Source organism: Coffea eugenioides, chromosome 6, assembly GCF_003713205.1.
Source record: "Coffea eugenioides isolate CCC68of chromosome 6, Ceug_1.0, whole genome shotgun sequence".
Taxonomy (NCBI): Eukaryota; Viridiplantae; Streptophyta; class Magnoliopsida; order Gentianales; family Rubiaceae; genus Coffea; species Coffea eugenioides.
In genome coordinates this window covers 1,430,810-1,501,600 of record NC_040040.1, presented here as the reverse complement: position 1 = coordinate 1,501,600, position 70,791 = coordinate 1,430,810, and the positions used below count along the sequence as shown (strand labels likewise).

The 70,791-nt window shown below is 36.8% G+C and overlaps 7 protein-coding genes and 1 long non-coding RNA gene across 12 annotated transcripts; 5 read left to right on the top strand and 3 right to left on the bottom strand.

Annotated features, from left to right (window-relative positions):
* Positions 1–7,337: 7,337 nt before the first annotated feature.
* On the top strand, positions 7,338–10,122 carry LOC113775173 (cationic peroxidase 1-like). Its single transcript, XM_027319935.1, has 4 exons — positions 7,338–7,710; positions 8,828–9,019; positions 9,303–9,468; positions 9,575–10,122. The coding sequence occupies exons 1-4, from the start codon at positions 7,465–7,467 to the stop codon at positions 9,958–9,960; spliced, it is 990 nt and encodes a 329-aa protein (XP_027175736.1). The 5' UTR covers positions 7,338–7,464; the 3' UTR covers positions 9,961–10,122.
* An 11,027-nt stretch (positions 10,123–21,149) lies between these two features.
* LOC113776232 (peroxidase 2-like) lies at positions 21,150–22,609 on the top strand. Its single transcript, XM_027321346.1, has 3 exons — positions 21,150–21,377; positions 21,660–21,854; positions 22,055–22,609. The coding sequence occupies exons 1-3, from the start codon at positions 21,150–21,152 to the stop codon at positions 22,607–22,609; spliced, it is 978 nt and encodes a 325-aa protein (XP_027177147.1).
* Positions 22,610–31,405: 8,796 nt separating this feature from the next.
* LOC113774678 lies at positions 31,406–32,427 on the bottom strand. Its single transcript, XM_027319277.1, has one exon. It carries the CDS (start codon positions 32,311–32,313, stop codon positions 31,627–31,629), a length of 687 nt encoding a protein of 228 aa, XP_027175078.1. The 5' UTR covers positions 32,314–32,427; the 3' UTR covers positions 31,406–31,626.
* An 8,506-nt stretch (positions 32,428–40,933) lies between these two features.
* LOC113775548 (WEB family protein At2g38370-like) lies at positions 40,934–44,429 on the top strand. Its single transcript, XM_027320478.1, has 2 exons — positions 40,934–41,543; positions 42,463–44,429. The coding sequence occupies exons 1-2, from the start codon at positions 41,277–41,279 to the stop codon at positions 43,954–43,956; spliced, it is 1,761 nt and encodes a 586-aa protein (XP_027176279.1). The 5' UTR covers positions 40,934–41,276; the 3' UTR covers positions 43,957–44,429.
* A 1,233-nt stretch (positions 44,430–45,662) lies between these two features.
* Positions 45,663–48,922, top strand: LOC113774622 (prosaposin-like). Of its 2 annotated transcripts, none has more exons than XM_027319193.1 (6): positions 45,663–45,826; positions 46,622–46,735; positions 47,033–47,229; positions 47,619–47,816; positions 47,976–48,035; positions 48,544–48,922. In XM_027319193.1, exons 2-6 carry the CDS (start codon positions 46,624–46,626, stop codon positions 48,706–48,708), a joined length of 732 nt encoding a protein of 243 aa, XP_027174994.1. In that variant the 5' UTR covers positions 45,663–45,826; positions 46,622–46,623; the 3' UTR covers positions 48,709–48,922. The 2 variants fall into 2 exon arrangements, with proteins under 2 accessions (XP_027174994.1, XP_027174995.1); XM_027319194.1 differs by having other exon boundaries at positions 46,613–46,735.
* A 1,074-nt stretch (positions 48,923–49,996) lies between these two features.
* Positions 49,997–52,676, top strand: LOC113775363. Of its 3 annotated transcripts, none has more exons than XR_003468867.1 (5): positions 49,997–50,244; positions 50,548–50,574; positions 50,766–50,802; positions 51,710–51,821; positions 52,015–52,096. It is a non-coding gene; the product is annotated as an uncharacterized LOC113775363 (long non-coding RNA). The 3 variants fall into 3 exon arrangements; XR_003468866.1 differs by lacking the exon at positions 52,015–52,096 and adding an exon at positions 52,398–52,676 and having other exon boundaries at positions 49,998–50,244; XR_003468865.1 differs by lacking the exon at positions 52,015–52,096 and adding an exon at positions 52,474–52,676 and having other exon boundaries at positions 50,006–50,244.
* Positions 52,677–53,518: 842 nt separating this feature from the next.
* On the bottom strand, positions 53,519–60,262 carry LOC113774845. Of its 2 annotated transcripts, none has more exons than XM_027319481.1 (4): positions 60,145–60,262; positions 58,182–59,957; positions 56,780–57,849; positions 53,519–54,254 (listed from the first exon to the last, which is right to left on the bottom strand). In XM_027319481.1, the coding sequence occupies exons 2-4, from the start codon at positions 59,661–59,663 to the stop codon at positions 54,125–54,127; spliced, it is 2,682 nt and encodes an 893-aa protein (XP_027175282.1). In that variant the 5' UTR covers positions 59,664–59,957; positions 60,145–60,262; the 3' UTR covers positions 53,519–54,124. The 2 variants fall into 2 exon arrangements, with proteins under 2 accessions (XP_027175282.1, XP_027175283.1); XM_027319482.1 differs by having other exon boundaries at positions 58,182–59,947.
* Positions 60,263–65,801: 5,539 nt separating this feature from the next.
* LOC113775150 (CBL-interacting serine/threonine-protein kinase 14) lies at positions 65,802–68,036 on the bottom strand. Its single transcript, XM_027319909.1, has one exon. It carries the CDS (start codon positions 67,610–67,612, stop codon positions 66,206–66,208), a length of 1,407 nt encoding a protein of 468 aa, XP_027175710.1. The 5' UTR covers positions 67,613–68,036; the 3' UTR covers positions 65,802–66,205.
* Between the last annotated feature and the right edge of the window lie 2,755 nt (positions 68,037–70,791).

The following is a 70,791-nucleotide window of genomic DNA, read 5'->3' as shown; positions in this document are numbered from 1 at the left end:
GATAAATTTTAAAAATTATAAATAGATCTAAAAAATTTTAAAATTGTCTTCTAATAAGATAAATTGATGTAGTTCTCTAGCGTGCATGTTGCAATAGTCAAATCTACTTATAAACAACTTTAAACTCTAATGATGATGATGAGATCTATCAAAATAGATCAGAGATCTAAAAAGAATTCAAATATGATTTGAAATAAAATAGGTCCTAGCAACAAAATAAGAAAGTAAAATACAAAAATCTCCATAGCAACCCTTAGGAGAACAAATAATTATCACTAAAAATCTCTAGGAGAAATATAGAACTCTCACTAAGAAAACTTATGAGAGATTTTATTAAAATAATAAAATAAACAAAATTCACCCAAGAAATTTCATAGTACGGTCTCCCTTCTTAAGAGGGAGGCCTTGAAAAATGAGAAGTTGTAGACAAAAGTTAGAAGGAGGAGAGATAGAAAGGCGATATCCTAGATGGTATTTGGATTGCAATTTTTTATCAAAAAATTTTTACATTTTTTCTGTGGATATAAATTTTAATTATTTTTTAATTTTTTATATATTAAATTGTTACAGGACATCTTTCTTTTAAAAAAAAACTCGGAAAGATAGAAATCGAGGTGGGACATAAAATTAGTGGAGTAGGAATCCACGATGACATAAAAGCGAGTGTAGGTTTGATTCATTTGTTTTAAACTAGAGTTGAGATTAAACATGGAAATAGGGATGGCAATGGGGGCGGGTGCCCGCGGGGGACTCTCGGGGGCGGGGTTGGGGCGGGGGGGAAATTATTTCCCCCCGCTTAGAAACGGGACGGGGGCGGGGAGTATACCCCCGCCCCATCCCCCGCCCCGCCACCCGCAAAACAAAAAAAATATATAATATAAATATATATAATATGTAAGTTAATTAGTTATAAACTTATGATAATGATATTATTAGTTAGATGTATTATATAATGTATATTAGTTTATGTAATATAATTGATATTATCAATTATATGAATAATTATGCATGTCTACTAATAGAATTTATTAATTAGTTATATTAAATTTACTAATACATTTATACTAAATTTCTAATTACACTTAATAGAATAACACTTTTTTCTCAAAAAAAAGCACAAACACAATAAAGAATTAGTGATTGCATTTGTACTAAAAGTGAAAACTTGACTATTTTAGTTATATTTATTTCATCATATTGGATTGTATTCAAATAACTTCTGTTTGATTGTTTTTATGAGTTTCAATTGTAAAATTACAATGAATAATAATTTGGTAATTTGGTGATGTGTTGATATTTTAGTACTTGATTATTTATTAAAATTTAATTATAATAAAATTATATGATAAAATTTTATTAACCCCGCGGGGGACGCGGGGCAAGGCGGGGCAGAGCGGGGGGAGCAGGAAACGGGGGACGGGGGGAACTAATAGGCAACGGGGCGGGCCCCAACGCCCCGTTGCCATCCCTACATGGAAACATGCATGGATGTTGCGTTATCTCCATAAACACATCGCAGTTACAAAAAGGGCCGCAGCCCAAACGGTGGCCACTGGTAATGCGACGACTTGTTACAACACATTTTAATTGATAATACTAGGTCTGATTTCACTTTCAAACTTTTTTTTTTCCTTCTTGTCGTCTTCTCTTTGAGAAAAAGAAAGAATGCAAACAAAAAAAAAAAAATCTACCAAGTATGTATTATTATTATTATTTTTTTTATGGTGGTCCGCGACATTGTGTCAATTCTAAATTCCCAAATGCTTAAACATTGGATAACAATTCATTTTAGGTGGAAAGGGAAATGACCATCTAGAACCAACAAAAAAAGAAAGCCAAGGAATGAAGACTAAAGACTAATTTAGAAAACGTGTGGGGTCGTAAATGAGTTTTTTTCCTGCCGGCAAAGTGTAAAACCGTGTTCTGTCGCATTTTTCCTTTGTTAAACCCATTTTTTTTGTTTTGTCGTCCTCCAAACCGCCCTTCAAAATTGTCAAACAAAGTAAAAAAGTGGGCAGTGCTGAGGATACAATCATATCATACCAAATGCGAGAACGACATCAATTTTGTCCTCCCTTTCTGAGCTGCTATTCCTTCATCCTTAATGCTTTGAAGCATGAAATCCCCATCTCCACTTCGTTATTTGACTTTGACTTTTCAACTCCATCGTTTTCCCCCTTCTTTTTCTGGACTAACATATAATCTTCTGTACTCCAGGCATCAAGTTGGAAGGTCCCAAAGTTATTAGTACATTATAGTACTCCTATCAAATAGTTTAAACCTCAATCAAAATTTTAACGGTTTCTATTACCGGTGGTGCATCCATGAAATATCGCTTTCGATTTGTTGAGATCAATCCCAGCGTCTCAAGCCTCTGCTTGACGCCTTTAATGCTAAAGTCACGCGCATTAATGCTTGAACCCCGAATCCCCGATCCAAAAGAAAAATAGATAAATTTAAAAACGGACTCATATGATTCGAGACTTGTGTCCTCTAAATCACATTTAGGCCTAATTTGGGAGTGTTGAAGGGGAAAGAAGGGAAGAGAAGAGAATGGGAGGGTAGGGATGTTTAAGTTGTTTGAAAGTTTAAAAAGGAAATGGAGTGATTGTGGACATATTAGGTATTAAAAATTTGTTCAGTGATATACTATGGACAATTTTGGCATGTAGAAAAGATTTGGAATCTTTAGGGTGCATTTGATAAAAGAAATTTGAATCTGTTAAGTTGCTGAATTATTAATTATTATATCTAACATATTTTAGTATATATCATATTATTTAATAAGTGAATATTTTATCACTTTTTTTTTGGAACAAGTTTTGTCTAAAAAATTCAGTGTCACTTAATTAATTTATTCAGGTATCTATTTTTTGTTATCAAACATATTGTTAAGATCCAAATCCATTAAATTTAATTGCTAAATTAGATTATCAAATAGAGCCTTAGCTTCCACTCTCCTTCCATTTGCCTCCAAATATATGGAGAATTTTTTTTTTAAAAAAAAAACTATTTATCCCTTCATTTCGTTCATTTTCCTTCTTCTTAAAACTCGCAAACAAAGGAAATGTGGATATTTCCCTCCCCGTCTCTTCATTCCTCTCCAAATCCTTCCATCCAAACTAGGCTTGAGTTTGTCTTCAGCGCACATAGGCTATGTGAACCATGAAAGGATTGTTTACATAGAACTACAATGCAATGGATCAGATGTGCTCTTTTTTACTTTCTTCATTTGTTCAAGTAAAGAAGAAGAAAAATATGGTTATCGTCAACTGGTCCGACAAATATAAAAAATCCCACATCGAATATCATTTTCATCTTATGTTAAACAAACACATTTTGCATTGTACAAATCTGAAAATATTTGCATGCTCACGACTATCCCATGTACTAGTTAAATCCACCTTCTTTTGCTAGGGAAAGTTCAATTTTGCATTGTAAAGATTCTAACATTGCGTCCTAAAATTGGTCATTTATTTAAAAACATCGAAATTTCATTTAAGCCTGTACTAATAGCGAAAATTATACTAGACATACACAACCACAACAGATAACTCTTAGTACTAAACTCGGCACTGTTACACTACTATCAGTAGCCTTTATTTGGTAGTAATATAATAGTAGTTATAGATGTACGTATCAGCTAAGAATAATGGACACAATTTGATTATTATGCCCAGAGCTAGCTAGCTGATGGGATTAAAGTCGCAACAGGTCCCACGCGCCTACGGTTTTGGATTGCGCTTCAACAGGTCCCACGCCTCTATTCCCGGCCAAACTTTAATTTAAATATATGTGTGCTTTTCAAGCAGCGGGCAAGCTAAAACAATGGTCTGCAGCAATATTCTATGTTAATTATGTTGTGGTGTGAATAATTATACGATTTGTCTAATGGGTGTCTTATTCGTTAAAATATATTTCAGATATTATATTTTTTGGAATATAAGATTAATTAGGAAAAAAATAAATATAAGGAAGAATAGATAAAATTGGATAAGGAAAGTATGTAAATGCAATAGAGTATATGCAAATGCAATAGAGTATAATAATTATTAGTACATGTATATATATGATAGGTTAGGTGAATACTAGATGTATTAATGAGTGCTCTAAGAGCATCCTTTAGAAAAACTCATAATTATATTATAAACGGGGTAACAAAAAAGCATATCTTAATTGTTGTTGGGGCTAGTTGATAATTCTCGAGTGCGTGGATGTGTCTGTTAATTATCACCGTTTTTGTGTACATATATTCAAGCAAATCATGAAAAAAAGCCGTTAGTGTTTGAATAGCAAAATTATTCAAAATATTATTTTACTTATATAATTTTCAATCAACTTTTTATCTTTCGAAACACGTCACAAAAAAATCTATAGTGATTATTCTAAATAATCTCTTATTCGAACACACTTAGTGTAAAGATTGTGAAAATAAATATTAGAATGACGAAGGGCATTTTTTTTTTTCCTGAATGCACCTCATAGGCTCATTTTTCTTATCCGAATACACTTAGTGTAAAAAATGTGAACTCAAGCTTCTTTTTTTTTTTTCCTGAATGCACCTCATAGGCTCATTTTGTACTTTTAATGAGATCGAGATAAGAAAAGGAACAAGAGCTGGGTTGAAATTGAGAATAAAAATTTGAGATTTGTTTTGAATTGAAATTACTCAGCTCAATCTTCAATTCTTAAGGCAATGGACGTACTTTGTTATGAGCCCAAATATCAGGGAGGGGATGATGGATTGAGTAGTACATAGGGAAGGAGTGCAAGTTAGAGATTCTATACTCGATATCTAACACTTACACGTGAAAAAAAAAGTGCAAATGTAAGCATCTGAAACTTAATCAGCTTGGCTAACTTCTATTTTTCAATCAATTTATAAGGTTTGATTAACTAAAAAAAGTTATGCGGATGGATTAACCCTTCTGACTCAATTTCTCCAAACAAAAAAAAAAAAGGGTATGAAAGGGGTTTAGGGCGCCCAAAAAAAAGGCTTCCAAAACCCCTGTCACAACCACTAGCTGGCGGTCTATCGCATGGCGATGATTGGAACGGAATCTTCTGAAGACAGCTTGTAGTAGGTGAGATGAGATCTTGCCAAAGCGACGAACGACATGCGAAAGATCTTTTGGATCTTTTGCTTTGGGCGATCGGGCAAACGGGTTGGCGCCGGATGGCACCACAAGGTTTAGGTTCGTACAGTGAAGATTCTCCAAGTATGCTCGCTCCGTTCACACAAGACGAGATCCAACCACAATATGAAGATCGGATCGAGCTAACAAAAATGTCAAATATAAAATCAAAAGAGAAAATTAAAAATATCTTTCTCAATGAAGTCTTGATCTAATGATTACGATTAGATTTAAAATTTTCAAAATTCTAAATCCATTTATCCCTTCCTTTTTTGCTTTTTGAATCCTACTCATCATGGTAGCATTCGGCACTGAAAGCGGAATTTTCGAATTACATTTACACACTTTCTGAATAGCATCTTTGTCCGGTTTCCTCGTTGCTGTGCTTAGGGTCGCTGTATTTTTGGTGTGTACTTTACAGCCAAAAACATCTTGCGGAACTTTCAACACGGCAAAGTAGAATACTAGCCTAAAGAAGGAGAAGAAGAATCTGTCCGTCACATTCACTCCCATCGGTGGAGAATCTTGAGATCAGCAAGGCTTTTCTGCGATTCCGCGTTGTAGAAAATTAGCTAAGAACTTTATGCTAATAATTCAACGAGTCCCATTTGTGTTGATTGAAGTTCAAAACCGAACACAAAAATCTTCGGGTACAAGAAAACACTGCCACACTACATGATTTCTGTTTACAAAAATCTGTGTCACTTTTATTTATGACTTCTTATCAGTCACCAATCATCTTCTCGTGCAATTATCCATTTCACTAACAGAAATTACTTAACTCGGAAGTGTTTGGACAAGCTTTTTCCTAATCTTTTTGGATTGTGTTTTATTTGGAATATTTTTACTGTAGCACTTTTTGTGATGTGATGTGTGTGAGATAAAAAGGTAATTAGGAAGATAAAAAGGTGTATTGGAAATTGTAATGATGATGTAAGCAGATAAAATTGAAAAAATAAAACACAATCCAAACAAACCCTTTGTCGCGCTGAAATTGAAAATGCTTTTTATGGCTGTCTATCTAGAATGGTTGGTTTGGCATGCGAATATGACTCGGATGCTTTTACGTAAAATTCGGCGATTGATATTTGTCCAAATGTGTGTTAGTCAACGATGGCCGAGAAAAAGGATAACAACGTGGAGAGAAATCGCCTCTGGTGATTGTCTTTTTTATTCCTTTGATGACAGGCTGAATTAGTAGGGATCTAAACCTGTAGAAATTCGCCAGGAGCCAAAAGGAAAAAAAAAAAGAAGGTGGATTTTCACATAAATTTCTGGCGTTGCATGATTAATTGATTGACCGTTCACAGACAGTGAGCTTCTCGCATGCAGATAAACATCCAATTAGGAGCGTGCAAAATCGAAAAATTTCGATTTATCGACCGAATTCAGCATTGAAATCGAAATTTTCGATTTCGAAATCGGAAATAGAAATAGAAATTTCTAATTTCAATTTCTTTTTATAATATATATAATAATATTTTTTATAATATATGTAATATAAAATTTATATTATATAATAATACATCTAACAAAAAAGGAAAAAAAAAAGGGAAAAATGTTTATGAATTCGGTACTGATAAATTCGAAATCGAATTCGATCGGTAAATCTGCTGCCAAATTGTCGAAAAATTCCGAATTCAAATTCGTTGCACACCCCTACATCCAGATGCTAAAGCTATGGCAGTTACTATGGTGTTTAGCGACTAAAAGGCTAATATATTGATCAGTGAACACCCCAAAAGGCTTCTGACACATATTTCCTGACGCTGAACTTGCACAAGTGCTCCCAAATCTTGTTTAATACCGATGAAAATTGTCATGACTACATGTTATAGTCTTTCGTTACTTAGCAAGTACATTTTTGGCCTATACAGTGACAAAGCAGGTAATTTTATTTCAATTCCTGCTGGAGGCCATGTCAGTTCGATCGTGTTTATCCCTGAAATCAGTACCGTTGATTAAATGTCACAGGTTATCTTTTATTTCCTTTATGGTTTTTAACCCTCTCAGAGAGAGAAGGCACCATGAAATGGCACTACGTACTAATATTGTTGTTCAATCTTCAGTCCCCATCTATTTTTGGGATATGGTTGACCAAGTCCAGGCGGTAAAGGGTGACACGGAAGGGTAGCTAGCTGTATTTCATGAGCCAGAGCAACTATAAAATCGGCAACGAGATAATACTCGAAGCACGAAGTAACATATACACCATTTCCTCAAGAAGCAGCAGCACTATTATAGTGCATATTATCCTCTGTTACACCTTTTCCTTCCCAAGTTCACTCTACAACTCTGTTAAAATTTGACCACATTGTAGTATATAGTCATGGCTGCCTCTCACGCTTTACTATGGATATCAAAACCTAGCGGCATTAGTAGTCTTGCAATCAGCTTCGTAACATTCATTCTTCTTGTTGGAATGACTTCTGCTCAATTATCTGCGAACTTCTATGCAAGCTCTTGCCCAAACGTGCTCACCACCATCAGAACAGCAGTGAACTCTGCTGTATCAAAAGAGGCTCGGATGGGGGCATCCTTACTCCGTCTTCATTTCCATGATTGTTTCGTAAATGCAAGTGAACTTCACCTTGCTCGCTTTTCTTTTCTAAATTTTTCTGATGTCGATTTGTTTTCAAGTCTGTTGCCTAGGCATACATGATATATGTGACCCCACGACACCATGCACGTACGAGTCCAACTCCCACACATCACGGACAATAATCATTAGACAGGATGCATGGTACTCCATTAGGGCTTTTGATTATCACTACTACACTTTTGGTGTCGCATAGATCAACTGATTTATAAAGGGTGAGTCTCATCTGGTTTAACACCAAAAAGTGTAACAAACACCAGTAGGCACAAGGTGTTTTTTTTTTTTTTGGGGGTGCAAACAAGGTGATATATTTTTTGCCAAATGCGTATTAAACTGCCTACATATACTCCCAATCTTTTTAAAACTGGCCTTGGGGGACTTCTTTTATAAGCTTCTTGTGAAATGGAGTTGCTCCTTAGAGCCAAAAATAGACACCCCACCCCCCCCCCCCCCAACAACAAAAAAAAAAGATGTAGGAAGAGCAGCAGGGATTGATGCGCTCGGCTAGCTTTGGAGGTTTTTAAACGCAAAATCGACCTTTGTCGCTTCTTTTTGGTTGTGGACAAATTAGTACACACTGTCGTTCATCCATGCAGATGATAAATTATTGTGCATTTTCTTGTCATCATGCAATGCATGCAGGCAGACGAACCTTCCGTTATTCTTGAACATTTAGAACTTCCAGATCTCATACAAAAATATAGTATTAGTGTGTCTGCGTGTGTGTATACACACACACACATACACACGCACACACACGTACCACCAAGTGCTTAAAACATTATTCCTACTAGAAGTTAAAGGGTCTAAAGATGACGTTGCTCAACTTCAATTATGGCTGGTCAAAGTAATCGAACTTTTTTATTTTTATTTGGGCTTTGACTCCAAGAACAAAGCAAAAAAACAAGAAATATCACAGAAAGTGATCCTTAGTTCATAACTTAGGGAGGTTGGCTTGATATTTAATTAGTTGCAGAATGAGACTCCAGTTTTAATTAAAAAGGGGAAGAAAAAAGAAAAACACTCCCATTTAATTACTTCAATTTTCTTATGCTTTGTTGAGCAAATAATTAAGCGCGTACAACTGAAACAGGGATGTGATGCATCGGTGCTGCTGGACGATACAGCAAACTTCACAGGAGAAAAGACGGCTGGCCCCAATAACAACTCTCTACGAGGATTTGAGGTGATAGACAGCATCAAATCCCAACTTGAGACCTCGTGCCCCGGTGTTGTTTCTTGCGCCGATATTTTGACCGTCGCAGCTCGCGACGGTGTTGCTGCGGTAAGCATCGAGGAAATATTTTATTATAACGTAGGCGCACGCACGTTGAATTGAAATTTAACTAGCCAGACCTGATCCAATCATCCACCTACTCGGAACAATTTTTTTCGGGGGTTTTGGCGTGGGGGAAGAAGTTAGAAGTGTCAAAGTCTTTTTGACTCACTTAGAATCACGGGGCGATGTTTACTGCAATTGCCAATTGGGTTTGGAACAAAGTGAACCATGACGCGAATATGCAACATGCATGTGCATGGGGACATAACCTTTAATTTGTGTTTGGCAGCTGGGCGGCCCAAGTTGGAACATACTACTCGGCAGAAGGGACTCGACCACAGCAAGTTTAAGTGCGGCCAATAGCAATATCCCTGGGCCAGGATTGAACCTTAATGCTCTGATTTCGGCCTTCGCAAACAAAGGGTTCACAGCCACAGAAATGGTGGCTCTATCAGGTTTTGTTCATTTAATAATTAAAAGTATATATTAGTATTAGTTAGGGACTCTCATTTTCGTTTCAAACTCCGCATTATCTATTATCTGTATCCGTCTGGTATGCAGGAGGTCACACAATAGGCCAGGCCAGGTGCCTCTTATTCCGGAACCGTATCTACAATGAAGCCAACATAAACGCCTCTTTCGCCGCCGCCGTGAAAGCGAATTGTCCTCGCAGCGGAGGCGACAACAACCTCTCTCCGCTGGACACAACCAGTCCCATTTCATTTGACAATGCTTATTTCAGGAACTTGCAAACCCAAAAGGGACTACTCCACTCCGATCAACAGCTGTTCAGCGGAGGATCCACAAATGCTCAAGTCAATACTTACAGTTCCAATTCTGCCACCTTTTTCACCGATTTTGCTAATGCCATGGTGAAGATGGATAACCTTAGCCCCCTCACGGGTACAAATGGCCAGATCCGGACCAACTGCAGGAAAACCAACTGACTGAAGTAGTCAGATGCAGTTGCCACTCTGCTTTTTCTGTTTTCTTCTTTAATTTATCTTTATGAAATTATATGGGTTTAATTTCCTTTCATCATGTGTTTCTTTTACCATTATCACTTTTGCTGTAATATCATCTTACATTTGGAACACAAGTAAAACTGCAAGTCGTTTCTAATTTCAGACCAAGTTATATATAGGACATAAACTAATTAATTACCGCTCCTTGCCAGTACAACGAAGCTTCACAATTTTACAAGCAGAGCAGAAATGGGAAAGGGTAATTCGTTGGGAACCTAATTAATTTTCCCACCAATTTGAGTTTCGTCTCTGGGACATCACCACTCCGCAAATAAAATTGATTGTGTGAACTCATTCGGCCCCAAGCGCTCCCTAAACAACAACGTAACGGACCTTTTGGCCAACGTAAAGCGAAAATTACACGCCATTGTTCGGCCAATCTGACCAAATAACCAAGCAAGAAAAGACATTATTAATATTCCCTAGGACAATGTGGCAGTTACACGCTTGGAAGTAGACGATTCTTGGACCATTTATTCTCCCAACCCACATAGTAGTACTTATTTTATCTCTAAATCCGGAAGTTTTATACATGTTTGTAATTTTCAAAATTGTAGTGTCTGCGGTAGCACTATGGCTCTGTTTGGCACTTGAATTTTTTGCCAAGTTTGTCTGCTACAAGTTTTTAAAAAACTTTAACTATAGTAACCTCAAAAAATTTCTCAAAGTTTTTAAGCTATACACTTCAAAATATTCTAAAATATACACATTTTAATTTTTTTTTAAAAAACTTCTACAATAAACTACAGTAAAATTTTAGACAAACGCCCAAAAAACTCACTTGCTAAACGGGACCTATAATTCTTTACCCAACATGGATTGTAATAACCATTAGCAAGAAGATCTGCAGTAGAATGGAATCATATTTATCACGGGTTCCAAAAAGGATTTTTAGGGACATTTTCATTGATTAACTAAGTTACAATGCTTCATGGGATAATTTCAAAAACCTCCCTTGAGGTTTTTGATAATTGCACTTAAATACTCTCTAATACTGGAAATTACACTACCCTCCCCTTGAATGATATTTTTTTTTGGAAAAATCGTTCAAAAGATCCCTCACATTTTACAAGATGATTTTTTTCGTCCCTCATTTTTAAAAGTGTAATTTTACGTCCCTTATAAATTCACATTGATCAAATTTAGTCCCTACCTAGGTTTCCGACTAGTTTTTTATCGGAATCCACCACGTGACTTGCATGTGATCATTTTTTAAGGGCAAAATTATCAAATCAAATTTTTACATAATCTGATTCATAGTCCCTCACATTTTACAAAAATGAATTTTTTCCTCCATAACATTTTACAAAATGAATTGTTTCGTTCCTCACATTTTAAAAAATGAATTTTTCCATCCCTTGCATTTTTCAAAATAAAATTTTCATCCCTCATTGATCATGTGTACAAATAGTTTTTTTCCTATAAAATCAAGTATATGTCTATTTTATTTTACCTGAACAGTATGAATAACATGTCATTTATCTCTATTAGATTTCATCTAAACATGCTAATCATAGTTATACACATGCTATTCAATAGATATATATAGGGATTTAAAAATAATAATTTTGTTTGAAACCCATGTATATATTTATATGATTTCACCATTTGAACCTATTCAATATTTGTGACCTTTCTCTTTTGGTAATAATTTATTTATTGAGTTGTCTAATAAGGTCATCTAATTAATGGGTCCTAACTCGAATTCTATAATTGTGCTAACAAATTTCAGTTTAAATTTAAAATTTCTACTCGACACTTTTAAGACCAACAGTTGAATTACTTGCCTTGTGATTGTCTTAAAATTTGAAAGTGTCAATCACTTATTTCTTTTTATCATACTTTTCTTTTGTTTACTTTTTCTATCCAAATTTAATTCGATATAAACACTCGATAATATTTATGATTAAATGTCTTCTTTATTTTCAAATTTGGAGTAAAAGAAAATGAATATAAGTGAAAAACTAACAATTTTTTTAAACCCATTTATATATCTATTTGATTTCACTTGAGTAGTACAAATAGTATGTAATATATCTCTATTTGATTTCATATGCTATTCGTACTGTTCAGGTGAAATCAAATAGATATATACATGAATTTAAAAAAAATTATTCACACGCATGATCAATAAAAAGATGAAAATTTTCATTTTGAAAAATGTGAAGGATGAAAAAATTCATTTTGTGAAAAGTAAGGGACGAAAAAATTTATTTTATTAAATGTGAAGGATTATGAATCGAATTATATAAAATTTGATTTGACAATTTTGTCCTTAAAATATGATCATGTGCAAGGCACGTGGTGAATTCCAACCAAAAACTAGTCGGAAACCTAAGTAGGAATCAAATTTGACCAATGTGAATTTGTAAGAGACGTAAAATTATATTTTTAAAAGTGAGGGACGAAAAAAGTTATTTTGCAAAATATGAGGGACGTTTTGAACGATTTTCCCTTTTTTTAATAACTATTTCAGCTTTTGTCAGGAAAAGTTTCCTCAAAAATGGAGAAACAGTATTGACACGTAATTTTCTACCAATTTTTCCCTCATTGTATGTAGGAGAAAACATGTACAACTTTTTTTTTAATGAAATTAACAAAACGAAAAAAAAAAGAAAAATATTGGCCTTTCAATTATCCTCGCGGGACAGCAAAGAATACATATAGAAAAGTCAACTTTTGACTGTTGAAACTAAGAAGAGTTGTTCCATTATCAACTACAATGGCTCTATCTTGACAGCATATAAACTAGAAAATGTGTGAAAAATATGCATTCCACTTTTCAAATAAGGCATTTTTTTCGTAAAGTGAACTATGACCTTCATCAAGATTGTATACATTGACTAACACAGTAGTTGAAGAACAAATATGCCTTCATCAAGTTATCACAAGAGCTCAATTCATGGAAGAGCATTATTGAGGATCAAAAACAAAATTTGTGACTACGGATGCAATGCAGCAATTAGAATTTCAAAAAGCGAAAGAAATCCAAATAGATTATATTTTTATTGCACCAAATGTGACTATTTCAAGTAGTATAGTGGTAAAGAAGAAGAAGAAATGAGCAGCAAAAGACGACAACTAGTTTGATTTTTCACATTGGATGAAGGATCATTGTAGAGGAGAAATCCTCTACAGACACGTGTCAGGGTCAAAAGGCTCTGTTTAGACTCCACTTCATGCTCGAACTAATTGGAGTTGGCTATCGTAGTACGGAACGGCGAGGTCTTTGTAATACGGTCAGAGCTAGAGTTCGAAGGGGACTCTAACTCTAGTAACTTAGTTGGACTCATATTCATTAATGGAATAACCATTAGTGAGTGAAAGGATAACTCCGGACTCCTTCATAGCCATCCAGGGGAGGCTTTATAAATACTCCATCCGTTCCTTATTAGATGGTCTGAATAACTAATTCTCTTAGATTAAGAAAGTTGGTTATTTTCTAAAAGTCAACAAAAGTTTTACTTTACTTCTCAAAATTACCCTTTATCTTTCTTCAACTATACATAATTAATACTACCTGTCATTTACTCTCTCTCACATTTCTCAATCAATAGATTAAATCTGAAAATCTGAATAGTTCCCACCAAATTTGTTTTCATAGATCTCAAAATTTGAATATTAATTCCCACCAAAAATTTTCTCCAAAAAACAAAAGACTTTGACATTATAAGTATGCTGGACGTTAAATCTATTCAAAACAACTTACTTTATCCACGGGTTCAAGGCAAAGATATCAAATGCCTGTACTTGAAATCGATTTAAATAATTCATGGGTAGATTCTAACATTCATAGTGAAGAGGCTCAAGAAGCTGCTACAGAGGAATTGCAATATCAATTGCCAGATCTTAATTGCATTATTGAAGAAGGTTTTGTTCTTGACTTCAACCTTAATCAAAGTCCTCCAACAACTGAGATATCCTCAAGTCAATTCCTTTTTGACTTGAACAAAGAGTCATGTGCAGAAGATGAAACAGAAGCAAATATCGAAGTGATAGAATTGGCGGAACCAAATTTGAATGCTGATATTACAATTTCTTTCCATATTATTGACTCCTATTTACCTATATGTACCAGTGACTTCTTATTTTTGTTTTATTCTTAACTAGATAACAACGTCAGTGATGACAATCCAAATTTAGAAGTGGTAGAAGCACAAAGTGGTGGTCGCACAAGGAAACTTAAAACTTTGACCAATGAAGAACGCAAAAGAATACATTGTGCTTTGTTGAAACAAAGTGTTGCTGGAAAAGTGAAAAAAGGTACTCTCTTAACATTGGCATCATCTTATTCAATTTCACTGAGAACAATTCAACGTATTTGGAAACTAGCAAAGGACAGTGGTGATGTATGTCATAGGAAGACAAAAAATTGTGGACGAAAAAGAGTTCAGATTGACATGGTTCGATTTCGTGAGACCCTCTTATCAAAGAGGACATCTATTCGATCTTTAGCTTCCGCTTTAGACACAAATCAGACCTCATTGTTTGAGAAATTTCTAAAATTATGATAAATTTTAAAAAAATTCTACAAAGGAGGCATTTTGAACATGGAATTCTGTCCAAGGGGTCTTCGCATTCAGCAAATGTGAGCTCATGGAGCTCGCATTTGATGAATGCGAAGTCTCCTTGAATTTTCGACCAACAAAATCCAAAAAAAAAAAAAAAAAAAAACCATACATCGCATTTGTTAAATGCGAGGTCCGTTACCTCGCATCTAATAAATGAGAGGTCACTTAGACCTCGCATTTAACAAATGCGAGGTCAGTGACCTCCCATTTTGTTAACAAACGATCGCATGTCCAGAGGCCTAATACTGATTTCAGAGCACTTTCCATATTTTACCTCTTTTTTTTTTTGTCCTTTCATCTTCCTTTTTGGAAAATTACTAGTTGCCAACCGTGCAATGTACGAGCCATGTAATGAAAACCCCATTGAATTGTGAATCAATTTAAAATGATATCAGCAATACAATAACGACCCAAGATCAAAGTATCAAAACAAGAAAATCCCAGAAAATTTCATTCAAAATGTCGAATTTCTTATGATGATACCCCAAATGGTTAAATTGCTTAGTTTGATCTAAAAATAATATTGTTGTCCCCTTTCAGGATTTCTTTTTATCCACACTTACCAGAATTTAGGCTTCTCGCAGATTTTTGCCACGGTAAGTGTGATGGATAGAATCCTCACGCAAATTTCTAAAATTATGATGATTTTTAAAAAAATTCTACAAAGGGGGCATTTTGCGTATGGTTTTCTATCTATGGGGTCTTCGCATTTAGCAAATGCAAGATATTTGACAAGAATTTTATTTGTTTATTGTAATTTATTATGATTAATATTTTTTTTTTCTTTTGAAAAAATTTTGACAGAATCTCCCCTTAAAAGTGGACTAAACACCCTGCCAGCAAACCCAAAGTAGACAACATTTCATCCACTAGCTCTATTGCCGATTTATGTCCCTCAAAATAGCTGAAAAAGTTGTGAGAAAGGTAAAGGAAGATGGCTGTGCCACTTGCCGAAGAGAGAGACAGATCCGAACCTCGTATCCGAGGGGTGAAAATGGGTCCGAACTCGAATTTTTAGGATCCGAGGCATTTGTTTATGGATCCGAGCTCGGATCGTTTGTACTGGGATACACTGCTCCGGAACTACAGACGAGGGCTCGGATCATCTCTTTAGTCACATGGATCCGAGCTCGGATTTTTAGGATTCGAGGCCTTTCTTTTATGGATCCATACTCGGATCGTTTGTACTCGGATACACTACCCCGGAAGTACACACGAGGGATCGGATCGTCTCTTAACTCACACGGATCCGTGCTCGAATTTTTAGGATCCGAGACCTTTCTTTTATGGATCCGGGCTCGGATCGTTTGTATTTCCGATACACTGCTCCGGAAGTACATACGAGGGCACGGATCATCTCTTTAGTCACATGGATCCGAGCTCGGATCGCTGCTGGTGTTTTCCCAGTTTTTCACTTCTTCTCCTCTCTCTTCATTTTTGCTCCTAATTTCTTGTGTAATTTTAACAATAATTTTTTTTTCCTTTTCCCTCTTAGTATAATCAAAGGAAGAATCTGGCCTTGTCTTGACTATATCAATCACTTACTTCTAAAATTAAGTAAAAATGAAAAATATCATTAAACATGCAAAATTCTAAGCATAATTTTCCTTATTTAGCCAAATATACTTTCTAAAATATAAAAATCCTAATTGCATAATGACTAATTCCAAGTCAAATAAGGACTAAACTTTTCCAAAATACATATAACATTTTGTGTAATGGAAGAATTAGACACTTAAAATTGAACATTTTGGCCATTTAATCGAAAGATTTCCGAGAGATTTCCGATGACAAAGCGGTGACCAAGATAATTTTGAGAGTGAGGAGGGCTGCACGGAGAGAGTGAAGGGAGAGTGAGTACCTCGCATTGATAATTTCATGGTGTCTGTCTGATTGGTTTCAAATTGAGAGTACCTCGCATTTCTTGAATGCGAGGTACTCAATCTCGCATTCTCCAAATGCGAGCTTACAAGCTCGCATTTGGAAAATGCGATCTTGTTTTTCTTTTTTTTTGGAAATACCTACCTCGCATTTGTGAAATGCGAGGTATGTGAACTCGCATTTCACAAATGCGAAAATCACAAGTTTGGAAACAACTTCAAAAATTACCCCCTTTGTAGAATAATTTTTTTTTTCATCACAATTTTAGAAATTTCTCCTCATTGTTTAGACTTCTAAAGATTGGAGTTATACGGCGTCACTCAAATGGCATAAAACCATATTTGAAGGAAGAAAACAAAAGATATCGACTGCAATTTGTTTGTCTATGCTGGAAAGTTGCAGCATACCACATGATCCAACTTTCATAGGTATGCATAACATTATTCATATCGATGAAAAATGGTTCTACATGTCAAAGAAGTTTGAAAACTATTACTTGCTACCAGATGAGGAAGAGCCATTACGCACTTGTCAAAGTAAAAATTTCATTCCAAAAGTCATGTTCTTAGCTGCTATAAGTCGTCCAAGATTTGATACACAAAGGACTGAAATCTTCTCTGGAAAAATTGGTATCTTCCCATACGTCACTCAAGAGCCAGCAAAAAGAACTAGTGTTAATAGATCTGCAGGTACATTAGAAACAAAACCAATAACTTTGATAAATAAAGAAGTTATAAAATCGTTTCTAATTGAAAAGGTGTTACCTGCCATCAAAGCAAAGTGGCCAAGAAATTATCTAAGGCAGCCAATATTTATTCAACAAGAAAATGCAAGAACTCACATTGGCATTGATGATGCTGATTTTTGTCGAGCAGCTACAGAAGATGGGTTTGATATTCGTTTGATGTATCAACCAGCAAATTCTCCGGATTTAAATGTCTTAGATCTTGGGTTCTTTCGTGCAATTCAGTCATTACAACACAAGGAAGCACCTACAACAGTTGATGAACTTGTTAATGCTATTGTGAAGTCATTTGAAGCTTTCTCCACTGTGGAATCTGATAAAATATTCTTAACACTTCAAACATGCATGATAGAAATCATGAAGGCAAAAGGTTCCAACAAATATAAGATCCCATATAGTAAGAAAGCAGTGCTAGAAAGATGTGGCCGACTCCCTACTCGGATGAAATGTAATCCCACATTAGTGCAAGAAGTTCTTGATTATTTAAGTTTTTGATTGCCAAGTTAATTTTGCAATGATTAATGACTAAATATGCTGTTTTGTTTTTCCTGGGGTTTTGGTTCAAAGTAGCACGTATTTGATGCTTCTCCGATGTCTCTATGCTTTGTTTTTGGTATTTTTCCGTGGGAATTGCAATTCATGTGATAAGCAGCCATGACATCAAGTAAAAGCCGGTAATTTTTTTTTTGCTTGTCCATTTTAGTTTTACCTATTATGTGGTGTAAGCAGCCATGACATCAAGTAAAATAATAGTAGACCATCATATGAAGCAAAATAAAGCCGAACAAGAAAGGACTTTGAAGGAGACATGTCTTATTGGCCTTGAGTTAATAGAATTTGGGAAGATAAACCTTTAACATGATCCTAACCACTTGCTGGAATTCTTCTTCTGCAAAAGCATCATCTCCTTCGTCTGGAAATTTGTTCAAGTCGAACCCACGATCTGCAAGTACATTCAAGTCAAAATTTAGAGTAACTTTCTTTTTTTCTCCACTGAACACTACACTTGAGTTGGACAATTTTATAGAATTTGAAACATTGATATCTTTATCGATCTCCATTTTCTTTAGATGACTATGTAATGGAGTTGGTCAATCCCAATTTATAGACACATTTCAATTTAATTCTTCATCTCTTCAACTACTTCTATTGTTAATGCTACAAATACTGCATTTAATTATTTAGAGTTCCAATTCAAGAAAGTTGAAAGGGTCAGCAAGGGTAAATTTGGAAAAAAGTTCCTAAATGCTTTCTTGATATCATAAAATGACAGATAAAAAGAAATAATGGATTAGGACATCTAATAAGGAACGGAGGGAGTAGTAGACAGACAAACCAAGAAAAGGTGTGAAAACTCGATACATTCATTCTCCTATATTCTATTATTCTCAATCTGACTTGAGCGTCGAAGTCACAACGGGGAGTTAGTCCCACTATTCAGCTCATCATAGGTCAACTCAGCCACTCCTGTTTGGTGCTTAGTTCGGATCGTGCTCTCGACAGGTTCTACAATCTCCAAATTGAGGATGTTTTGGTTTCTTGAGTTCTCTCTTAGTAAAGCTAGTTTGATTTTTCTCACAATAATGACATTGTATGGCATCTTGCCTCCTCAAGTTGCTATACTACCAGCTAATTGGCGCCAAGAAGTAGAAAAAAAATTATATTTGATGCAATTTCGTTTTCGTTTTTTTTTTCAATAGCAGAAAATGCACAACTCTTTTAGGGCAATTTGGTTTTTTGAAAGCTATCGATAGTGACGTTTGGTCATATCTATTTGAAAAGGGAGGATAGTATAATTTTTAATACTAAAAGGCATTTAAGTGTAGTGATAAAAAATCTCGAGGGAGGTTTCTGAAAGTAACCCATGCTTTCTTGAGTAAGTGTAAAAAGAACTTCGAGCTTCGGTAATTTAATGATACATGAGGTAATCATCTTAAGTTTGCAGCGAGAAAGCATAGAATGCGTGTATAATGCATAGGACCAAGAGTCCGAACATCTTACCACTCTCTCATTAAGGGTTTAATTGTCCTGCACGTGTTCCCTGTGTATATTTGTTATTGCTTATTGCTGTGCATCATCCTATGCTCTGTCAATTGTCTCCTTCGTAGAATCAGATAGATATGGATATTAAATTAACCATGAAGAAACAACGAGAAAGAGTAAGTATACTTATGTATTATAATATTTTAGCTTGTAAAAATGGTATAGCAATAAGCTCAAAACAGATGCAACCATACAGCTGTAGAGCCCCTCATCTTCCAAGTGATGATCCTTCTAAAATGGTAAACTAAGCAGAGACCACAAATTACGCATTGACGGTGCTGCATGCCGATGGTTGCTGTTCAACTTGGCCGTATTGTTTTGAAAGACGGATAACCAATAATATACCCAGTTAGCTGGTCGATTGCAATTTAAAATCATTCTTCAGGGCAACTATGACCTCTATAAATATTATCCCTCACGAGGAACGCCCATTAATTAGTAGCATGTAAGAGGCTGTAGTATTCAAACATGCAATAGTTACCATCTTATACCGTTGACATTGAGGTGTAAACAGCGCTTCTATTTTGACTGTTGAAATCAATCGTGTTCTGATAGTTGCTACCAACTGCGGATATAATGCATGGAGTAGTATACATTAATCAAAGAATGTCTTTGTATTAGGGCAGTTCGTTGACCATGGATTTTTAATGATTTTTTGTTGGATTACCGATTCCTATTGCGTTTCTTAGAAGACTTCGCACACCGAAAAAAAAAAGTCCAACATGCCATCAACTAATAAAAGGCCGCCTTATCAAAATGGTGGAATTAATTACTCTTTAAGTAAGAATTGAAGTTTTTCACAGGGAAAATCGTTCAAAACGTCCCTTATATTTTACAAGATGATTTTTTTCGTCTTTCACTTTTAAAAGTATAATTTTACGTTCCTTACAAATTCACATTAACCAAATTTGGTCCCTACCTAGATTTCCGACTAGTTTTTGACCGGAATCCAGCACGTGACTTTGTAAGGGACGTAAAATTACATTTTTAAAAGTGAGGGACGAAAAAAATTATTTTGTAAAATGTGGGAGACGTTTTTAACAATTTTCCCTTTTTCACAAGCTTCGTGAATCTTTAACTACTAACAAAAATTGAAGGGAGTCTACGGAAAATGGAAAAGTAGTTCACCAGAAGACGTATTCAAATATGTATTGGAGATGATGGAATATAATATATTTCTCCTGTTGATAATTGAAGAACACAGACATGGTTTGTCAAAGATGCTAGCAGACATGAAATTTTAGTAGTTTTGACTATATCTACTCGAGAGATATGCTGCTCTGCATATACAAGTGCTAGTATTATATATCCCCGACAGATCTACTTTACTAGACTAAGCAATCAAGTTAACAACTCTCCTGACTTACGACCTTCATCCATATTGAGAAGTATATTTAGTTTGAATGGGTTGAGAATGAAATTAATTAGCGTGCATTTATGCTATTTTTTATATATATATTTTAAAATTCTGGCCAACTTCTGTCTCATAATAATGCCGTGTTTGACACATTCAATTAGTACGGAAGTGTCGATAATTTAGAACATCGCTTTTTTTTTTCTTTGCATTTTTTGGGTTTCGGTGGAGTATAATACTCGCATATATCTAAAAGATTACTTAATTAAGGGTTCCTAAGTAGAAAAATAGCACCAGATCTGGAGCGGCACTGTAGCCCTCTCTTTTTTTCTTTTTTGGGCAAAATACTGAGGCCTAGCTATAAATAGACACAGCTGCTCGTCATATAAGTCACAAGTGTCACTACCGACCATAGAATTTTAAGTAGTAGTGGTAGTAACTAAAATCAAAAGCAGCAGCAGTAGCTCCAAGTTCAAACTGAACTGAGAGAAGAGCGAGCTTCTCAATTCCACGATTAATGGCTTCTTTCTCCATATTGTATCTGTATCTACATGCCTTGATGATAATATTGTCTTCCCTGGTACTGGGCCTAGCTTCCTCTGCTCCACTTTCCCCCGTATACTATAACAGAGTGTGTCCCCAAGCCTTGCCAACCATCAGACGCATGGTGGAGGATGCCGTGAGCCAAGAGCGCCGCATGGGAGCCTCTTTACTGCGTCTACATTTCCATGACTGTTTCGTTAATGTAAGATCTGATGTATTCGATTTCTCTGCTTGATTCTTATCGTCGTTATTTCTTGATCAGAAATTCAGAATGTGTTGTGTTTTAGTATACCCGGCCCCCCTAATTAAATTAACTACCGCATGTGAATGAGAAATATAAAATGGTATGTCGGACGACTACTGGTTAGTTAACGTGTAATGTGTTGCATGGCCATGCATGCATGTATATATATGTGTGTGTGTAGAATTTGAATTTTTGGGTGCTAATGATTCCTCCCCTCCTCACATGCAAATATATATGCAGGGTTGTGATGCTTCAATACTGCTAGATGCAACACCCACAATTGACAGTGAAAAGAATGCGCTTCCTAATGCGAATTCCGCAAGAGGATTTGAGGTTATCGACCGGATCAAGGCCCAAGTGGACAAAGTCTGCGGACGCCCCGTCGTATCTTGCGCTGATATTTTGGCCGTTGCCGCTCGTGACTCCGTAGTTGCTGTGCGTTTGTGACCAATATATATAATTATATATATATATATAGTCTCAACCCCCAAATCCCTGTCAATTTTTGTTCGTCGATCCCAAAAGATGCATGTTGCTAGTAGTTAGTACGAGCTAGCTATGACATAAACAGATCGTTTATATAGCAGTAGTATAAAGATATAGCAGTATAACGGGATGTTGTTGTTTGTGTACAGTTAGGAGGACCATCTTGGGCGGTTCAGCTGGGCAGGAGAGACTCCACGACCGCCAGCAGAAGCGTAGCAAACAATGACATACCATCGCCCTTCATGGACCTACCAGCACTCATTAGCAGCTTCAAGAAGCAAGGTCTGAACGTTAAAGACCTTGTGGCGCTGTCTGGTGGCCACACCCTCGGGTTTGCTCAGTGCCGCCTCTTCAGAAACCGGATCTACAACGAGACCAATAACATCGACCCCTCCTTTGCCAGCCAAAGGCAAGCAACCTGTCCTCGCGCTGGAGGCGACTCCAACCTTAGCCCCCTCGATCCTTCCCCCGCCGTTTTCGACACTGCCTACTTCAGTAACTTGGTGAGCAAGAGAGGGCTACTTCACTCTGATCAGGCACTATTTGGTGCTGGGGGCCCAACCCAGGATCTCGTCAAGTCTTACTCCGCTAACTTGCTCGCCTTCTCCGCTGATTTTGCCAATTCCATGATTAAGATGGGCGGTATTAAACCTTTGACGGGGAACCGAGGTCAAATCCGATTCAACTGCAGAAAGGTGAACTAGTTTCCATGCCTGCCTCGTCCGTCCGTCGTTCAATTATTGCCAATAGTTGCTGCTGCAGTTTTTCCTGAAATCGATCCTTTAAATGTTTCAAGTTTCATTATTGTCTTTGTGAAATTAAATTTAAATCATTTATATATAATATTTCGTTGAAAGACGAGTTCTCTAACGAGTAAAGAATAGGACGGCTGGCTGAAAATTAAATGAAATGTGATTTTTTAAGTCCTTAATTTGTAAACTCTTCCATGCAATGTAAGTTTATTGTCACCTTTTGGGGCTGTGGTGGTCTTGAAGATTTGTTTAGGAGTCCATGAGAATTGTTTAGAGCTGTTTGTGTCGCCGATCCAACATTAGAAATTGAACTCCAGCTTTATTTTATTGTCCGCTTTCCCATGCACGCTAATAACAAATTTTAAGTTGAGTTCTCTCATTCATATCGTAAACTCATCCTTCATCTAATTCTCAAATGTCAGGTTTGAATTCTCAAAACGGCATTTCTCCCCAAGCAAAACATTAAGGCGCAACATTTAAAAAAAAAAAAAGAAAAAGAAAAGAGATCTTACTTAATTTAATTTAAAATCACTATGATTGCTCAAGAGGGTAGAGGGAAAACGGATCTGGTGCGACAATATTCAAGAAAAATGCGCATTTCAGCCTTGTTGCCAACTAAGTTGTAAATCATCGAGGGAAGAATTGCAACTATATATACGATCTCCAAAGTTTGGTACTTGTACGATTTAAGTCCTAAAATCTCGACAAAAACAAATCTGGCCCCCCCTATATTTGGCACCCGATGCGATTTCAGTTCTTAAAACTTTGGCGAAAATAAACCTAGTCTCCAATTTTTTCAATTTGAACCGAATTAATGAATTTTTCAATTATTAATGAAGTCAGTCGCGTGAAGTCACGTGTTAGTTAAATTAATTTGTTTTTAAGAAGAAGCAAAACAGCAGGGTAACTAATAAATAAGATATGAAAGAGGGAGAGAATTTATTAACGTATTCATAAAAATTGAGGGGATGGTGGGGATAAAGGGTGAAAATGAGTTCTAATTGATGAACTAGGTGCTCCAATTAGTTTCATGTTTGTAGTTTAATAATTTTTTTCTCTTTTACTAGTTAATTAATTAATTCATAAGTTATTAGTCCATAATCTTTTTATTTAAGGTTAGCCACTATTTTTTATTTTTAAATTCAATTTAACGGACATATGATTGCGGATGGGTAAATTTTGTTAGTATTTAGGAAAAATCCTTCAAATGTCCTTAATCTACATTGAATTGGATACACAGGGACTGGATTTCTTCTTAGCAAAATTTTAATGACTAAAATTACATAGATGCTAAACAATGGGGACTCAATTTTTTTATTCTAAAGCCGCACAGATGCTAAACATTAGGGACTAAAATTTCTCTCTTTTTTTCCGAGTAACCATTCAAGTGACCCACCTCACGCAATAAAGTACTGCACGTAAGGTCTGACAGAAGTGATACACTGTAATTTGTAAGTAAATTTAGAATAAATTCTATCGTGTTCGAAAAAAAAAATAAAGTATTCCGTAAGTAGCAGGAATAACATTTTGATTTATTTATTCATTAATATAAGGGGAGGGAATTTGGGCTTTAGGCCCATTACAAAGAGAGTAGAACTGGGGTAGCAACGCCCATTAACATTGAGAGACGCTAGTTTCGTCTGGTCGTTCATTCAACTGGGCTACTTGAGAGAGCTCCATCCATCGTGGACAATTTTGATTGCAGTGTGGGCCTACCGTCTCAATCGGATTTATGCACCTTTCAAGTCCATCACCTTTTGCTTCTAGCCCAGTTCTGGTGGCAACTTGAGCGCCCAACCCAATGTTCCACATCTATGCTTGCAACTCCCAAGTTTTGCACAAAATCCCAGCAACTAAACGCCCCACTCATCTCTAATAATTATTCCGGTGAGCCCTCTGAATATTTAGAAAATATCATAAAAATTCTAAGGTGTTATAAAACTAATCAAATAAGCTACTATAATATCAAGTGAAATATTGGAGAAAGAAGTAGAGAAATGGAGAGTAATATTCTTATATTCCAATAAGATACAAAAGTCCTCCCAAAGGGTCTCAATGTACCTCTATATATAGGCACTACAAGATTAAAGGTACATAAATCTTATTAAACATCCACTACTATAATAATATGAAGAAACCTATGAAACGATTTCTCCACTACATGAATGGATTTATGAATTGTAACTTATATACATAAGTAGCCATAAAATCATGAATTAATCCCCTTGGGAATACAAAGGGACATCCACATTTTTGTTATTTCATAACACTCCCCCTTGGATGTCCATTACACAAAGAATATGCCTCGTTAAAACCTTACTAGGGAAAAACCCAGTGGGACCAAAAACCCTAGTGAAGGAAAAAGAGTACACTATTCTTGTGTAATAATTTCTCCCCTGATGCAAACGTCATTTGAGATCTTTTAATCGTTGCATTCCAATACTCTTCACCAATTTCTCAAATGTCGCAGTTGGTAATGCCTTGGTAAATAAATCGGCCAAATTATTATCTGATCGGATTTGTTGCACATCAATTTCACCATTCTTTTGCAAATCATGAGTAAAAAAGAATTTTGGTGAAATATGTTTCGTCCTATCTCCTTTAATATATCCTCCTTTCAATTGAGCTATACAAGCTGCATTATCTTCATATAATATAGTTGGAGGATTTTCTTTTCCGGAGGATAACCCACAATTCTTCCGGATATAGTGGGTCATTGATCTTAACCAAATACATTCTCGACTGGCTTCATGAATTGCTATTATTTCATCATGATTCGATGAAGTGGCGGCTAGTGATTGCTTTGTAGATCGCCAAGAAATGGTTGTGCCTCCATATGTAAATAAATAACCAGTCTGAGACCTTGCTTTATGCGGGTCGGATAAATACCCAGTATCAGCATAACCAACCAATTCAGGTTTGGATTTATTTTAATAAAATAAACCAAGATCTATTGTTCCTTGGAGATAGCGAAAAATATGTTTAATACCATTCCAATGTCGTCTTGTGGGCGAGAAACTAAATCTTGCTAATAAATTTACTGCAAATGATATATCAGGTCTTGTACAATTAGCAAGATACATTAGTGCACCAATTGCACTGAGATATGGCACTTCAGGACCAAGTATCTCTTCATTTTCCTCTCGTGGTCTAAAAGGATCCTTATTAGGATCTAATGATCTGACAACCATTGGGGTACTCAATGTATGTGCTTTGTCCATATAAAATCGCTTTAATACCTTTCGGGTATAAGCAGTTTGGTGGACGAAAATTCCACCTTTCAAATGCTCAATTTGTAAACCAAGGCAGAATTTTGTCTTTCCAAAATCTTTGATCTCAAATTCTTTCTTCAAATATTCAACACTATTTTGAATCTCTTCAAGAGTTCCAATTAAATTTAGATCATCCACATATACCGCAATTATCACAAAATTTGATCCATTTTTCTTGATAAAAACACATGGACATATTGGATCATTGGTATAACGTTCTTTTGTCAGACATTCATTGAGACGGTTATACCACATACGTCCAGATTGTTTGAGGCCATACAGAGACCTTTGTAATTTAATAGAATAAATATTTTTAGGATTTGATTTGCATGCTTCAGGCATGTTGAATCCTTCGGAAATTCTTATATAAATATCATTTTCAAGATTCCCATATAAATATGCAGTAACGACGTCCATTAGACGCATATCTAATTTTTCATGTACTGCAAAACTCACAAGATATCTAAATGTGATAGCATCCACTACAGGTGAATACGTTTCATCATAATCAAATCCAGGCCTTTGTGAAAATCCTTGGGCTACAAGTCTTGCTTTATATCTCACAATTTCATTTTTCTCATTTCTTTTTCTCACAAATACCCATTTATATCCTACTGGCATTACACCTTCAGGTGTTTGGACTACAGGTCCAAAAACTTTTCTTTTAACCAATAAATCTAATTCAGATTGGATTGTATCTTTCCACTTTGAACAATCATTTCTATACCGACATTCATCAACCGATTTAGATTCATGATCCTCATCAACTTCTATAATATCAAGTGCTACATTTCATTAGGCTCCAACTAAATTTTTATGATTTCATTCTCTTCAGGAGTTGGCTCTTCAGGAGCAACCTCTTCAAGAGGTTGAATTTTGTCATGACATTTAATCTCCAGAGATATTTCAAATCAATTTATACTTTGTTTAGGTAGGCCGGTCTTAAATTTATTTGTAGCACTCGTGCATGTCCTTCAGGGACATCAATTTTAGCTAGAGTATTTCCTGCAGGAATAGTTGATTTAATGACTCTTCTGGAGTCGATAAATATAACTTTCTACAAATGAAGAATTTCTTGAACTTCTAGTTCACATTATTTTGTATGAGTATCGAGGAAATTCAATTTTCAAGTGATTTCCTTTCGGTTGATTTTTTCCTCCCCCTAATGTCGAGAATCGTAACTCATCAGAATAAATAAATCATTTAATAGATCACCCATCAAATATTTTACGATATTTAATCGTAAAAAGTGATTCATACCCGACATAAATTCTAAATTTCTTTTTGGAGCCATATATAAAATAAAGGGGTATGTATAAATATTTGTCAGCTCTCAAATATTTTCACTTTCGTCAAATCATGTATTCATTGGGATCAGTAAACTTCTGGTTTACTGTAGGTGATAATTATAAATCAAATGAGAATGAAGACAACTATATCGATAACCATTTCTCTCTTGAATGGTTATTATGATATAATTAACATTTATCTCGCTTGATTTCTAAACATTATCTCTATTATTGTCTCATTTAGTGTCTCAATTTGATATCCATTTCGACGGATATTCAAATTCAATAATTCTTTCGAGACATTGTAAAAAGTAGTGCTTTATCTATGATAAACTTTTCTCCTACATGGAGAAATATAGTAGTGGCTCTTCTGGAGTTTTCAATCACTTAAGCACTACCACTGATTGTGTTTGTCTCTTTTGTTGGAAAATAGTGCATATAGTAGCATTTATTAGCGAGACACATATCATTGTCACCATAATTCTTATGGGACAAATATCATCACCATAATTCTTTGATCCCAAATATTTAACATCCATTTCTTCTTCAGGAAGAAAAGTCAATTACTATCATAAATTAAATCAAGCATCATACACCTTCAAGGTGTTTAAAGAAATTGGCCATGTGAAGATGATATTATAATTTTGATTCGTCAAATGTACTTCGGGACATTTATCTTCAGGATCTTTACTTTCTTGTCCTTATCATTATTATCCCACTTCAAGTGGTAACTTTTTCTCTTGTCATGGTAAAATATATATTTACCAAAATCATAGTCAAGGCAGCAACCATAACTAATAAATTGAAATTTAGTCGCATTCACTTTTGGGAATGGACTAGAACTAGTATGCAATAAGTACAAAATACTTCTCAAATTTTCTCTCAATATTGCTACTACAGGAGCATATTCGAGAAATCAATTGTGGAGATCATTTTCAATATATCTTATGAGTAAAATTTTCTCAACACAATTTCAACTGAGAAGTAATTTTGAAAATTGCATAATTATGTTCTTGTAGCCACAGGTAAATTTATCATACTAGACTTTTGAAATAATGACCATCTTCTAGTGGCCAAATATTTTCGTTAAAGAACGACCATCTTCAGGTGGTCGAATCTTTTTCTTTAAGTATTTCAAAGGACAAGTGAATCCTCAAACATAATTGATTTTCTATCATAACATCTCTAAAACTCAATGCATCAGAATATAAGTATTTATAACAAATAATTATAAAGATAAATAAGTAGAATTAAAAGGAGAAATATTACCTCAAAGATGTCAAACAATATATGTTTGTGTTTAGTGGTTGCTCAACAGTAAGTACTTGTATTTTGCGATAATTCAAATATTAGCCATAAGAAATTGAAATAAGTTTGTGGGTCAGAAATTTACCTCAGAAGTTACTTGAAGAAATGCAGGCAGAATTTTGGCAAAATCTCCTGTTTCACTTTTGTTTAAGGTAGAGCCTCCGTTTTCACCTTTTGCTCAAAAGTAGAAACTCGTGCTGATAACGTGTTATAAAACTAATCAAATAAGCTACTATAATATCAAGTGAAATATTGGAGAAAGAACTAGAGAAATGGAGAGTAATATTCTTATATTCCAATAAGATACAAAAGTCCTCCCAAAGGGTCTCAATGTACCTCTATATATAGGCACTACAAGATTAAAGGTACATAAATCTTATTAAACATCCACTACTATAATAATATGAAGAAACCTATGAAACGGTTTCTCCACTACATGAATGGATTTATGAATTGTAACTTATATACATAAGTAGCCATAAAATCATGAATTAATCTCCTTGGGAATACAAAGGGACATCCACATTTTTGTTATTTCATAACATAAGGTCATATCTACAGTTGTAAAATGAAGGGAGGGAAAAATCATACATTTCCCCAAAAAGTAGGCCACAGGAAAAAGTATTTGGCGAATTTCGTGAAAATCTTTCGAAAAGAAATTCAAAAACCCACGATCATATTTTTATTGTTATTCCCACCTCCAAACTGCCGGATAGAGGATCCGAATTCTGGACTGAAAAAAATTCTAAAACCTCTACTCTAATTATTGGGCCGACCCTAATGGTTCTAAGGAATTTCAATTGTTAGTTGAAACAAAAAAAAAAAAGAAAAAGAAAAATACTTTGGCTTCTTGACTAATTGAGTCAACTACAAGGAAATGAGTCAAGTTATTTTGATTTGTGAATTTAAATCAAACAAAAAGAAAAATGAAATACTGTAGGCCAAGACCTTGATCAGTTGCGGTTGATTTGATTACAACAGCCTAATGCGAAAAGCAGCATCGGTAGAACGATTTGAGTGAAGCTTACGAGATTCCTTTACGAAAACAGCATCAGCATGATCTGTGGGATCTTTTCGTTGGCTTTATTGAGATAATTTAAAGACATTCTCCATGAACAACTCGATCGTACTACGCTTGTCTTTAGCCACACCTTACCTGATCGCTTCTCCATTGATAATGCATGCATGTTGATGTTTACAGCATCCCCAACCCATAGCCATCTCCATTATTTCTGTCACGGGAAGAACACACGCATCTGCCCGGCCCGTATCGGTAATTCCTGCCAGAAAACCATGAGCGTTGAGCATTTTATGACGCTGGGGACCGACCGGCAGCCCTACAATTTTGCATATATCAGTCGAGACCACCGACAAAACTAGATACTATTGCTCCGTACGAGCTTTAGTGGGTCCTTTTGTTGTTGTCGTAGATCTTCCATACGAATCAATTTAACCTTCCTCTTGGGGCCATAACATGGAACTGATGGAGGATCAGAAAATCTTGCGTGGCCCTGCCTCTCGCGGTCCTCAGTCTTCAGGCAAAAATATCGTTGAGAATTACCGTGAAACGGAGACTCTTTTAGTAAGTAAGGTGAATTCAAGTGTGTCAGAATACGACCAAATTTAATTACCTTCAATTGCTTATTTTATGCACAAAAAAGCACAAAGGGAGCCCTGCCCGTGCCTTACTAGCTTGGCTAAATTGCTGTGTCATCATCATCTAACGGCGAAAATTCTTAAGTTCACCGCCTAATTTTAGATATTTGTCGGTGCGGAAGCAATTCTTGGAATATGTTCCCGGACGAACTCTTCACCATCAGATAATTTCTCTCCATTACAGATAATTATTTTTAAAAATTAATACTCCCTCCGTCCAATTTTGATAGTCATAGTTTTATTTTCACACAGTTTAAGAAAAAGTAGTTAATTTTGTTGGAACAATCAATTTAGGTAGCTATTTTTCTAAAATAACCTCACATTAATTAGAGTACAACTTTATGGGAACTTGAATTGATGGTAAAAAAAGAATAAACTCTCATTAAATTAAATGGGATAGGTTTATAGTAATAACAACTTACATTGAATAAGGGTATTTTAGGAAAATAAAAATACAACTACATTCTTCAATTGGAAAGTGGACTACAATTTGGGACAGACGAAAAAGGAAAACAGGACTATCAAAGTGGAACGGAGGGAGTACCATTCATAATCTATTTCATTCCTTGTGCTAGTTATTCATCAAATTTTGCATGAAATTGATTAGATTTTACCGTTTGATTAATCATTACAAATTTTGTTACACTTTTGACCGACTTTTCATCCTCCAAATACTTAGTACAAATTGAATGTCCTCAAAAGATTATCATTTTTAATGTATTGATCTAGACATCAAAATAATAACGGTTGTACTAATTAATGCTATTGTGTATTTGTTCTTTTTCTCAAACAAATCACTGCTACGACTCTACGAGTGATTCCCAGGATTAAAACAAACATAGCGATACTGCTACTTGCTTCTGCACCTGAGCTTTGGTAATTGGAGATTATTTCGTGCAGATTAATACCCTGCACTGCTATTTAAGCTACCCTGACCGATGTCGGATGGAGTTAAGACTGCTAGCTATTAAATTTGGCGCAGTCCTTCAAGGAAATGAAGAATTTATTGGTTAGAATCGTGGGATGTTGTTCTGGCCCTTGTTTATGAACTCATTAATGATGCTGAAAGTACGTACTTAGTGCATTCACTCTGGTCGACAAGTCCAAGTGCATGCTGCACAGTGCATGTATAATTTACTAGTATCGATCTCACCATTATTAGATGGGCACGCTTCAATAGTCTAAAATTCTTAAATAGCAGGGGATGAAGAGGAGGCCAGGGATACGAGGGAATATGGAGTGCTTCATTAGTATGAACTGTAGGCGACAATTATTGGCTAACTTTCATAATCATGAATACATTACGAATCATGAATAATTAATTAGTAGTCTAAAACGTTCGCTTCAATGAACACACCAGCTAGCAAACACAAACAGAAACAACAGAAGTTCAAAGCAAATAAATGGGGCAAATCGTCAAGAAGCAATTCGCGAATCCTGACCATCAGCCAGATCCACAGCCAATGATGGACAAGAGATTTTTCTTCCTGGTCACAACTGATACTGAATTGCCGCCTTGATTCCCACTGCTGATCGTGCTCCTTCTTGCAGGAAAGCAAAACCTTAACTTGGGAGATCCACTGCCACTGGGCATTTGCAAATGGCCGTCTTCGCCCTCGTCGTCCAGCGATGAACCCCAGCTAGAAAATCGTCTCCGGCGCCCACGGAAACTGGAAGGTGTTATTGTACCAGAAAAGGAGGACGAGTGAGAGGAGGACCTGAAGGATGATAAGGATGACAAGGATGATGATGAAGAAGGTGGTGATGTCAAATATTCTGCCCTGTTGAGACTGATCGTCCTCGCCAGCAAACTGCGCAACACCAGTTTAGACCTCGGTTGCTTCTTTGTGGGCTTGTCAGTGCTGCTGCTGTGGGAAGTATTAGCATGGTAGGAGGGAGGGGGAGTGAGCGGAGGGAGGGACGTAGAATCAGAAAAAGAAGTGTGTTTCGGGGTACCAGGCCTAGTCTCCCATGTGAATGGGACTGCACCGGATAAGTCTCCGTAGTATACTCTGAAAGAAGGGTTGGCAGAGGAGTTTTCCTTGGACACGAGCCTGGAGAAGAATTTATCATCGGGTTGGATATGGAATAGTGACATCTTTTTTGGGAAGTCAGGGCCATTGCTCAGCATTTTGATTTTGTCTTTCTTCGCGGGGGACCTCGCAGTAGAAGTAGTAGTAGCGGACTAGGAAGTGAGCTACAAATGAAGGAGAGGCGGCCGGCACAAACAGCATTATAAAAAGGCAAAGGGTCTTTGTTCTTTAACTTTAGCTAAGGCTACGTGTTATGTGCGTATAGATTGCGCAACCTTGAAATGGATCGGTCGGGCATGGATTGGCCAACTGGGCCCATGACGGCATTCCCCTGCTACTGGGACTGATCCTTGGGCACAGCCCAAACCAAACTACCCGCTTTAATGCCCATTAAACGGTTTAGGAGAATATACACTACACGGTCCCTTCGTCCTTCTAGAATGAGGAAAGAAAATGCCAATCATCTGCTGCAGTTTCATGTTTGTTGTTCCTTGCGGGGAGGAGGGCTGAGATGAAAACCTAAGAAGGAGTGGATTATATCTGGAGCGCAATAAACATGATGTAGTAATTACTAATATCAAGAGCTCAAGACCATCAGGCTTTGAAGCAAACGCCATTATTAAATATTAACTGCTCAACTATGAGATTCTATAATTAACGTTTTATGTGAATCGTAAGCGTTTATGATGCGCCGCCCAGATGAGGGGAACGGGTCTTTTGAATATACTCCCTCCGTCCCACTTTGATAGTCCCATTTCTTTTTTCACACAGTTTAAAAAAAAGTAGTTAATTTTGTTGGAAAAGTAAATTTAGATTGCTATTTTTCTAAAATACCCTCACATTAAATAGAGTACAACTTTATGGGAACTTGAATTGATGGTAAAAAAAGAATCAACTCTCATTAAATGGGGTAGGTTTATAGTAACAACAACTTACATTGAATAAGGGCATTTTAGAAAAATTAAAATACAATTACATTCTTCAATTGGAAAGTGGACTATAATTTGGGACAGATGAAAAAAGAAAACGGGACTATTAAAGTGGGACGGAGGGAGAAACAACTTTCCATGTTACGTATTGTAATATGTTGATACTGTGCTCCTTGAACTATCACAATTAAATTTAACTCTTGAGGAAGGCGCGTTATCAATACATTAAAATATATGTGTAATATGATTGTTACACTTACACACTAACTAACGTGTAACAATAATCTCCCTAATTAAGTTTAACTGCTGGGCAGGAAATAACTATTAAAGGTTAGGTGTGCAGCCTTGCTCCATCTTTATCTTCATCTTGTGCACCCTTTATATAAATGAAAGATCTCCATGGTTGTCCCATCCTCATTCATGATGATAATAAGGCCACGTAGAAGAGCGAGTAGACTAAGATACCCGTTGTTTTCGATAAGAACCCAAAATAAATGGCCTATCGCGGTCGGTGACACCCAAAAAAATCTGGAACTCCGCCGCCCAATTTTGTGCCAAAGCACTGATTTACATTACTCTAAAGCCTGGTAACTAATAACCTTACTAGATTTGATCCACAATTAACGTTTCACGCCAAACATATACTGACGCTTGAATTAATCCGTTGCGGATCTTCCACAGGATACGAGCACCCTAATGGCAAAACAAGAAGTAAGAACGCCAAGATATGAAATGTTTTGCATTCGTGGAGACGTCATTTACATTAAATACAGAACAGCATATATTGTGCCTGCCGCTAACGCCCTCCGATTGAAGATGATCTCATGATGCATTTATCAAATAGCAGCGCGTGTTAATAGTTTGTACTGATCAGTGGTTAAATTAATAAGATTGATAGTAGCTCAACATCAACATTCACATTCACATTCACATGGGGCGGGGGCAGCCAGCTTCCAGTCCATCTTCAAATGCCATTGACGTCGTGTGTAGGACCAGCGAACTTAGGGGAGAGGATGACAGCAGTATCATCATCAGGCTCGGGCAGTCGCATTAAAAACGGTGCACCAACCAAAACAGCAGCATTTAAAAGTTACTCATGTTTGCGTTCGAGATCGGAAAAAAATCGCTGCCCCCTCTCCATCAAGGCCCAAGGGGAAGGACTAAACTAGTTACTGCTAATTAGCTTAGCTCTCCTGCAGCGGTCATGTTGATCGTCCCCTTTCCTACGGCGGTCATTTTGAAGTAGGGTACTTCAACTTTGCCAGCTTGTAGAAATTAAATTAGTGCCTTATTTGCGGGGTTTTTAAGTGGTTGGACTGGGAAGTCTAAAACGGGTCGTCATATTTTTATGTACGGCTTGGACAGTTATAACAGCATCTCCATCAAGGCACCTAACCTGAATAATACAGCTCGAACTCTGTAGTATCAGGAAAAAATGGAGAAGAAGGAGGCATGCACACATCCGTTGTTTCGTACCATCATTTTCAAGCGAGTCCTCCAATTCTAATTCGCTTTGGCTTCTCAATCCCACAAACCGAAACAGGCATAGCAATAACTAGTTTAAAATCAACATGAAACTTAAAAAGAGTACAACGCCAACTCGGGACCAACCTTTTCTTTTTACACTTGCGAAATAGTCGGCTCCAGACTCGGTTTTGGAAATCGCTCCCCAGCAGCTGCATGCTCGCGTACGTACGTGAGGGAGTTTGGACCTCTATATAACTTGTTTCTCAATCTATATAACTTGTCATTCAATTCAATTATTCCAGTGTCGCTATTACTACTTTTCTTTCGGATTGGGGAATGTAATTGGACGTTGGAACTATAATAAAATCTTAAGGTGCTGTCATGGTTTACGTGCCTCTACCACTCTTACCTATCTCTCCTTTCCCTCTTCCAAGATTAGGTGTCGGCATGCAAACTACTTGTATTTCCTTCAGTCTTGACTTTTATCGGGGGATGATATTGTTGTTTTTCCTGTTTTTAAGCATTCATATCAAATAGATACGACTTTACTAGTTAGCTTTAATACTACTTTTAGATTTTTTTTTTCTTGCCAAAATAATCTTCTTATCAATAATTTACTTGCATAATTTACTTGCAGATTTTATTCGCTTTGATTTCTATATTCCATTCTCGTAGTTCCCATTTTTCATTTCTAATGTCCAGCCCTATCTTCTTTCCATCCCTCTATTTTTTCCCCCCTTTAATCCATACAACTGCTCAGAGAAGCCAAATCTTGATAAGCAACTGACTAAATTTTCATAATTTATCCTTGGTGAATTTCGTAGTAGTTCAAACATTATCACTTGTATATGCAACCTCAAAGGTAAATGAAGGTTACTCTTTTTTTTTCTTCTCTTTTTTTCACTTTGATTGTACAGTGATCACAAATCTTTTATGAAATTTGGAGAAATCTTGAATAGTTGTTGTTGATTATAATTTTCCATACCATGTGCATGATGAGAGCCAATGAGAAAAGGTGGTTGTTGTTAACTATTACTTGTGATATTTAAGCATTTAAATTGTATTCGTTGATCAGTCTAATAAATCTAGTATGTTTACGATGTAACTGTTTGAATTTTTGTACTTCTTCTAATTATTTAATGACCTTTTTCCTTTTTCGACTTGGCTTGCTTAAAGTCTCTAAGGCCATGTTTGGATTGAGGGATTTGATAAAAGATTTGAAATTCTCTCAAATTCTTTTAGTTTTTTAGATTACTTAAGAGATATTTGTGTAATTAGATAATTGATGAATTACAAATCATGCTTCTCCCACCTGCTTTCTCTGTCTTTTCTCCACTCTCAACCTTCTTTTTCCACCGTTCTTCTTTCATAGGAGAAAGGTCTTGGCTTTAAACCAAGGTTTCTATTTCTCTTCCTCTGTTTTTATTTTATGTTTAATAAAGTCTCTCGTAGAGTATTCTAGTGAGAGTTATCTCTCTCTCTCCTAATATTTATTAGTGAGAGTTTCTTTTTTTTTTTTAAGACATTTTAGTGAGAGTTTTATTTAGTTTTATTTAATTACTTTCTATTAGATTTATAAGTTTTTTCAGATCTATATATTAAATTTGGAATTTCTCAGATCCTCTTATCAGATCTTAATATAAGTTCTAAACTTTAAACTAATTGGATAGCGGATATGAAGGAATAAATATGCATAGATATTTATGGTGCATGTTATAAACCCAATGATTATTTAGTTCAGATATATCTATGACATGTTATATATATTTTCTGCCATTAATGTAGTTTTAGTTATCAAGCAAAACATGCAGCTAGATTATTAATAATATTGACTTATATTATATATAAAAATAATTGATGAATTATAAACCTAAATGCCTCTTAATCAATCCAAATAACTAGAGCAATTTAATTGGAATTCAAATATTTCATCAAATTTCTCAATCAAAACACAACTTAAGCGAATCAATTATCCAGCATAAATATAATTACCGTTAAAAGTTTCAGAAATTGATATTTGCATGGGTAATATTGTCCAGACTCTCATTTAAATAATAAGTTATCGACCAAGTTATGATGGCATACTCCCCTTAATAAAAAGTTGCAAAATAATAGTTCATCTTTTATGAGAATTTAACTATCGATGTGGCAAAAATCATCACTATCGGAACAAAATATGGAAGTGCATCACTTGGAAAATATTTTTTGAATATGTGCACAAAATCTGCCCTTTTGGGGGAAAAAAGAGATAATTCCAATATTTTGTTCTCACAAACAATATAAAATATGATTAATTTTCTATACACTGACAGTGTGTATACTTTCATTATTGAATACATAACACATAATCTGAATTTAAATTTGAAACTCAAATTTTGCAAATATATCATGTATCTAACCATGATAGTATATACACTGTCAATGTATATAAGATTTACTTTATTAAATATTGTATCAATGAGCAAAAATATTATTGTGCCTACCATTTAAAGCAAACTGGGATCTTTAATTTTTTTTTTTTTGTCAATACAGTGGGGTATCCGGGATTCACCCCGACTAATCCCCATTGCACCCCGAGACCCCGCCCCCCAAGAGCCTCGAAGCGGTAGTGAGTAAGATTCGACCACACGACCCAGGCCCCAACTAGGGTTGTCCAGAAGCCAGCCGATCTATGCCCAGGGGGCAACTGGGATCTTTAATTGATTGGTAGAAAAACTTACTTTTTGGAAACAATCTAGCTAGAATTCTATTATTTTATCAATTAATTACAAGTTACTTTAATAAAGTATTAACAAAGTTAGCGATTAGTCTTGGTGCTGGTGAGCTACAACATGGTCAAGTAAGTACAAGTTATACGGTATTGGGGTTGGTAGTTACCGCTTCCAAATAAGTACTACAGTAAACGTATTAAGCGAGAGGAAAATTCATAGTAAACATAATATGTGAAATTCCAAAGTAAGCCTTTGCAATTAGAATAATATATATGATGTTTTGATATAGATAAGCTGTTATTCTTGTCTGATGAATGATTATTCAAGTGAACCCAAAAACATGAAGGCCTATGGACAATTAAAAATGAAGTAGAAGTACAATTTGAAAGAGTGAAATGAAAACAATGACAGTTTTCCTTAAAGCACATGCATAATGTTAATAAATTAATCTTCTATACACCGACAATGCATGCGTGTACTATCATGCTTAGATGAATGTTTCATATGATCAATTTGAATTTCAAATTTAAATTTCATTTATTGTAACATTCATCTAACTATGAAAACAATGTATACAAGATTTACTCAATATTAATGCCCCCATCGATCAGATTTGCTGTCTCGGCTTGATTACGGTTATACTCTCTTGTTAAGGAGATGATCTGGTCCAATGAATCATGCATTTTTTTTCAAGTGGCAAAGATGGTAGCCTTGGGTTAAAATTTTTTCCTTTTATTAATCTGTTGTTGTCTGCGGATGAAGTCTCGTAAGCCCAAGCGCTTTAGGCCCGCCGTAGGTCATGTCAGTTTCGGTTACATTGGGTTAGCATTGGACTAATTTGCTTCTTGGTGGTTTGGGCCTGATGGATGTTAGAACATGTGAGCATGTGTCAATGGACTGCAGGGATTCTGCGATGGGATAATTTTTTTTAAAAAAAAATATATATATATTATAACATTTTTTTTTTCTGATGAAGAAAGATGATTGAAGAATATATTGATAATACAAACAAATAAATATTGACAAATAATTCACTGTTCAAACGGATCACTTTCTAGTAGCATGTACGTTTATGAATTTATTTTGAACGTATTTATAGGCTGGCGGGTATTTTCGGGTTCCGAGTTCCGTCCCTGAATATTTCCGGGTTACTGCAAGAACAAGGAGATGGTCCGGAACGCGGAAGTAGTGAGATTTTTAGACCAGGTAAGCGACGAAAGCTGAGAAGATATAGAAAATAAAAATACTAAAAGAAAAGGAAATCCATCTTCCTTCACAAGCGTTGCTACAAAACAATGCAATTGATTTCAGCCAAACACTAACCTCCAGTATATGATCCTCTTTTTGAAACTGCATTTGCAGTGTTGCACAAATCCAACAAGTTTTTTCTCTTTTTTATTAACGGTTATTGCACGGTCTGCTGTTTCATTTCTATCTTGGAAAAGAAAGAAAAATACTAGGGCAAACAAATTATTTAACGTGCAATCAACCTATTCTTCTTATTTTATTTTATTTTATTTTTTCCGGTGGAATTATATGCATCGTTGCGGCAAAATTTTAGGCATCAGCTAGTTGTCGCTTAGAGACGTCACATATGGTCTACTTGGATTGGGTGAGATGAATGTTTCAATGGATATAGCTAGGCCAGATCTTTTGTGGAGTAGCATTCAGTCGAGGGCTGGGGTGGCGTTGTCAGAGTATTTGGGCGGTCCGTTGCTGGGATTGAGAGTGAGAGGCGGTGAAAAATTGAACGGTTTTCCCTCTCAACAACTCCCTCCGATTGATTCGTCTCTTCTTGTGAAAGGAAACATGTTTGTTTTCTATTTCGTTTTTTGAAGGGATTAAATTGTGGTTTGATTTTTTTAGTGCAAGTGTCCGGGACTTTTCACTTACACTTCTTTCTCCTGTATCATTTAACTCATTTCTCCCCCTTTTGGGGTTAATTATAGCTTACTTTATTGAATTTGATTCTTTGTAACGCGTTATTCCCTGAACTTTAAATATAAATATTTTATCCTATTCATTGACTTAGTAAAATGTTAGTAATGAATTTTTTGTTCAAAATTTTGATGAAATGATATTTTCCATCATCAATGCATTTTTATTTGCCCTTTTTTTTTTTATCTACTTACAGCATCAATACATTGTTTTAGTTACATTTTTATCTCATATATATTATATCAAAAAAGTGCTATAGTATTTTAAAAAAAAAAATTATCCCAAATAATCTACCATCCAAACACACCAATTAATGACCATTCATAATGGTTCTAGAATAATAGTATATTTTAATCGGATTATGGAACATCTTATTAGAAAAAACACAAAGTCACAGGCAGGGGCGGAGGGAAGGGGGGGCAACCGCCCTCCCTCCAATTGTTTTAAAAAAAAAATTTCTAAGTAAAAATTTTTTTATTATATTGTTTTGCCCCCCCCCCCCCAAAATATTGATAAAAATTTTCACTTTGCCCCCCTCTCAAGGACCTAAACAATAATATTTGAAAGTTATTTGGATTTGGTCCAAATAACAGAGACTCGCCCCCCCTAATTGCAATTCCTAGCTCCGCCACTGGTCACAGGATAAAATTTTTTTAAAAAAAGATGATATAATACCAAAAAATTAAAAAATGTATTTTAGAGTAAAAAGAATTTTAAAATTCCTAAAACCTTTACACAAGTTTTCCATCGCTTATCTTTTTTCATTTAAATTGTAAATGGATTGACTATGATAATTTTTGTTCATCTTGCAACTTTCATAAGATTCTCACGAATTAATAAGATCCGGTTTGGTATTTCTATATCACGGTCATGCCTTACTTTGTATTTTGTCTAAATTCTACATTTTTTGGGGAGAAAAATTAGAGATTCTCTAAATACCGTTTTCAACACATATTTATTTTTAATCACATTTTTATCTCATATAAAATACATTTAAAAAGAATAAAATACATTTAAAAAGAATAAAATATTATCAAATAATCTTCATTCCAAAAGTACTAATTACTTTAAATACATTGAGTTACTTAGACTTCTTTTTTTTTTAACATATTATCTAATTTATTTTATGGCTAAGAGGTCGAAATGCATGATGAAATTGTGTCTAAAATGGAGTTAACAACTATTGAAGAAATAAATATTTATTATAGTACAATTATTATGTATGTTCAAAAGTTAGACAAGGATATTTTGATCATGTAAAATATAACATCATCTCAACCCCTACGGTCAAAAAGTTGATCATAAGAATTAAAGTGTATGTATGTATATTTGGAGTTACAGAGGGAGCAAAGCGTAACTATTATTATTATTATTTTTTTTTGTTCTAGTGCTGTCCGAAATTGGACATGAAACTCCAAGGTGCCAACCCACCGCGAAGCAAGTTGTTGATTAGTCTTTGTGATTTGATTTGCAGCACTCCGGCTCCATGAGATTCAATTCAATAAAATTCAAGGGGATCCAGAGAGAGATTGCTGGCGTTGGCTCTAGCGGCTTTGTGGAAAAATCCAAACGTTACAAAAGCCAAAAGCCCTCGCCCTCCGTTTAAAAGAAAGTCATGGAAATCCTTTAAATAAAAATGGAGTGCAAACAAACACCAACGCTACTGTCTGCCTGTCTGTCTCCAAGACGTTACTCTTCCTCTGCTCACCCTCTCGCCAGTCCTTTCTCTCACCTCTATCTATTTATACGCTACCAGTACAGAACGAGAGCACTGTAAAAGTTCCTTTTTTTTCTTTCAAGTTTACCACAGACTAGCTGTTACCACTTCACTTCTTGTTCCTACTTCCCGAATTGCACTCGTCAAAATTGTTGCCGCATTGCCCTGTACCAACCCACAGTAGTGTGTCCTATTTGGTTCATTCCATTTCTAACTTTGATTGAGACTGAGAGAGACGCGACGAAGTTTGGGTTTTGGTTTTGTTGCTTTTATTAGTACTACTTCCTCTACAGTTAACAATGGCCGCCCTAGGTGGAGTTAGTCAGGGTGCTTCCGAAGCCTTCCATCATCACCCCGAGGGCTTCGATTCCTCTCCTACAATGGGGCCCGCCGCCCATATCCTCCTGGATTCTCCGGATGAGGAGGAGGACAAGGGCGCTGTGCGGGCGGAGATCGACACCTCTGCACCCTTCGAGTCCGTGAGGGAGGCCGCATCCCGATTCGGGGGAATGGGCTTCTGGAAACCGTCTTCCCAGAACCACAAGCCCTCTTCTTCCTCTTCTGAGGTTTATCTCTTTTCGTCTCTCCGTTTTTGCGTGGTGTCTGAGGTTTTTTTTTATTTCTTGACGTTCTAAAAAAGATTCCATGCCAATTTTTCTGCCGCTGCATTTAAAAGAAAAAAAAAAAGAAACTCCTCGTACGATACGAGTGTGCATTTTTGCACTTAGCTTAGCTGTGAAAAACAGAAATTTTTGGTTGATGGGATTTTGCTTCTCGGGCAGTAGCTCTTTACAACGGTATATATTATCGTGTTTAGCCAATCTTTGCTTGGTATTTTCTGCCTTTCAGCTTACGATTGATGATAAATTATAGTATATCTTATCGAACTTTAAACTCCATTAAGAGTCTATATCACGTAGTCGAGACTCGAGAGAAGTGAGGCATTAAATCTTTCTTGAATGTCACTTGCACAATTGTTCAATTTCGTGCGTACGCTTTGATTTTAAAGATCTAGATTTGTAAAATGGTTAACCTAAAAATTAGTTTTGTTGCTATTATTTAGGCTCAATCTTGCTACATGTCTAATTTACCTTTTCTGCGTGGGATGTTCTTTTCAAATGTCATCAAGGGGTTGAATATTTATGCACAACCTAGGCTAAAGAACCTCGACGCTGAAATACCTTACAGCAGACTGTGACGAACTTCCTATCTTGCAGAGTTTTTCCTTGAGATATATGCGCCCCCAAAAAAAAAAAAATTGGTGCAGCCATACATGATGCACCAATATACCTTTGAAACCGCAACAAAATCTATCATTGGAAGAAAATTGTTTTTTTGGGTTTTGGAGGGGGGGGGGTGTGTGTGTGTGTGTGGGGGGGATGGGGACAGGGAAGAAGTGGTGCTGATACTTTGTAGGTGCTACTTTTATGCTCTTCTTTTGGTGTAAAATCTTTTATATAGCTGACTTTATGAGGTGTTTTGCAGCATGGCAATGAACTCATGGACATCACACACTTGGAGGAACAAGCTGCGCAGTTGGAAAGAGATCTTGTCATGAAAGAAAGGGAAACTTTTGATGTTTTAAAAGAACTGGAGGCCACTAAAATGGTTGTGGAAGAATTGAAGGCAAACCTGCAGAAAGAAACTTCTGCAGTATGTTCAACCCTCAATGACAAGGATGTAAATCCTGTTGAAGCAGCAGAGGCGGATAGCCATCAGACTGCTAACAGCGGTTTAGACCTCTGTCCCTCATCTGCTCCAGGTTTTATCTTATTGGAGCTGAAACAGGCCAAGTTAAACCTAACCAGGACAACGACTGATCTTGCAGAGATTCGAGCCACAGTTGAATCATATAACAGAAAAATTGAGAAGGAGAGAATCTCACTCGAGAAGACTCGTCAAAGGCTGTCATCAAATACTGTAAAAATTTCATCTCTTGAAACGGAGGTGAACCAAACAAAAGATAAGCTACAGCTGGTGAAATGCGCAGATCAAGGTAGGGTCAGTTGTGATGAAACCATGAATATGGCAAAGGAAATCCAACGGTTGACCTCTGAGACAGAAGAGTTTAAGAAAGTTGGAGAAGCTGCCAGATCAGAGGTCTCGAGAGCGATGTCTGAGATTGAACAGGCAAAGATTCGGATCAAGACTACTGAGATCAGGCTAGTGGCTGCTAAGAAAATGAAGGAAGCGGCTAGAGCATCTGAAGCTGTTGCTCTTGCAGAGATTAGAGCACTATCTAACACTGAGACTGCTCGTTCTGGTTTACAGCAAAAGCCTGAAGTTTTAACTATTACCTGTGAGGAATACGCTTCACTAAAGTCAAAAGCACGTGAAGCTGAGGCAGCTTGTCAGAAGAGATTGGTAGATGCAGTGCCTCTAGTAGACGAAGCTAATGTATCAAAAGCTGAAATCCTAATGAAGGTAGAGGAAGCTACAGAAGAAGTGAAAAGTAGCAAGAAGGCCTTGGAGGAAGCACTGAGCAGGGTAGAGAGTGCAAATAGAGGCAAACTGGCAGTTGAAGAGGCTCTGCGAAAATGGAGATCTGAACGGGGCCAGAAAAGGCGCCCTGTTCACAACTCGACCAAGTTCAAAAACGCTTGCCCATCTCATCTCCGCAAAGATTCTAGTCTGCTGGATGTAAATGGTATCAATATGGTAAACGATGAGCTAAAGCCAGTCCTGAAGCCAACGTTATCTATTGGTCAAATACTGAGCAGGAAGCTGCTTTTGACTGAGGAATTTGAGAACGGAATGCAGGGAGATAAGAATGTTGGGAAGCGTAAGGTGTCACTGGCCCAAATGCTTGGGAAACACTATGGTGATAAGAATTTTGCTACCAAAGGGGGGGCCGAAAATGCGAAGCAACTCCCGGCAAAGAGAAAGAAGTACGGGTTTGCTCGGATTTCACTCCTCGTGACGAAGGAGGGTAAGAAAAAGAAGAAACGAAGTGCAACTTCAACGTGGCTTAGGGAGTAGAGTATCAGGGGAGCTGAATCTGGGATCAGTAGCTAACAACTTGTATAATGCTGTTGTCTCTCTGTTTAGGGTAAAATCCATATTTCCCCCTTAATAGTGCTGCTGTCGACAACTACTACTACAATTACTTAGTGTGTAAATTATCCTCCTGAGTCGGAACTAAGCTTTCTAGGATTTCATTTGCAGTGTGCTGTTTTGGGGGATATGCTTAGGTGTGACTTCCAAATGATTGGGAGTTTCTTGTGTGCAAGTCTATATGTTTTTAAGCATATGTAAATCTGGTTTCCGGTTTAAGGGTTGGTAATCATCTTTGAGGGTGCGGATTTAGCCTGGCCACCACTACCAGCAAAGTCATCCTACGTATTCATTGAAGAATGTTTGTTACTAAATGAATTGAGAAAAGTCCTTCTATAGTTTTGTGGGTGGTGATTACGAGTGTGGTTGGTTTCCACTATCATATTGGAAATGGTGTATTTGAGGAATGACGACGCCTAATTTTTGTTGTGTTTTTAGTTTGCCATCATGTTTGTGAATTTGTCTGCCTGGCTTTCCCCTGCTTTTGAAATTCGGAGGAGGAAGATGCAGCGAGCAGGAATGCAGGATCTCTCTCTCGTTGCGCCAGGGTGTCATATTATTGTTTGCAACGGTAGAGCAGCCAGCATTAGCAGTAAATGCCCGTCGCGACGATGGATGAAAACCAAGACAGACTCCGTTTTAATTTACCGACATAGTATATCAACCCAATGCTATTCGATTATTTATTGATGCATTAAACGTGCAATTAATAATGTCTAACATTCCTAGAGGAGACATATTAATTATTATATTGTCTCGCTTCATCTTTGGACCGTTAGGAGTTATTATACGATTTTTTCTTTCTTTTTTTCTTTTTGAGCAAAAAAAAATGATCTTTATGATAAAAATGTCAGCTTTTACACAGTGGCAGAGGCCATCCATGCAGCAACTAAACTCCTATACGCAACATTGATGGGGAATTCCCCGCTCAAAAACAGCTTTCAGTTTTCACAAGACTTTGGCACGCGCCGCCATGAACCACCAACGTGCCGATTAGCCACGGGACATGAGAGACTTTGTCCAACCGCGATATTCCTTTCTTTGTCTTCAAAAAGTCGATGCCAATACTTTCGATGACAGCCTTTGTACAACATCTCATGGTCAAAATCCTTAAGCTTTTTTCATAAATTCCCATATTTTTTTTCCTACCACCTTATTCTTATTCAGACTTTAATTTCGGGCAAAAATGTCCTTTTCTTAATGAATACAAGTAGAGAGATTTAAGAAAGTATATATCCCACTTGCGTAAATTTTGTTTTCCTTGTCGAATTGATTTCATGTTTGAATCGTATGGTATGAATGTAAATCTTTTGCGAGTGCATCATCGGAGGTGTCATCAATCATAGAGGGCTTTTAATGGTCCAAAATGGTTCTGTCGATCTCAAGCTAATCTCGATTATTAAATTGAATTCCATTTTTAAATCATCAGCCCAAAACGGGTTGAGTCGATCTCGACCGATGAAAATGCCGCCGTCCATTGTATCAAGTAAGTAGTTCTAAATAAGGGATTGGATCGGCAGTAAATAAATAGAGAGTAGTAGAACGCCACGCCACTAGCCCCCACATCTTATTCCAACCACTCAAACCAAGCCAACCATCTTCTGTCTGATACAAAAGTCAAAATTACTTCTGAAAAAAATACAAAATAGTAAAGAACACCCAATCATCTATAATTGCTTAGCGGGGGAGGAGATGGCCTGGCCTCATCAATAGAGAGTATAATTGAAGGGCCCTTTTTCTCTCTAGTCTTTCCGCCTCTGGAATTGTATTCATCAAATCTTCTGCAAGAATTCAGGTAAATGTACCCCTATTATCTTCTTCTCGTCTCATAGCTCAACTATCTGTTATGGGTTCTTCATGATCATCTTACGATGTGCCTCTCTTGACTTGACTTGACGCGTTGAATTATGCTTTAGTAGGAGTAATTGGTTTTCTAGGGCTAGCGGATTTCATTCGTTTATTTCGTGAATGATTAAAGGTTCAACTGGATTTCGTATCTTTGATTACTACTTATTTCCCATGCTTCTTTTTTTTTCTCCCCCTTAATCGTGAATGAATTGCTTCTGCTCGCTGCTTGTTTTGGATTTTATTCCTGCTCTCTAACCTGTTTCAGGTAAATAAATAAATAAATAAATAATTCACGAATAATTGTCTCGATATTTTTATTGCAGCAGCTTTACCATCATAAAACACGTATTTCCTGTTGGGATCATCTGGGCTCCAACAGATTACCCCTTCCCCCTCCATCCATGACGTCATACCATCTTATGTAAAATCTAGGAGTAAACAAGAAAGAAAAAAAAAGGAGCGTATTCTTCCTCACAATTTGCACTAAAGTTGAGGGGTCAGTCAATTTCACCTAGTATCTTTAGCTTTCGAGCTCGTGGAACTGCCTTATATGCATTCTTTGGAAGTGCATTCCCAATTTCTTTGGTTTTGGATTAGTTTAACCACAACAAAAGTGGCCTTGCTCATTTGATTGATATGTTATACTTTCTTTTTTGCGGCTGTGGTTGTCTTCCCAGTTGTTGGATATCTCTTTACTATCTTTTGTCTCTTATTTTAATTCGACATTTTTCGGTATTGGTAGAAATGGATGTCAGGGTTCCCTTCTTTCTTTTTCTTCTGAGCAATTGCTGGGGCGCTAATGCTAGAGAATTGGTAACCACTAATCTCTTCCGCAGTCGAAGTGGCATTGCTTCAGGTACTTCCAAAAAGCTACTGCTTCTATTAGCACTGAAGAATGTGAACATGAAAGTGTGCAGTTTGTGAAAAAGTTATGTTCTTTGTTAAAATGTGTTGTCCCTGAGTTTATTGTTCCATACAACTTGATAACTTTTGTCAATTCTGACACATGGTTGCTTAATGGTCTTTTTAAGCAGTTTCCTTTTTTGGCTTGTGTTTGGTATGGCTTTTGTCAGGTTAAAGGTGGAAGTAATTTATAACCAAAAATAGAAAAGTGGAGTTACTTAACTTACTTATGCTTGCTTTCTTTTTCCAGATTTTCAACTTAATGGCCAGCGGCCAAACAAAGAAGTTCAAACTGCAGATGGATTTGATCAGAATGACCAAGTTTGCATGTTATGTGAAGAGTTTGCGGTTGAGGCAGTTAATTACTTTGCTAACAACAAAACTCAAACAGAAATCCTGGAGATCCTTTATAAGACATGCTCTAAGATGCATACTTTCAAGCAGCAGGTGAGCACATACCTAAGACCACACTTAAGACTTTTGCTTACGTAGGCTTTCATGTATAATTTAAGATCTCACGAATTATTTGGAGGTCAAGATTGTCTGACGGACATTTGGGGAGGCTTTGTTTATTTTAGATTTTAAAAAAATAGGCAATTCTATAGATTTTACTCACACCCCATAGTTGCTTGTCCTCTCTGCAAGTTGAAGGCTTTAAGGTGCATAACTTACTCCAGACCAGCGACTATGGAAGACCTAGGCAAAACTCAAAAAATGCAGATAAATTTATTGTCATGTTGTTAAACTGTTTCTTATTCTCATTGCCTTTCTGTTTCTCTCATCCAGGAATTTCAAGTTTTCTCGGTTTCATACATTTTTGAATTTTAATGCTGCAGTGCACCTCATTGGTGGATTATTATGCCCCTCTCTTCTTCTTAGAGATTTCATCAGTACAACCCAAGGAGTTCTGCCAAAAGGTTGATCTTTGTGAAGACATTGTTTCAATCTCGCAGTCTCTCTCTGAGAATAGCTGTGAATTGTGCCATACTGTTGTGTCAGAGGCCATAACAAAATTGAAAGATCCAGACACTCAGGTATACTTTTGCCACAAACTGAGTCATTTGTCTTGATCCTTGAACTCAATCTACTTGTCGCTGTTGGTCTAAGATGCAGCATGTCTCAAAAATTTGTGCTGCACCTTTTCTGTGTTCTTTTAAAATTGCTGTCTAACTTTTGCTGTTCTGACGATTCAGTTAGAAATAGTTGAGGTGCTTCTGAAGGCATGCGATGCCGTACAGGGTCATGTGAACAAGGTATGAGCGAGTTAAAGTATTTGCGCTGAAAAAAGTTGACACATGCATTTCTTGGGTTGCCATGATTTGAAGTGCTTTGATGCTATAGAGCACTAATGCAGAATAGCATCTTCTGTCTTTTCTTCTTTAGCTGCTCTTATCAGAACTCTCTGTGCTACACGATTGTCTGGGATACTTTTGAAATGCTAAACAGTTTCCTGCTACTTTTATGTGTCACAATGTGATTGACAGCACCATAGGCAAGATAGTTATTGGTCTAGTTGTTGGTCTAGTTATTGGCACCATACTTTTATGTGTCACAATGTGATTGACAGCACCATAGGCAAGATAGTTATTGGTCTAGTTTATCACTAGTCAAATGGAGACAATTGAGTGGGTTACAAATTTTTTATTTGTTTTGACGTGATAATCATCAAATTCCGTCCGATCATTATTGTTGTTTCTGGAAGTACATCTTTATCTATGTTTTACCTTTCTGATGATCATTCTTGTACGTTATATTTGGCAGTGCAAGAGAATGGTCTTTGAATATGTACCTGTGATCCTTGTAAACGCTGAGCAGTTTCTGGAAACAAAGGACATATGCACCATGCTACATGCTTGTGAATCGGCTGCTCCGACAGCGCAAGTATTGTCGTCCACCTCCGAAACATCCCTGCGTGCGGCATCGTAAAGGCGAATGAATGGTTGGACTCTGTTGTAAAATTATATGGACTCTTTTGTAAATCGTGCAAACTGTAAAAGATTCTCTCATGTATAATGGAAAAAGAAAACTGAGGAAATGCATCAAACAGCTGCTTACCTTTACCTTTATGTAAAGCATTTTCTCGGGTGACAATTTCATTTTTTCATTGGATATTATTGACGACGCAGGGATTTATTTAAATCTAACACGTTAGCACCACTTCGGATGGCGGCCAACCTACCGCGCAAAAAAATACTTCCCTTTTACTACTGCGGTTCTCTACTTTCCCGATTCGCAGTTGGTTCTGTACTCGTGCCTTTTTGAGCTGTGTTCTTGGACTTGGGTTTAATCAGAGCTTGTATGTCCCATCTAGAATTCTCAACACAGTTCTGAAGGAAAGAATGAATTTCGATGCATGCATGCGAGACCTTCCTTTACTTAAAAATAAAAATCTAGTACTAGTGCTATTAATTGGGGGTTAAAAACAACTAGTTGCTCCGGTATGGGAAATCTAATCAGAAAAAGCAAAAAAAGAAGACCAATTGGCGAGAGACCTGCTCAGTCCGTCCTACATAGAAGCCACAGACGTGATCATAAATGACTGAAAGTTGGGAGAAAAGATGTCGAGTGGCTCTCTACTGAATTTGGTGTTCATGCGCGGATGCGGAAAGTTTGGTCGATGCCCATGTCATGTCGTCCATTTATATTACCATCTACCCATTTGGTGGGGATTACTTACTCTCCCAAATCCCGATAGGATTGTGGCCATCGAGATCATTGACAAAGAGAAGGTTCTGTGACCATTGCGAAAATGGCTGTTCCAGTGTCAGAATCGAAATCTAAATGCCTAATGTCAATGTTCTCTACACCCATTTGGCTGTTTCACATTGTAAAAACAAATGCGTTATTAATTCATCGTGGCCACAACATCTTAAAAGAAAGCAGCACCTAAGAGTTATTAACATATCTAGTCTATGCGGGAATGGGGAGCTTTTCAATTGAGTTCTGATTGCTGACGTGGCGGGCTTCCATTGGCCGATTGGTGGTCGTCTGCTTCGTGTGAATTCGCTCGCGTGAATTGGTCGTCCTCCAGCCGATTGTTTCTTTTTTTCTTTGTTTTGCTTTTGGACGTCTGGCTTGGAAGTCTGCAGCTAAATTCTGGTCCCACGTGGCTTTGGTTGGCTTTGCTTTGTTTCTTTTGGTTTTTTTTGGCCCCCAACATCATTACTCGGGGACTATTGGGAAAGAAATACAAGAGTTGCTGCTGCTTATGTCATCTGTTGTCCTGCTGCTTCCATTAGAAATCGACAGCTCACCTATCTACTCTTATCAATCGAGTGGCTCGAGGAGTCCTATGAGGCTATGACCACTTCCTTTCCTTTTTCTTCTCTGATCAGAACTGCTCCTCTTCCATTCTCCACCGATAATTCTCTCAAAACTCTTCTCGTTAGAACCAAGAAGAGGTGAATAAAGTAAAATGATGAAGAGAAAGCTCAATTATGCACTTCCATAGATGCTATCATGGTATTTTTTTTCAAATGTTTATTTTTCAGTTTATTATTGTGGGTTTTTTTCCCCTTGTTCAGCTCCTTATTTTCTTGTCATCATCAGCAATAATTTGTCCTTTGTATATCTCTTTTCCCGCAAAACCAATAACCAAACATTCGGATTTTACAATTGTACAAAACTTTGTGCCTAAAATATTGACTATATTTTTCTTATACTGTTCTTTGTTAGTTTTCCTTTTCGAGTGTTACACCCTTGGTGTTTTTATCTATTTGATTTAATTTTGTTCATATTTTTGGATTATTCTGCCTTGGATTCCAGAGTTGAGAGTTACAACGAAATGTAAAGGTATGGATTCTTTGGTTCTTTTTCAAATGTTAATGTCTATATTTCTTTCCGAGTCCTTTTAAGTTTTTATGTTAAGTTGATGATATTTTTCCCCCCTTATTCGCAGTTACTATGGATCCTTATTTTGGGTTGCTTCTAACGGTTCTTTGATTTTTTTTTTTGGATGTTTGATGCATGAACTTGCTTTGCAGGAGATTCTATTATATTGGTTGTGTTGTTTCTTCTAAGGTATCTTCTTATCCTTTTGGTTTCAAAATGCTATACTCCATGAGGTTACAGTCCTTATATTTAGAATGCTTGCAGTTTTCTGTCTATCTCTATTGATAGAAATTATTTTTCACCCGTTGAAATGTTTAAATTTGGTGGATAGAGTAGCTGAGGTTTTGGTTAATTATTCGATTAATTGCATTAATTTCAGTGCTCAGTCTAGAGAAATTTTTAATAAATTGGTGATATTGATAATAGGTGGATATATTGAGTGGTAGTAGTGCTGATGTGTTAGTCTAGAGAAATTTTTAATATAATTGCATTATTTTCGGTGCTTAGTCTAGAGAATTTTTTAATAAATTGGTGATATTTATAGTAGGTGGATATAATGAGTGATAGTAGTACTGATGTGTTATGTTTATTGTGGTAATTCACTGATAAGCATTCAGTTAATTGAGTTTTTCTTCAAGGAAGGTAGGAGAGAGCGAAGAATGTTAATTTGGGAGGGATGGAAGAAATTTTTTTTTAAACAAGAGCAAAATGTCTTATGCAATAAAAAATGTTTATGTTTAATTATTCTTAAAACTATATCTATGTATCATTTCTGTTTCTTTCATAAGGAAAAAATAGAACAAGTGTTTCATTCTATTTATGTCAAAGAACACCAATTGAAGAACATGAACGTTACATAATGGTCCTTAATTTAAATGGTTTTAGTTTTTCTAGGTAAAAAGACGTTTGCCCAAGAATAAGACTTCTTAGCTACTAGATTCTGAGCACATTTTAGAATTGGGGAAGTGAATTGTCATTTTGTTTAAAAACTTTAAATAACCTTTTATATTTCTGTATCTGTATAAGAAATGGTTTTGTTTTTGTTTTCAAGTTGTGTTTTTGCTCGACTAACCTATTTAATATTATTCCTTTTTAGGTTAATTGAAGTGGATCGTGATGAAGCTTGAAGCATTGGTGATGGTAATTCTGCTAGAAGCTTTAAGATTTATTTACGCCACTCAAAATGGGTTCGAATTGAACAGCAAGAGGTAACATGTTTAGATTTGATTGTTTAATCTAAGATATATAATTTTGTCAACATACACAGTGAAAGCAGATTTTTCCTTTCTTTCAAATTTTTTTGATCTTTCATAAATAGCTAAATGTGAAAAATCTTCTTCATGTAGTTCATTTTTTCTTTTCTTTCACATTTTCTGAATTCGTTGTCTCACTATTTGCCAGTCAATTTCTTGATATTCAAGGCATACATGGCATAGAAGATTATTAACCATGTGGCTGAAATTGTTGGAGACAAATAAAATGCCTAAATGGCAATGTGTTTGGATAGAGTATGCAATCATAGTGGTTTGTTTTAATAAGTTCTCATTTGATGGGATTATCATGGATGTAGGATAATGCTTGACTGCCATCAGCAAATTCTGATAATAATTTTGCTTTGATGAAAATCTAAATTCTTTTCCCTTTCCCTTTTTTTCTGGTTTTGTCAGCTGTTTTTTTTAATGAATTTTAACTGTTCCTTTTTCCCCTGGGATTTTTTTTTTCTGGTTCTCCGTAATTGCTTTCTACATTTATTTCATATATGTTTTAACTTTTCAATTCCCCAGACTAGAAACTTGCACAATGTTCTCTGGAAGTTCTTTTTCTTCTTGTATCTGACTTGATCAGAACTAAGGATTACAGGCGAAGTTTAGTCTCTTAGTTTCATTGGAGTATTGTTGATTGCATGTTGATATTGGAGTATTTTGTGGCGAAAACCTTCTGGCAGAAGAAGTTATTTGAGAATTTGAGGTGTCCAAAAAGCACTACGAAACAAGAGTATAGTTAGCTGTTCAAAGTATAGGTACTAGAGTACTTTTGGATCAATGTAACTTTTATTGTATATCTTGTTTTCCTCCAAACATGATTGAAATTTACATTCACAGAGCCAATTTCAATGTGACTTTTCTGTTAATTATTTTGTTATTTATCTTTCATTATACACTACTGGGCATCATTGAGCAGACTCTACAATTAAACACCGCGCATAGCGCGGTGATCCTCTCCTAGTTTCTCTTAAATGAGGCTACATCGGTTGGACAACCATCTTGGACGAGTCGCCAAGTCGAAGAACTATCTGATGACACGACTTCCGCTCTCTCTTTCCTTGGCACTTGAAAGTTTCTCTTCTTGAGAGAGCACAAAAATTGCCATCCTTGGAAACAGGCGAAGCGTAGGAGTCGGGGCCAGATCGTTAGTTTGCGTAGCCCCAGTTTTTCATTATCATGGCAAGACCTCGCAACACAGAAATCAAGCAAATTTCTAACCGCCAGCTATGAGACGACGCAAGGCCACGGCCATTGCGTTCGAGTAGAATGACAAACACGTTGAATCGGATCGGTACAAAATGAAAGCAGAAGGATAATGCTAGGCGCCGTTTAAAGCGACAAAGCATACGAGGACCGTGAAGAGGAACATATGAGATCATGATTGGATACACTGCATTTACTCGAATTGTACACTTAGCTTAATGATATTGCCAATTGGACGAATTTAAGCGCTTAAGATGCGTTACGTTAAATAAAACATTAGCATTCACTGTCTTCCAATTCTAACCCAAAACATGATAAACAGCCAACGCCGCATGATTTGACTGCAGCACAATGTCACAGAGTTAGAAAAAGGAAACGGAGGAAACACCAGCTGAAGAAACGAATTGGACCAAAAAAAAAAAAGAAAGAAAGAAGAGTGGAGGTCCCAACCAGGATGGCTTGATGATACTCGTTTATCATGTTCTAGGGGATGGCAAGTTTTGTACTTCACAAAGGCGACATAAAAAACAAAACAAGGCAAAAGGAAAGACACCAAAGCACTACTGCCTGGAAGGGGGTCCGACTGGACCAGGCTTCGCTAGCCCAAAGAGATGCCTGTAGCTCTACCAACCGAAAAAGCTTAGGTCCATTAAACTAAAAGCTGCCTCAACTTCCCCCCAGTGGAAGCACGACTTCCTTTCGAGTCAATGACATTCAATAATGTCAGCACGAAGATGGTAGTGGTAACTAGCAGTCTATCATCTCTCTCTGGTATCAAGCAGCTAATCCACTTGGCGCAAAACGTAGCCCAATCCCACCGGGAGAGCAGTTAAAGTTAAAGAATTAAACCCTGTTAACGTCAGCTATTACCTGACTGCCACTGCATGCGAGCAACTCGGAATTCCTATCTATCAAGCTGATGTAAGTAAATCTCCCTTAAAGAAAAAGAAGGAAGATACAATGTGTCCGGTATTCTAAACTCTCCATCAAAAAGAGGCGGTTTTCCTCTTTTTTAGAACAGGAGGTGTATTTTTCTTATCTCCCTATTCCTTTTCGCAATCATATGACCAAAAAGACTGTACATCTGGAGCAGAGTAGAGGCCACCAATATGGGGCTTCGTCCCTGATGAGTTCCCAACCCCTATTCCCGAAACTGGCATATTCCTGTCCTTCCTGCAAAAGCAACAATTAGAAAATTAAAGCGCCTCCGGATTAAGTACACAGGTAAAACAAAAACAGAAATATGTACAACGGTGCATAGCCAAAAAAAAAAAAAAAAAAAAAACCGAAGGAAGCAAACATGAGAGGACTGCATACAGACGTACGCTCAATTAATCATGATAGAGGAAACAACCAAGCTCAAATATATCTAACGTGCAGAAACCTAAAGCAAACTCCACCCCTATCTCCGAGATACCAATACTAAATTAGACCATCTTTTTATGACAGAAAGACCAGAAAAGGCACGAGACTGACGTAATTGCATTGATTCATTCAAAAACAGAAAAGAAAATAAACTCCACCCGCAATCTACTAAAAAGATATGGAAAGTTTTAAATATCACAGGTAATGTGTACAAATGGGATGCATAACAGCTTTTTCTATCCTAGCCTCAAAATTTAAGGCACAACGATGTTAGGGAAAAGAATTGATTAAAAAAAAAAGATAAATGTGAACATGCAGGCAGGAAATCTTGTTTCTTTCTCAATGACAACTATTCCTAACATGGCCAAATCTCATTCTGTGACCTACAGCACAGAAGTGTAAAGAAATAAACCTAGATAGCTTTTAACAGTGTTCACCAACAATTGTTGGCCCAAATTCTGTTCCCATAAATCAAACGATCAATTTCATCAACCAAAAGCCTGGGAAGCCTTTGGATATTCCTAACAATTCCTTTCAAGCATTAAATAAGTGTCAGAAGTCTCTTTAACACAACAAATTCTCCTAGCCACTGGTGTTATTCTATCTCTGCCTTCAGCCAGATTTAGAGCTACTTCATTCCATTGGACAATTTATTGACATGCTCCATCTTGAAATCACTGAGCATACTACTTGGTTTTCCTCCTCTTCCAACCTCACCATAATGGCCTATTGAAGAGTCTCTTAAAGGTGCATTTATACATCTCCATTAATACATTGAACACCTCAAGTGTTCCCTCCGAATTGCCTCTATGATTGTTCCAAAGTTAAACTTTCATTAATTTACCACAAATACGTCTAGACATTTGAAGTGCTAGTTTACTAAAGCAAGGGCATCCATGTTTCCAAATAATGTCCTTACACCAATGAATTATGCACTTGCTGCAGACAGCTTCCAATAACTTCCCCTTCTTTTACATCCAACTACTCTTTCTTATTTCTTCTTATCTTTTAACTTTTACAAATTGCACACACATAGGGTGTACCCTATATCACTAATTCTCCATCTAAGTGTGATAGGTTTGGAAGCAGTAAAATTTCTTTTTGCTCTAATAGGTATAATCAGGGACCATAATATACCAGATGCACTTCCCATTTAACCCAACTGATCCTCTCAGTTCTACTAATTCTTGCCCAATGTCTACACCTTCTATATTAGTAATTGGACCTAAATCATAAATGCATTCGAAGAAAGTTGTTAAAAATCAGTTTATGTATCTTCTTACAGAGGTTTTTTTTTTCTTCTTCCATTTGTAACTGTATGTTACCTATTCAAGAAAAGGCATCTAAATGCTACATTAATGTTTCTGTTTATTCAAACACCTCCTACAAAAACTAGTCATCTGTAATGCCATCTATACCTCAACTTTTCATTGACCCCTTTGGCTGTTATCTGGCAAGATTACTTATTAACGCAAAAAAAACAATGGTCAATCAAGGAATGGTTTTAATTGGCAGAAAACAGCTATGGCATGCTCACCATTTACAAGAATTAAGTGACCAAAAAAACTCACTGAAGGAAAATCCCACAAGTTTGAATAGCTATAGTTTCGTTATGAAACTGTCATGCACCAACAGTTTTTTGGTGCAAAGACTTTGCATATTGCAGAGATAAATTTAAATTTCTTGAACACAATAACCAAACAGAGTATTACCAATGCTTCTGGATTTTAACAATATAATCAATTTTCAATCTTTTCTCCATAAATTCAATCTCTCTTATTCGTTCAGAACAGACAGAACAAAATTATGTTTTCAAGTTTGGAAAGCATTAATGATCATGCACCCTCTTTCTATACTGCATGGTATGAGAATGCTCAAACAAATACAAACCTCTGCCTCCATTGTCACTCCCTAAACATAAACACAAGTGTACTCCAATTGTAATGCATCCAACATGTTCTTTTATGTGCACAACTTACTGCAAATTGTTTAGATTAGATACCACAACACTAGTTCCCTATCTATCCAAGATATTCTGCAATGACAGACCTTTACAGCACCAAAGCCAAGCACCTATTCAGAGCCCAATTAGGATAAAAGGTATTGAGCAATGAGAACTTCCACTTCTTAAAAATGCTGTTAAAATGCTTGTGACATTTTATATGTATTTTTTGGTTAGTTATTACAACTTAAAAGGTACCATCTGATGTAAACAGAAAACTGAAATTTTAGCATTTCAGAGGCACTCAACAGAAACCACACCAAGAGCTACAGTATCGTGTCGACAGCAAATTCTTTTTACTTTTTCTTTTTATAGGGACTCGTACACTTACTTGGCCCAGCAGTTAGCTCCAGACACCTCATTTTGATGATTAGTCGCAGAACAACCAGCGCTACCATAAATCATATTGTTCTGAGCAGCTTCTTCCCTAAACTTACGAGAAAATTGATCTTCGTTCCCAGGTATTGGCCCAATAAATGTTTTAGGCAACCACGAACCATCAGGACCACCAGACACAGAACTATTAACGGTCCTGCCATTATGGAGGCTTCCAAAAATCACATTCTGAGGGGAATGAATGCCAGAATGGACTTGATCGTCATTTTTAAACAGTGAAGCCATAGTTTTCTGAGGTGTCGGATGCAAGATGTCTTCATTCTTTGCCCTATTCAGTTCTGGCGGCAAAAGCCAGCTGGCTGGGCCGCCTACCAGACCTAGACCATCCTGACCAAGAGGAGAGCTATTCCACATCTGCCAAGTTCCTGTGTCATTAGCATTAATTGAGCCCCCTACTGGCAGATGGTGTAGATCCTGGGCCTTTGCAGTACTTGGGAAAGAAAAAGGATTAGCATGCCTTTCTTCAGAAACTCGTAATCGTGATATCGGAGACTCAATTGGTGATGGCCTATTAACTTCAGCAGATACAGAAATATTCTTCATTGTAGATGGTGTTTCCAGACCTGAATCTGCTACAAAACCACGATCCAACTGAAAGTTATCAAGTGACTCAGAAACAGGCCCGAGTAAGGAAACAGGGTCTGGAACATAACAAGGATCTTCAAAAATCTCGGACTCCTCTGGCAAAAATTGGTGTGGTGCTTCTCCAATTTGAGGAAACATCGGTTCAGATGGCAAAAGAAAATTTGTATTACTGTTTGTTGACCCAAAAGGAAAAGAAGATGCACTAAACGGTGATGGCAGTCCAAAATTAATTGGGTTGTCAAATGCCTGTGTTGTTGGAGGATTACAGGTAAAAGGACTCTGAACTTCTGGTTTGGATTTTCCATTTGGCCTACTTATTACATTTGAACTTGAGGGCTGGGAAGCAGAAGAAGAGCGAGTGAATAGCTGTTGCCATGACTTTTTAGGGGCTAAACCCCCTGGTTGAGGGTCAATGAGCGCCTGCAGTGAAACAATCATGAAAACAAAGAATGTATCTTATTCCAGTGATTTTAACAAAAAAAGAAAGAAACATGCAAACAGAAACTGTAACAATTGGCCATTAAGTCCACTTAACAAACATTGCCCATGGACACTAGTGATCCTAGCACAAATTTACAGTCTCTGCAGAAAAGTAAGCTTTGAAACAAAACGAAGGGCATTACAATATATTTCAACTGCATAAGGAAAAAAAGCATGTTTGTTTATTTGCTTTCAGAACCAAAGTACATAAATTAACTTAATTACTCACCAAAGCAAGAGCTTAGAAAATTGAAAGATTGTAAATCACTTACAGGCCGAGAGATGTTCTTTTCATCTCCATTTCCACTAGATTTTGAATATACACGATCCAGCTGAGATACTTCTCTTCTATTTGAATTTGTTTGAGATTGATCTGCAAATGCATTAGCTTTTGGCTCTCTTGCAACAGTGTTAGCTGAACTTTTTCCAAAGAAACCACCTCCAGTAAATGCTCTGGAAGATGATAAAAAGGTACCTCTTACGCGATCAAGGTATCTAGTTCCGGCAACTCCTTTACTATGACTGTTCACAGAAGTACTTTTAAATGGATGTCCAACTTCAGCACCATGTGCCTTTGCGCTTTCAGACCCACTTCTGTGATTTTCTCGTCGATCACTGTCACATTTTTTATATCGCTCACATTCCCTGCTTGCTCTTTTTTCCAATTCTTCTACATCAGAGTTGCTTTTGCTAGATCCGTGATCTCTTTCCTTCTTTCTTTCATGACGTTTCTTTTCCGCTTCTTTCCTACGGTCTCTTCCCTTAAGAGGGGACCCTTTGCCACGTTCCTTCTCAGCCTCCATCTTCTCGTCCCTCAATCTCCTGCGCTCCTCCACCAGCCTAGCTACCTCCTCCCTTTGCTTCCTCTCCTCCTCCTCCAATAGCTCCTTCTCTAACCTAGCCTGCCTCTTTTCCTCGGCTTTTCTTCGGGCCTTCTCTCCTCTACTCTCATGACAATTACCAACATTTTCACCCCTCTTATCCAGTGCACCTCTCCTATCAACATCCAGCGAAGCATCACCTCTAGATGAACTAACTCTAAAAATCTTTCTCCAAAGCCCCATGATACTGAAAAAAAAGGTTGTAAAAGACTTGCAAGCAAAAATGAGAACATGAGAATACGACCTCTCAGCCAAGCAGTGATCATCTCCCCCAAAAGAACCACCGCCGTTCCTCCAATAACTTGGCTTCCCAGCAAAAGCCCCACCAACCCAATTTCCATTCTCCAACCAATCCTGCCCGCACATCCACCCATTGTCCGACCAGGCCTTCCCATTCAATAACTTCCCACCCTTTCCAACCAAATCCTTCAAAATGCCAGAGTTGGATAGACCTAAGCCAGGCGGAACAGGCAAATCGAGAACAGGCCTCTTTGATATATGCCCACAATAGGAGCACATGAACCTGCCACCTCCAGGATTCTGATCCCTGTATGGAGTCAAACAGTTTCTACACCTCCTCGTGGCTGTTTTCTTCAACTTCTGCAATTCAATAGCCTCAAACCTCTTCCTCTCCCTAAGCCTAGCATTCCTCCTGACCCGCCAAGCTGACAACTGTGGCATCAAAATCTCATACCAGAAAAGAGTAACCAAAAGCACGAAGACACATGCCAGTCTGGGTGACGTGATTTCAAACCGGAAAGCCGGAGGCAAGAGCTGGGACAGGAGCCACAGACCAATGAGTGGAATCACTAACCATGGCAACATGGTAGCAACCCTTCGCGACCACTTCTGAATCACGCACAATATACACATTATCCTCTAACCCACGCCTATCTTCCCCGTCTTCCCCTATTATGTTGGATAACCAGACCCCCAAATCAATTTAGAAGCCCTAATTTTAATCAATTAAACCGGCTATCCGATCACTCCAAATTCGAGAAAGAAAAAGAATAATAAGAGAAAAAAGAAAAAGAGGTATCGCGATAACCAGAACCGAAATGGAAAGTATGGAGTCTTCAAGAATCGGAAACCCTAGCTCCTATAGCTGTCTCCCAAAAAAAATTCCCAATGCAACCCTAACCGCGCGACGATTTCTGCTGGAATTACCTAACAAGAAATACAGTAATTAAAGAAACAATTAGGAATTCAGAAAAGAGTACTGGATTAGGGCACGAAACATCGCTTTGGAGCTCCGAAACCAACCCAACACGAAATGAATACGAATCATACGAGAGGCAAGACAAAGAAAAGGAAAAAAGGATAAAAGGAAAATTGTAGACTGTAGAGGACTAACAGATTGGGCATCCATCGAAGATTCATCGTATCGTAGAATGGTCGGAGATGATACTAGACTTTGTATGCTGCAATTTACCGGCAAAAAGAACTGTAGAATGCTTATACTGCTACTTTGATAAATGCGCGAGAAATATACTTTTATATATTAGTACTCCTACTCCTACAGAAATAGTATGAAATGTTGAACAAAATACAATAGTAGTACTAGGTTTGATTGGACAGTAAACTTATTCCAAATAATATTTTACTTGCATCATAAATATATTTTTTAACTTATTTTTTATATTTTCAACCATTTTTTTATCTCACATACATCACATCACAAAAAATATTACAGTAATTATTTCAAATAATATTTCAAATAATACCCTATCCAAACAAATATTTTTTTGTTAACAATAGAAGTATTATTATTATTATTTATTATCTTCCCCCTCACCCAAAAAAAAAAAAAAACACCAAAAGGATGAGATGGATAAACTGTATACTGCGATGTATACCATGTAAAGTACACACTACAAATTTATTTTCACAACCAAAACCAAAAGCACCAAAACAAAAAGAAGAATTCTGAAGCACTCTCTCTCTATATATATTGGCAATCACCATCTTAGAATTATATATTTCTAAAGTAAAATTTTAATTGGCAATTAAACTATTAAAATTGTGTACTTTTTAAATACTCAGCTGTTTTTTTTTTAATTTCAAATCGTCCAATAAAACATATCGATGTCCCACTCACTATGTTGCATGCTTTTGTCCTTAATTTTGCACTTTTTCTATCAATTTCATAACTGAGTATGTCAGTTCAATAAAAAACATTAGATTATTTATGACAATTTAGGAGAATGTTTGAATATATATATATATAATTCACATGTATCTCTTCCTTTCTTTCTTTTTTTTTTTTTTTTTTTTTTTGCTTTTCTTTTTTCTTTCTCCTACTGCTCAATGGGTTCCCCAACCATCCTCCACTTATCTTTTGCTATCTCTTTCCTTTATATATATATATAAATTTTCTATACATTAACAGTGCATACACTTTTACTATTAGATGCATGACACACAATCTGAATTTGAATTTGAAACTCAAATTTTGCATATGTGTCATATATCCAATCGTGATAGTATATATCCCGTCAGTATATAAAAGATTTACTCTATATATGTTATGTATATGTGTGTGTATTTATGTCTTTTATGTTAATTATGTATTACACTTTTCTTGAATCTATTTAAACAACCTTGAAACTAATTGAAAAGAATCACAATGAAAAAAATGGAATTACATGTAGTTTGTCGCTTTGCAAATGAGGGAGCAATTTGACCCAAAAAAAAAAGAAAAGGTTTAGCAACTAAATACACATCGTATTTGGTGAAACAATACTAAGACAGCGAAAAAAAAATGGATTAAGGATTCAGAAGTAAAAACAAATTTGCAAAGTTGAGATCAGACATAGCGACAAGACAAGTTAAGCTGCTCGCCATCAACTTGTTATAAGACGGAATTCAAGTCGAGGTCTAGCTTTGATAAACTTGATCAGCTAATGTATGCTCATCTCTCTATACTATATAGTATGTGTGTAAAAGCTTTTAGTAGGGGTGTGAATCGAAATCAAAATCGGTAATTCGAAACTTTGAAATTGGAATTTTTTGAAATTTTGGTATCAGAATTTTCGACCGATTTCGATTTCGAATTCAATTCGAAATTTGGTAAATTCTGATTTCACCGAATTCATGAATATAAAAATTATTATTATTATTATTATATAAATATTATATTACATATATATAAAAAAAAGATTATATATATGTGTGAAAATGAAATTGAAATTGAAATCGAAATAGAAATTACGATTTCACCGAATTCATCAATATAAAAATTATTATTATAATATAAATGTTATATAATATTATATATATACGAAAAACAGATTTAAAATCAAAATAGGAATTCCGAATTCTGATTTCGAATTGTGAATTCGAAATCGAAATTTCCGATTTGAAAAATCTCATTACCGAATTCGACTAATTCGATATCGGATATTCCGATTTCCATTCCAAATTACCGAATTACCGAATTTGAAATTCCGAATTCAATTCGAATTCGGTTGATAAATCGAAATTTTTCGATTTTGCACGCCCCTAGCTTTTAGTACCTCAAAATTGCATACCTGTATGCAATTGTAAAGACATTTGATTTGTTTCCATAATTCCTATTTTATATATTTTAGTGTTTTTGGGGATTGGAGCCAAAATCTTATAAATGCTTTGTTTGGTTGTCGTCGCTGTTGTTGTGTGGGCGTGGTTGGGTTTGGTGCGGAGGTCTCATTTGGATAATTTTTTTTTTTTTTTGGGGTTCCTGTTTGTCTGCCATTGGGCCACCAAAGAAAGCATAATAATCCCATTTGTTGATTTTTGCATTCATGTGAAGAAGATTGGGCTACAGCTCGCCAAACAAGGACACTTTAGCAATAGTAGGATCATTATGAGGCCCAAATTGCAGCAGGTTCTCGACGGAGAAGAACCTGTTTGAGCTCTACACCAAAGGTAAGAGCTCCAAACAAGTAAGAAGCCTCTGCGGGCACCGAAAGGAAGCAGGCACACCGCAGACCTTCCTAGCCCGTCACTCTTCGAGGCTGTGCTCCACAACACAGCAGTCAGCACCACCTTCTGTCTGATGAATCATCAATTTTCTGGTGGCAGAACCGCAGCGTAATTAGCCAGACACCGCCACGATAAAGGGTAACAAAGATGGTCAATATAATTGCTGTCTACATGAACAGTAATTGAATATCACACAACTGTTGTTAAGTTGTATAAATAGTTAATAGCGAGTTATAAGTTAATCATGAGTTGCGAAGTTCAGGTTCCCACTAAGCAACAGCAGAAAAATACCATCTGTGTTCATAAAAATGCCAAGCCAAACAAGAGGGAAAAAAAAAGGTGTATTTCTTGGGCCTACGTGATGCAATCGTTCATCTATTTATTCATGCATTTTTTTGGTGCTGGCAGTCACATTTTTGTAGTGATTTGATTTCAGAATACCATATAACTCCATTTTTATTTTTATTTTTTTTGAAGGGGGGGGGGGGTGGTGTGGTGGATGGGAGAGAGACTGAGAGAGATAGAGAGACAATTGTCATATTTATGATACGAAAACTTGGCATTATTATCTACCACACCACAAGAGAATAACCGTTCTTGGTGTTCGCCAGCTACTGGTTTACGCAACGGATCTTCTGTTCCACACCCTGTGCCATTCTCTGTCCCATTTTTTATTATATTGCTATTTCTCTTACATAAACACTATGTTTTAATTCTTTTTTTGTTTCCTTAAGATCCAATAACTATTAACTAAGTAATATACAAAATTTAACAAACTCAAAAAATCAAAATGCATAAAAAATGAGATTTTTTATGAAATTTCTGCTGTATTTTTTAATTTTCTATTATATATTGCTTTTTTTAAACTGTTGTATTGATTTTTTATTCAGTTAATAGTTATTGGATCTTAAGGAAACAAAAAAAGAATTAAAACATGGTGTTTATGTAGGAGAAATAGCAATATAATAAAAAATAGGACAAAGAATGACACAGGGTGTGGGACAGAAATCCCGTTGCGACTGGCAATGAGTTTCTGTTGTGATGTTCTGTATATTCAATTCTTTGCCAGAAAACATCAGTAATTAATTTTCTTTTAAAAAAAAAAAAAAAACTGTGGATACTGCCAAATTTACTTATTTAGTTAAACGGGCCATTTGAATAATATGTTGCATAATATATATTTATCAAAATTATATTTATAACATCAACACAATCTTTAAACATATAAGTTCTGACTCTCCTCTTTTTCTTTTTTTTTTTCCAAGAAATAAGTTTAATTTCTTGTCTCACTGATCCTTGTTGGCTTCTGGATTATATATTTGGCTCGTTTGAGCCACATGATTTCTGTGGAGTACATTACAAACTTTTACGAAGGCCAAAGCATGAAAAAGGAAATTCTGTTCATTCTCTCTTTTTGTATCGGCGAGTTAGACTGCATTATTGTTTGTTACGTCTGGCGAGGGAGAGCACAATGATAGAGTATTAGTAGCGTAAAAGCAAGTAATCTTTCGAACACATTATTATTATCATCCCCAGGAGAAAAGGAAAAAAGAAGAAGAAGAAGAAGCATGCGGAACAGTTTTCCGGACTCCTTGCCTTTGGCAATGGGCATCGGCAGCGCTGCAGTAAATAAGAGTTTCGCTTCGCATATAAAAGTTGGCTTAGGGGAAGTAAAACACTAGAATCCTTGTGTTGCGACAGATTACTTAAATTAATTATACAAAATTTTTTTTGAGGAGGAAGAAGGCAAGTAATAATGGTGACAAAACCATGGAAGCGGGATGTATCCTCGATAAGTTGAAAGGGAATCTTGGGTTGTTTTTTTTTTTTGTTGGGGGGGGGGGGGACCGAAGAATGAATAGTAGTACTAGGTAGAAAGAGAACACAATTTACCGGCAATCATTGAGAGCACTAATTAAGATGGCGGGGCAGAGTGGTTTGCACATGACAATGAAGGCTGTCTGTTTGCAGTGTTGTTTCCTTAACCATTCATAATATAGTCTTAATAATAAGGATAGAGTATTATTGCAGATTATTGAAGGATTTGCAAGCCACCGGGCGCAGAATAAGGCCGAAGATTCTTCTTGTGATTTGGCACAGCTGCTGCTCCGATAAATTCTTTCCATATCAACTTTTATATCCTCATTTAACTCGGGTGTATAAACTATCTGATATTGCCATGCACTTGCCACTCTCTCATCTCTATCATTGCCATTTCTAAAATGCAATCATTAAACTGATCACTCTTCGTATTACCGTGTCCTCCGGAAAAAGATATAATTGCCTTCTTCTATAAGATTTTGATTGCATTTTTTGAACCATCTTAAGCACAGAGTATTAGTATGTTATACCATCATTCATCATCATTATTCTTAGTACTCCTACCAGCCAAAATACTCGATCACAACAGCAACTCGATTTTGTCAAAGTTGGAATCCCCCAGCCAAAGTCACCACCCTGAATCAATAGTTAATTAATGTAGATGCTGCTAAGCTTTCCACGCTCGCTCACTCTCTGCCCGCAACATTTCTTATTGGATCGGTGAATAACATACGCACGCCACCACAACCGCAGCTAACAACCATTGAATTGGAGGTGCTCAAGGATCCAAGCCTCACGCCTGGATTGCACTGGCAAAGGATGCCAGAAATAATTAAACCAATTATGTTCTACAAGTTTAGTACTAGTATATTTAATTAGTAGTTGACTAGTAGATTAGACCTGGGGTCAAAATTGGTTTAGGAAGTAGAATTTGATTGCGTTTTGGAAGTAGAATTAGTGTAGGGTTTAGGTTGATGATAGTAAAATTTGATAAAGAGAGAGTAGAGTTAGTTTTTGTTTCCCCCATAATGCCTTGTTGCCGATTATCTTCAATAGAGGGGATCCGTAGCTGTTTTTTGTGTTTGGATAGAGTAGTATTATTTAAAATAATTACTATAATATTTTTTGTGATGTAACGTAATTGTGATAAAAAGTGATTAAAAATATAAAAAGAGATCCTCTGTTTTAAAATTTACGACCAATTATTGTCAAAGAGATCCCAAAAAGTAGTTAGGAAATCAAACACACGGCAGAGGTAAACATTACCACAGTAATAAAATACAACGGGAGGGAGAGGGCGAGAGAGAGGGGGGGGTTCAAATTAATAGGATGATGATGATCCTCTCTCGTTTCAGCAAATTCTACAGGTGGTGCGATAGTGTCGAGTTGAAGTAATATAATACAAGTTTGGTGCAGTTTAAGGTTTGAATGAATGGTTAACGAGTCGAGAGTAAAGTAGCAGTAGTACTACATTTGTGATTTGTCCCATGAAACGCAACCCCGGAGGAGCCGGTGAGATGCGGTTTGTGGTGTTGTTCCTAAGAATTCGCCGCTGTTTCCTTCTCTGGGGCGGAGGGGAGCAAGCAAACCAATATGACTGGATTGGCATGGATAATATTAATGGATTTGCTTCAGGTACTGGCAACCCGCTGGTCCGTTTGCAACTCTAGCTCACTAAGCTGCGGTCTGAACCTATCCCGCCACATATCCCGGCTACATCCAAACCCACCAGTTTCCCGCCGTCGTACGTCCACCAAAACCAACTCATCGGTTAACCGGTGAATCTGGAGTGCCCCCGTGAAATTCCCGTCCTGCCCCTCCAACCTCACCCCGAACCCTTTGCCCTTCCTCGTCAGCCTCACCCTCTCCTCCTTGGCCACCTCCTCCACCCTCTCCAGAATCCTCTCCGGAGGCTCCGCCGACACAAACCTCTCACCCTCGACCCCCTCATCGCTGTCGCAGAACAAACCCGACAGGTCGAAGCCCGTGGAGAAGGAAATGATGTCGAAGGCATTCAGGAAGCCTTTGTTATCACTGACGTTGCGATAACCGTCAGCGGGGTCGGGGTCAGTGTCCTTGAAGAGCAGGTAGTCCAACTCGGGGTCCGTCGGCGAATAGCCGCATTTCCTCTCCTTCAAGAAACCGCCCCTCTTAACCCAGGGATCGTTCAGGATCTCGTCCATCGTGATCCGGGTCTCCGGGTTTTTGTCCAGAAGCCGCGATAGCAAGCGTTTCAAGTCCGGGGACGTCCACTTGGGGCATCGGAACTCGCCTTCGTAGATTTTCCTATACATTACCATGAGGTTGGTGTCGTTGAATGGTAGGTAACCTGCGTTCAGGACGTAGAGGATGACCCCGCACGACCAGATGTCCACCTTCGCCCCATCGTAGCCTTTCTTCGCCAGGACTTCAGGCGCCACGTAAGCCGGCGTCCCGCAGAGGGTGTGCAGGAGCCCGTCCGCTCTGATCTGATCCGTCACCGCGCTCAGGCCGAAATCCGTTACCTTTAAGTCCCAGTTCTCGTCCAAGAGCAGGTTCTCGGGCTTCAGGTCGCGGTGGTAGACCCCCCGGGAGTGGCAGCACTGCACGGCGGAGATTAGTTGCTGGAAATAGCGACGGCTGAGGTCTTCGCTGAAGCGGCCTTTGGCAACCTTGGCGAAGAGCTCACCTCCTTTGGCGAACTCCATCACCAAATAAATCTTGGTCTTGGTGGCCAGGACCTCCAGGAGGCGGACGATGTTGGGGTGGCGCAGCCGGCGCATGATAGAGATCTCCCGCTTCACGTGCGCCCTGAGGTTTCCTTTGGCAACTTTGCGCTTGCTGACGGCCTTGATGGCCACGTTGTTGCCGGTGCGGATGTCCCGAGCATGGTACACCTTGGCGAAGCCCCCGCATCCTAGGAGTTTCCTAACCTCATATTTTCCGAACAGGCTAACTTCCCCTGGCGGGTAATCTCCGCCACCGCTCCGCTGCTGCTGTGTTATTGCTCTTGTAGGAGTTGTTGCTGCTGGCAATGCGTAGCCATCGTCATCTTCCATCTCTGGCTCACTGTATATTCTTGTTCGCCCGAATTTCGTGTGGGTGGCATCAAATCTTTGGTTTTGGATACAAGTGGAATGAATCAGAAGAGAGGAGGGTGCAGGTTCTGGGATCAATCAGTACTGTGTTTTGAAGGCAAATCAGTGTGTGTCTGAGGGTGCAAGTTCTGGGATCAATAGTGTGGTAGTATCAGACGTATACTGTGTTTTTTTTTTCTTTTGAGATTTACAAATCTTTTCTGCCGTGGATTGTCTAACAAACTCTAGCCCAGGACATGCTTACAGGATAAGTACTAGATAAATTTCAAAAGATAACAGATACAAAGAGTATAAGTTGAGGGGAAATTATATGTACAGAGAGAGATGGAGAACAGGAATGATATGGAGAACAGGAATGTACGCTAATTCTCTACTACATGATGCATATAGTAGCAGTGTCATGCGTGGCTATTTAAGTTGGTTTCTCCCAACGAAGCGAAGATGCATGGGTGGTTTGACAGCCCAATCAAATGAGGACCTGATTGGGTACAACAAAATTGAGAGACTGGATTGGCTAATAAATTATTTGTGTGGCTCATTCAAATGGGAACCTGATTGGTTACAACCTACAACAAATTGTTGTTGAAGGATTATATTGGTTAAAAGTAAAATTGAGGAGCGATTTTAGCTTCAATGAATAATTGAAGGACTATTTGTGTCATTTACTCTATTTAGATGAGGCAAACTAAAATTTTTTTTTTCAAAATGAATTTTTTTTTTTTCTACGAATGAGTCTAAGAGGGGAAAGATTGTTTGTGATATCCACAGAGAGAGTTTTCGTTCAAAAGTTTACTAATCTCCTATTTACCACTAATCTAATAATGTTCTAATTGACTAATGGCTTTCTTGTTGGGTCCACAATCAACCCAATCTCGGACGGCTAGTACGCTCAAGTAACACCAGAAAATTAGAAAAGATCAGGGCCAGGGTTTTACGAGGTGTTTCTGTTCTGACTTTGAGAAATATGTTATCGATGTAGTTCCTAAATTACAGTGAGTATTTTACAACCTAATGTTTTTATTAAAAAGGAAAGAAAAAGGGTACATCCAATGTGCGTGCGGTTTAGAAATGATTAAAATAAATTAACATAATATAAATTGTGTTTTTCACGTACAAACAACTTATATAAATTTATTAAAGAATTTTGATTTATAAGATCATAGTAATTTGGTAGTTACAATACTTAACCGATTGTATTAGTTACAATACTTAATGAGAGGGAAATTGTATTAGTTACTAAGAGTGAAAATAAATGCAATTCTCGCTGATTCTTGCAACATTTAACCGATTTTGACTATTGTTTTCTCTCTATTTTATACGTAATAAATGTTATTCAAATTGTTTAATATTAAAACAAGTACCCAAAAAAAAAAAAGGAATTTATCAGATTCACTTACCTAGCTCGATTTAAAAACATATAACTATGTACATCTTTAGATTTGCAGCGTTACTTTTTCTTTTCTCTTTGAAATGGATTCTTCCATGCAGTAATTTGAATAACTTTGACATGTAAACAAAGACCAAATTGAGCCCCCGTAAACACATTCGTTCGTTCAATAATTCCTTTCTTTTTCACATTTAAAAAAGGAAAAGAGACTAATCAGAGTTTACTAGTCATCGATGGATGCTTGTCAAAAAAAAAAATGACGTATCCAATAGGTAACTGAAAAGAATCCACTCTACGTATTGTTAAGTGAACGATGGACGGAAGATTTTGCTGGTAGTAGGACATGCTACTAGTACATAATAAGAAATCATTATACATAAATTGTGGGACCATGGGATTCCGTTCCACAATTTTGTTGTCGTTCTCGGGTACTCTTTGTAAATCAATTCAAACAATGTGCCTTTTTTTTTTTTTTTTCTGGGCTGAGGGAATCAAATGTGCTACTCCATTTTTGAAGTGGACATAAAGATAAAGATAAAAAAAAAGGGTAGAATTGCCCCCGCAAGCTATAATACCCGGTCCAACCACATATTTGCCACATGCTGTAATAATTACCACATCACCATTTTCATTATCGCAGGTCCGTACATCGCCCAACGCATACAACAAAGCCGGCGCCGGCGGGAGGATGGATGGTCAAATCATTTGTCTAACCCACGTTGACCGTCCTTCAGGTACACCACCGGGGCAGTAGCAGTAGTATTTTTCTTCAATTGAAGTTGGCTGCTAACAAAAGAAAAAAGGTGGCTGCTAAAAAAATCAATTTATTACTACCATGTATCAAAAAAAAAAAAAGGTAGAAGAAATTCTCACCAACCAAAATTTGAAACATGGGTTGTTGAGGCGAGGGGGGTTTTAAGAACGTGAATAATGAATGAAGCATATCAAAGCGGGGTCTTATTCACGCACATACTGACGGGCGTTGTTCCCTCAGCCAGCCGCCCGGCGGCCAATACGACATTTCCAGCCAAAAAACTAGTGTACGGTAAAACCAAACTGACGTTGATGTACTACTATTATGCTGCATTCTGGTTAGGATAGGATAGGATGTGATATTATTGTCTGATTATCCAAACGCGTATTTTATTCTGATTATTCCAATCCACGCACGTACGATTGTATTCATCCTTTAATTGCAAAGCTAGAGGTGGTGGTTCCCAGAGGATGAAGTGGTGGAGGGGCGAGGTGAGGTGAAGTGACCGAACACCTTGAAAAGTACTACACATATCATCTAAAAGGAATAATTTCATACCAAAACTTACGCGGTGAGGTTTTTAGCTATTTTGCTTAGTTCCCTTAACGTTTTATGAATTACACTTACCTCTCTCAATTTGACATTTTAAAAACCAAAATTTAAAATAGAGTAAAAAATTTATTAAATATTCTAAAATACTCTTATCTTATAAAGTTTTATTTGTTCATCTAAACGATTGCAAAGTAATTTAACACAATTATAAAAATAAAAAAAAGTGTCAAGTTCTTCGTGCCAATTCTTGTTATTTAATAATCACCTATAACAATAAATCTTTTTTTTCTGTAATAGACTATATTTCATAGTGCTTTATTGAGGAATATAGATTCTTTTTAAGATAGAGAATAAAGTGCTATCTTTATTTTTTAAAACTCTATGGACTCATTTTTTTTTTTTTTTTATAAAATGGAGTTTATGGACTAGCTTAGTGATAGAACTACC

Coding starts and splice junctions, on each gene's coding strand:
- LOC113774678 (XM_027319277.1), bottom strand. CDS start 32,313: ATGCTGAGCAATGGCCCTGACTTCCCAAAAAAGATGTCACTATTCCAT.
- LOC113776232 (XM_027321346.1), top strand. CDS start 21,150: ATGGCTTCTTTCTCCATATTGTATCTGTATCTACATGCCTTGATGATA. Junction 21,378..21,659: donor TCCATGACTGTTTCGTTAAT/GTAAGATCTGAT, acceptor ATATATATGCAG/GGTTGTGATGCTTCAATACT. Junction 21,855..22,054: donor CTCGTGACTCCGTAGTTGCT/GTGCGTTTGTGA, acceptor GTTTGTGTACAG/TTAGGAGGACCATCTTGGGC.
- LOC113774622 (XM_027319193.1), top strand. CDS start 46,624: ATGGATGTCAGGGTTCCCTTCTTTCTTTTTCTTCTGAGCAATTGCTGG. Junction 46,736..47,032: donor TCGAAGTGGCATTGCTTCAG/GTACTTCCAAAA, acceptor TTCTTTTTCCAG/ATTTTCAACTTAATGGCCAG. Junction 47,230..47,618: donor TGCATACTTTCAAGCAGCAG/GTGAGCACATAC, acceptor TTAATGCTGCAG/TGCACCTCATTGGTGGATTA.
- LOC113774845 (XM_027319481.1), bottom strand. CDS start 59,663: ATGTGTATATTGTGCGTGATTCAGAAGTGGTCGCGAAGGGTTGCTACC. Junction 57,850..58,181: donor AAAAGAACATCTCTCGGCCT/GTAAGTGATTTA, acceptor GTTTCACTGCAG/GCGCTCATTGACCCTCAACC. Junction 54,255..56,779: donor GGAGCTAACTGCTGGGCCAA/GTAAGTGTACGA, acceptor TTGCTTTTGCAG/GAAGGACAGGAATATGCCAG.
- LOC113775548 (XM_027320478.1), top strand. CDS start 41,277: ATGGCCGCCCTAGGTGGAGTTAGTCAGGGTGCTTCCGAAGCCTTCCAT. Junction 41,544..42,462: donor CCTCTTCTTCCTCTTCTGAG/GTTTATCTCTTT, acceptor GGTGTTTTGCAG/CATGGCAATGAACTCATGGA.
- LOC113775150 (XM_027319909.1), bottom strand. CDS start 67,612: ATGGAAGATGACGATGGCTACGCATTGCCAGCAGCAACAACTCCTACA.
- LOC113775173 (XM_027319935.1), top strand. CDS start 7,465: ATGGCTGCCTCTCACGCTTTACTATGGATATCAAAACCTAGCGGCATT. Junction 7,711..8,827: donor TCCATGATTGTTTCGTAAAT/GCAAGTGAACTT, acceptor CAACTGAAACAG/GGATGTGATGCATCGGTGCT. Junction 9,469..9,574: donor AGAAATGGTGGCTCTATCAG/GTTTTGTTCATT, acceptor TCTGGTATGCAG/GAGGTCACACAATAGGCCAG.